We start from the raw sequence: 72,089 nt of genomic DNA on the forward strand, positions 1-72,089 counted from the left end.
CCGTGGAGTAGCAAATAGTGTCACTCATTGCAAAGAACTTCACAAGTTTTTTGTGTCTGTGCCGAAACTGTGAATTCGTTGTGCAAGGAAATTAAATTGTTTAAGACGTACCGAGCAGTTCAACTTGACCTTTCGTTAGTGCCAGGTCCCGTATGAGATCGCATGATCCCGTAGGAGTGTAACATTATTCATCAAATAAATATCTTCTCCAGGTTGGTAGTAATCAGAGCCTGAGTCGTTGGGAGGAGATGAAAGAGGACATTCTTCTTGCATTTGTTCAGTAACTGTGTATTCTCCAGATGCTGTTGGTATTGGACAAGTGACGGGATCATATGGAATTGGTTTAGAAACTGAAGAAACGTCTAGTTACTTTACAGATGCACGAGTTTTGGAGGAGAAGTGACGTTTGCCAAACAGAAATAACAGTCTGTGATGTGGTTGCTTCATTCACGCCATATCATAGGAACTCCAAATACCAGATGGTTGATCTTCTTTTCCTTACTTAACCAACCGCGCAAGTTGCATACACAGGTCGAACAGATGAACTGTGGTGCCTTCGAATCAAAGTATAATTCATATGCTTTCTTCGCAAACGGCGTAAAAGTCTTCCGATGCGATTTGTCTATTACATAGCCGCACACGTAGCAAAACACTTCTCGTGAATTTCTACAACCTCTGGATGCCGTAATATCCACCGTCCACTGTCATTGTCAATGAAAATAAGTAAAAAAAGATACAAATGAAAGTATATTAATGCAACAGAACACAAACGACGAAATTTTCACCATTGCATTAAGAATAACGAAAAAGACAAAGAAATTCGACTGCGTTCCATGTAAAAAACAAATTTCCTCGGTAATTTCAAAACCTAACGTGATAGAGCAAAACGGTTTTCAGATTTGAAATCAGCATTAAAAACTATATTAGAAACAGTAAACATCACTTCAGATATCTACAACTTGTTTATCAGTGTAATTATTAAGGACCATGACAAAAACAGCAAGGAGAACGATAACAACTATTACAATGCCAACAATGATCACAATAAAGACAACATAGATCACGATAAGGGACATATCAAAGACAACAAGGACCACGACAAAAATAATAAGGATCACGATAAGGACCATGACAAGGAAAACAAGAACCAATGTAAGAAACGCGATATGGATAAAGACAAGGGCCACGATAATAATTACGAATTATATCATGATAAGCACAAGGTTCATGATAAGAGTCACGACATGAACAACGATAAGGACCAAGACCATGATAAGGATCATAACAAAGACAAAAAATACCACGATAAGGACCATGATAAGGACCACAACAAAGACAAGGATTACGATAAGAAACATGACAAAGACAACAGCGACCACGATGAGGACCGTGGCAAAGACAACAAGGATCATTACAAGATCTACGGCAACGATCACGATGAGGACTATGACATGAACCACGGAATAATCACCATAAGGACTTCGTCAAAGACAAGGACGATGTTAAGATCCATGACAACAACAAAACAAAGACAAGGACCACGAAAAGAATAACGACATGGGTCAATACTAACACTATGATAAGTATCGCGATAAAGACCATGATACACACTACGATAAGGTCCATAAAGACCGAGACAGCGATTTGGACTATGCGAAGGCGGATATGGACCAATATAAGAATCACGATAAGATAAGAACGAAGAGTACGATAAGGCTCACGACGTAGTTAACGACACGCACCACAAGGTTCAGGATGATAAGAACCATAACATGAACCACTTTAAGAACCGCGACACTGACTACGATAAGGATCAGGACAAGGAATACGATAAGGATCAAGACCATGAAAAACACAAGGAGTAAGATGAGGGTATTATAATAACAAAGATCACGACAAAGGCAACAATGATCACGATAAAAAAACATTACAAAAAGAATCAGGATCACGAAAAGGACTATGCCAGAAAGAACAAGAACCAACGTAAGAAACGTCACATGGACGAAGACGAGAACCACGATAATAAATCGCGACATGGACCACGATAAGAACCATGACAAAACAGAAAGAACGATAAAAACCATTATAATGACAATTAGGGCCTCGACAAAGACAACAATTTTCACGATTAAAAAATATGACATAGGCAAAAATTATCACGGCAAGGACCATGCTAGAGACAACTAACACCAATATAAGGACGCGAAATGGACAAGGACAGAGAGAACTATAAGAATCACGATATGGACCACGATAAGGACCAAGGCCACGATAGGGACCATGACAAAAACAAGATCGAAAAAGGCCGTTACAATGGAAACAAGCACTGTGATAAGAACCCGAACAAAGCAGAGAATAACCGTAACAGAGACAACAATGACCACGATAAAGACCATGGCAAAGACATCAAGGACCACTATAAGGACCTCGATAAGGACAAGGTCCACGATAAATATCATGAGATGTATCATGACATGCATCATGATAATGATCGCAATAAGACACCAGGGCTTGGACAATAATAATGACCACGACAAGTATTACGACAAAGAAACAACGACCATTATAGGACCACGAAACGGAGGAACACAAAGAAAAGAATAACAACTATCGCAGTAAGGATCAGGACATGCATCGCGATACGGATAACAATCAGGACTACGACATGGACACAACAAGGACCATGATAAGCATTACGACAAGCACCAAGGCCACGATTAGAACCATGACAAAGACAACAAAGATTATAATTACGAATACAATAAAGGCAACAAGATGACGATAAGAATCACGAGAAAAACGACAAGGATTACAATAATGATGACGACATGGACAACGTAAAGCACCAAGACTACGATATGGTTCACGACTAAGAATAGGAAAGAATCACGATAAGGACCAAAACCACTATGAGTACCATGACAAATACAACAAGAATTGTTACAAGGAACATAACAAGGACAAGGACCAGAAGAAGGATCACGAAGAAGACAGCCACTTAAAGCCACGATTTCACAACATAGCTCGGGTGACAAAATATCATTGCTTCTCTGTACCGAATGGCAAATGCCTGCTGTGGGATCTAAATTCTGGACTGCTGCTAATGTCACTGTCTTGTCTCGGTAGCTCCTACGAGTACAGTAGCGTGTCGATTCCACTGTATAACCGAAACTTCTCCAGCTATTTTAACGCCTTATAGTATATAATACATAAATATTATTGACTACTTAAATAATCAAGATTTTGCAAAAGATACTGTAATTCGTTATTTAACAGATGCATTTAATAATTAGTATTAGGCCTAATATATCTAATTAGTCAATAAATGCAACAGTGATTTTTCGTTCAATCATACCATAAATAAAATTGAATGCACATTAAATTAAACACTATTGCAAACACGTAGATAAAATAGTTAAAATCAACCGAAGGAGTGAGGATGAAGTAGTCAAAAACCACACTTTTAACAAAAATTGTTTTGTGCGTGTGCATTTCTTACACATATGGGGAAGCTACTAATAAAATATTGTAATAATTACTCAACAAATGGCATAGGCCTAAGGACTCTAAACCTTTGGAAAAATTTGTCTGTTTGGCTTAGGAATATTTTTAATATCATTCTGATTGTTAGTTTTCGATATATATACAGGGTGTTTCAAAAATACGGGGCATAATTTCAGGTATGTATTTCCCACATGTAGACAATCAAAATAGTTCATTACAACATGTGTCCGGAAATGCTTTATTTCCGAGTTATGGCCTTCACAACATTGAAATTCACCGGAACGTTTTTCTTTCCGCAGGTCATTGCCGTCAAAGGAGACATTAAGAGGGCACTCTGACAGTTCATTCCGAGGCGAAGGTTACATTCAGTGTTGTGTAGGCGTTAGACTGTGCGACATGTATTCAAATCAAGAGCTGGCAGAGATACACATCATGTACGGTAAGGCGGACGGCAATGCTGCGCTGGCTCGTCGTTTGTACCAGGAGAGGTACCCACAGCGACAATGTCCAGATCGGAAGACATTTGTACGTCTCCATTACCGTCTGTGCGAGTATGGAAAATTTAACTCTCCTGGTTTGGGAAGGGGACGACCAAGATCTACAATTCCAGAAGTACAGGAGGAGATTCTGGAGGCTGTGAACATGACTCCTTCTATCAGCACACGAAGGGTAGCGTTGCAAGTCAGTGTTCCTCATACGACTACCTGGAGACTGTTGAAAGAGTATCAATTGTATCCTTATCATTTGCAACGTGTACAGGCCCTGTCACCAGCAGATTACCCCGCACGAGTTAGGTTCTGTCAGTGGTTCTTGCAGCAGTGTGGTGTAAATCCGAACTTTCCTGCCTTAGTATTTTTACAGATGAAGCACAGTTCACACGAGATGGCATAACAGTTTCTTTCAGTGCATGAAATAAAATGTCTGTCTTTATTTTGTCTCAAAGTGTTTTGAAACCTATAAAATATGTCTGATGGGTTTATAAATTCAATTAACATCTCCTTTCGGTCAGAAATTTTAATGTGAAGTATCTATCTGTTTACGACAATCCTTTTCGAAAACCGTTTTACTCTTCAGTTAAAATATAGTCGGTCTGATTTTCCTGTTCACAGAATTATTTTGTGTTTTCACATAGTTATATGCCATGCATTGTGCATCCCAATCACCACGGCATGGCGCGTCCTCAGGTTGCGGATAGAGGAGACGGCCTCCAGATATGAAGGGTAGCTGCGAATATATTGAATAAGCAGTCGTGAACAGCCGATAGAGGGTGTTGGGCGAAGGACTAACAACCCATCACCGTAAAAAAACAGCTTGTTACGAATCCCTACAATAAGCATCGGAATTAACTGATTCTCTGGCACGACCACAGCAAAGGAACAAGGTTATGAGATTTGGTACGTGGAACGTAACTAGTCTTTATAGAACAGAAGGGGTAACATTAGTAGTAAAAGAACTAGCTACATATAGAATAGACTTCGTGGGAGTACAAGAGGCTAGGTTAGATGGGAATGGCATATCACAAATAGGAGATTGCTTGTAGTATTATGGGAAAGGAAACAATAATCACCAATTAGGAACAGGATTCTTTGTTCATAAAAAGAATAAACTCGGCAGTAAGTAAGTTAACAAATATGACACTACAAACGAATTTACTTCAATTCGAAAATCAAATTATGTCAAGGAGTTTTAATTATGTCCTCTCTAAGTCGTTTCGAATTTCTACCCTCAAGCGTCACGTCGAATAACAATATAAGCATTAGATCACTGATCGTGACTGATATCTTCGTTTTTTCAGAATAAGATTTGGAGAGAGTAAACTTAAAACACAGTCAGGAAGTGAATTGGCCTGCGCCCTGCTGAAGTCTTCAATTTCCGTTGTATAGGGCGCGGCAATGGAATATGACGGTTTTTGTAGTCCTATTGTGGAACACTCAGGACGAATTAAAAGAAAACATATACTGGAAGTAATGTAGTAAAATGCAATTTATTAATGTGTAATTACTTTTTAAAAACTACATTTCGTAAGTAGCCACCATGGCAACGAATACATTCCTGCAATCTGCTATGAAAGTTCTGCATAACTCGCCCCAAGAAAACATGTTCGATGGCACTAATTTCGTTTCTTATGTTTTGTTTCAGTTGGATGATGGTGCGAGGTTGTTGCGATACACCTTGAATTGAATTGAATTTAACGGAGAGGGGCACTATGGCCCAGCACTGCGACCTGTTAAGATCTATTGCGCTGACCCTCTGATGACGCATTCCCAAACCCACACCGGCCGACCACACTAAGGTTCTCTGGTCCAGGTTTTGAGCAGGCAACCTCACTCGTCCCTAGCCCAGCACCCTCCATGCGTCACTAGCCGGCGTTGGAGGAATGCTATGGATTGATAACGAAATGGAGAAATGGTGACGGAATGATGTAAATCCCTAATTTGGGAAGAACCCCGGGAAAAACGCCAACTGCAACCTTGTCCGCCACAAGTGTCACTATGGATTTTTTTTATAGAAAAGTCTCAGACCCGACCGGGAATCGAACCCGGGCCGCCTTCGTGACAGTCTGAATGTCTGACCATTCAGCCACAGCAGAGTGCGATACACCCTACTTTTGGAATAACCTCATAGGAAGTAATCAGCGCACACTGCTCATGGTTCAATGAACTATCTGCGAAACATGTTTCCAGAAAGAATAATTTCACGATTTGGAGAAATTGCCTGGCCGCCAAGAGCTCCTGATTTGGCTGTAGCTGATTACTTATTATGGGGTTATCTCAAAAGTAGGGTGTATCGCAACAAGCCTTAAACTATCATCCGACTGAAACAAAACATAAGGAACGAAATTAGTGTCATCGAATCTGTTTTGTTGGGACGAGTTATGCAGAACTTTCATAGCATATTACAGGAATCTATTCGTTGCCATGGAGGCTACTTACGAAAAGTAGTTTTTAAAAAGTAATCAGACATTAATTTGCATTGTACTAGATTACTTCCAGTATATGTATTTTCTTTTAATTTGTCCAGACTGCCCCATAACAGGACTATAAAAACCGTCATATCGCACTGCCGCACCATATATAACTTTTTATGCAGTAATGAAAATAATATCACATCCTGGTTCATTGTTTACTTAGCGGCCCCGTCCAGCGGAGGGAACCTCATAAAGGGAGCTGCTGGATGCTGGGTGGACATATCGCGATGCAGATCCTGTCCCACGTGTTGGTGCTGCTGACACTGAAAGTTGTCATGGCTGAGGAGGAAAAGGAGCCCGTCGTGCAGACGAAGCAGGGACGGGTGAGAGGGTTCCGAGTCACCTCGTTTCGAGAGGAGGAAATCATCGCCTTTCTGGGGATCCCCTACGCCAAGCCACCTGTCGGGAATCTGCGATTCAAGGTGAGGCCATGGATTGTGGTAAGGTTAAGGCATACGACTGTGCTGTTGACTGTTTTCTTAGACTATAACAAACCTGCAAGAATTACACCAACTGAACGGAACATCGGGTTTCATGGTTCAATTGTCACTAGTACCACCTAGGAAACTTTCTATGAAATAAACCCTGTCCTTTTTAACTCATAAACTTATGTTTAATTATGGATTATGCTGGTAGTTCGTGGGACACTGACGAAGATGCAACACCATCTGTCCAAGGTATATAACCTTTTTAAATAAATTTTGACACTTTTTAACGTGTCGACTAAACAATTTTAAGTTGTTAAGAAGAGTTTTTTTTGTAGGTATATATCCGTTACTCGTGTCATGCAAATAAACATCTTGGTATATGGAAGATTACATCTGCGCATTTATTTATTTGTTCCTGAACACGAAGATGGCGCCAACATTCGCGGGCAATGCATCTTTCTATCCCAGGACAATAAATAATTTAATGTTGTTCCGTCGCTGACTTAACATATCATAACATATAAGGTATAAAATCTTTATATTACATATTCAATTGTTGGTATTAACGTTTTCATCACTACATGCGACATCATCAGATACCATATTTGCATTCATAATACAGAGGTTATTATATTATGAATGCAATTATGGTATCTGACGATGTCGCATGTAGTGACGAAAAGGTTAATACCAACAATTAAATATGTAATATAAAGGTTTTATACCTTATATGATATGTATTTTAAGTCAGTGACGGAATAACATTAAATTATTTATTGTACTTCAAGGAGTTATCTGAAAAACTCTTTCAAAATTAATTGTAAAATTTCCACTCCAGATTTTGTCCGATTACGCCGTTGACGACGATCTATATGTTTCAACGTAATAGTTTGCTTTGTACCACATGTTCAGTTTTGATAGGGCAGCACCTAGTATTTCAGTGCCAAGAATGGAAGTAACAGACGAATTGACTTAATCGCCATTAGCGAATCCCTGTCTCAGGGTATGATAATCGACCCCACCATCAGGTTTGAAACGTATAAAGGATAGCCTGAAGACGTACATGAGGAGAAACGAGCAATCTACGTTCCAACCATCCCGTATTATAAAGATAAGTACCAACTTGACGATATCAGTGTTATGAGATTGATGTTTGGAGCAAGAGGAACGATACCTAACTTCTCTTCTCAATTCTGTAAGACCCTAGGACTGCACAAATCGTTTCTGAATGAACTGGCCCTCCTCATAATTAGAGAGTCAGTCAAACTTTTACGAAACCACCTATATGGACTGTAATTCAGTGTACTGAAATAACTAACGCAACATTATCTTTTTTCTTTCTCTTATTAGCTTTCATTGCTTCTTTACTTGTAACTTTTTTATTCTGTAAATTGCCATTGTTTGTTTGTTTGTTTGTGAACTTGTTTACTTTTTTTCTTACTCTGTTATCTTTCATCATTTATATTGTTTTGTATGCTTTGTCTAATGGCAGCCTCTAATTTGATGATGTACGATAAAATACAAATTAAATTTATTTTTCTCGTTTTAAAAAACGTATATTTCAATTATTTTGCTACGGTAATAATAAAATATTAAATATATCTGTTACTTCTGAGAAAATCAAGCTGAAAAAGTCTCTGAAATTGTGGCCAATTGGCCAAAAATTCATTCACGCAATGATCAACATTATAAACGATACTGCTCTCCGACTAAAACTCCTGCATGGAAGTAAATTTCAAGAATAAATTTGCAATGCTCTGTCGTAACAGACACTTCGCCATTAAAAAATACTTCAAGAATATTCAGTGAAGTTTCGTTTGTAATAATAACATGGATGATATTTATTTCTTCTTTTTAATACAGGCTGCATTTGTCTGTTGAGAAAGCAAAAGAACAATGCACAATATCAATTTCAGACGTGGCCAACATCGTTTATCTATGCCTTGAGGATTAAACTCGCTCTGTAATAATGACCTCATAGATATATAGAAACAAGTGTCGAAAGCGCCCATTAGAAATTTAGCACGTGATATATTATACTGTCAATTAGGTACCTACGGATCGACAGAAATGAAGAAGTTGAAATGTGTAACGATTTATACCGTGAAACACTTCAACGGAATCCTATACGAATAAAATGTCCCATTTTATTTTTCATACGACCATGTCATTCGTGGTACCATGGAAACAGAAGTGTAAGTCGTTTTCCGTGCTACCCGTTTCTCTCCATTCTCCATATTTAATGTGCCTCGAGATTTTTCATACAATAGTCACGGTAATATTGAGTATCATTTATGTATTATTACATGGCTTCCTCCGCTGAACATAAAATATACTGCAGGCCCTGATTCGAATTTTGTACGGTATCAGGGATACACTGCCACGTAGAATACTTCACCGAGTTTCGGGAATGAAACTGCCGTTGCGTTGATTTGAATGTTCGAAATTAGTCCCAGCTCACAACTACCATTCTGTGCAAAAGAGTGTTTCCGTTTATAAATGAAGAGTACCGGTCTATGACAAGAAAAGTAATTAATGAAGAACATGCAATCAATTTTTTCTTCATATGGAGTGAAATTTCGTTCCCCAGTGCCGGAGCGAAATTATCTCCATTTTTAATAAACTGTTCTTTCTTCCTGTGGCATACTGTATATCTTCAAGCGAGATTTACTGCTTGGTAATAGATATGTACCTATTTGTATTATCACTTTAATATTGCAGAACTTACTATTGAAAATCAAATGAGTGGTAGCACAGGTTTGTAGCTGCCTCGATGCCGAGATATTATTGAGAGAGTCCGCGCGGCAGGGCTAATTTTATACTGAATTTTGTCGCGCTCATCCCCATAGCGAGGGGACTTGACGTCACTGGGCGTGGTGACATAAGTTACGTTGGTTCATAGGCAAACTACTAATAACATTAGAATTTGACTGTGGATCATAATGTTACACTTGTTTTTGTTGTTGTTAATCAACTCTCCGAAGACAGGTTTGAACTTCACAAGTGATACCAAGAAGGCACTACTTATGACACAACTAGACCAGGAGATAATGGGGTAGGGTGGCCAGTTCCTTTCCTCCTCCATTACCTACATCGCCGACTAGCTACATATTACACTAGTCAGACTTCAGATATATACAAACAATTGGAGCGTTGGTCCGAATAAGAGTCTATGTTACAATCTACTAACTATGCAAGAGGGCCAAAAATGTTACATCGTAATTCCGTTCATAAATTTACTATCGGACGGACAACATAGACCGTTATTCCATGTTTTGTACACTAAGCGAAGTATACCGTTATATGTTATTGAAAGTCTTATTACACATCATGGAAGTTTGTAACATGTTTAACTCCACATAAATGCTACTGGGGAATACACACAATAAACAGTTTTATATAATCAGAATATTATGAAATATATAAAATCAATACTAAGGTTAAATTATTACCAAAATGATTATGAAATTTATTTTTAAATGCTATAGGCTATATTAATATGAATTAACACCTTGTAATTTATTTGTTACACTCAATGTCATATTGTGAATAAACATGCAATACTGATCAAATAATAACATTATTATTAGAAAATAACTGCAGTAGGGACAATATTAAATTAATGAAAGTTGTAATAATCACAAATAAATAAAGGAAATTAAATGTTACAGTTGAGAAATTGTTGGGGAATGGAATTTGAACCCCTGTCCCGAATATTCAATATCAATTCCAACAGATGGCTTATCTGTTAAGTATAACTTTTATTAATAATAAAGATAAAAATCACAGTTTTTAAATGCTGATTATAAGAGAGTAATACATTTTAAACAGCTCCTTTCTGACATCAAGAGCAAGCTTTTAGCACATCTCCTTAGAAGAATTTCAACAAATCTTTTCCTGAAACGAAATATCTTGATGAAATTCTAAAATTATAAGATGAACTACACTGTCAAAACACAACATAGACTGACTAACACTAGGTAAAGTGTAAATTAAAATTCAAGTAATAAAATATACTCCAAAGATAACCGACAGGAATTTGCATTACTTAGGGGATCTGTCGCACAAACTTGCGACTTCGTCTTTTTTGTTGTATACTCAAGACCACTATCTCTCAGCGACTTTCGTGACACATCTTTCCACTTATTAATATTAATTTGTCTGGATCCTTTTTTTAAATTTATTTTGCCGGTCAATATCTAGGTACCGTAGAAATTGCCACTGTTTTGCAGTAGTCCATTTTACGTAATAGCTCAACCGGAACCTGATACACAGAGTTCAAGTACCCAGTATTCGTAAAGAGAACAACCTTCCGTGCAGAAACTCCCGATACGATGTAAACAACTGTATACGCTAGAAGTGACTAGTGACATAGACCGTTGTTCCAACCAAGAAATTAATGATGGATGGGTGGAGCGGAGAAAATTCTCTGCGACACCGGGACTCGAACCCGGATTTTCAGCTCTATGTGCGACGCTTTATCCACTAAGCCACACCGAATTCCAGTTCCGATACCGGATTGAATCCTCTCAGTTTAAGTTCCACTTCTTGGTTTCCCTTTAGTGGCCAACCCTCATGCACTGTCACAGATGTGTGACAGTGGCACAATGTCCAACACACTATGCACAGAGGTGCACTCATTACGAGTTACGTGAACTAGATCCGACGGAATGAGCGCCAAAGTTTATACATGGACATCATTTTTTTTATTTCAATCTTTATAGTACCTGAGTTTTTTAATATACTTCACTCCCACCCCCTCTACTAGTAAATTTCCAACCGTTCTCCACACAGAATCAAGCGTATACAGTCAAAATCGCCTTACGATCATAGTAAACATAGACAGTATTGAGTTAGTGAGTATAATACTTTCCAGAAATAAGTTCGTTTTAAATATTGAATCATATTCTCGCACAGGTACTGTCATCCGTTTGCCTATCTCGCATCCCGGTTTCCCCCACCAGCTTCTGCCCGTCCCTCTGGAAGGCTAGTGGCTGGACTGTCTTAGCTCTTTCCTGAAAACATTAATTTCTGTTAGGAATTGGATGCCTATGTAATATTATACCCATACAACTGTTTAAAATAACTTAAATAAAAGGGATAAAAGTTAAGTAATTAACTTTCACTTGATTTCCCCCCTTTTTACGACCGTGTGACAAAACCACTTGGACGGACAGTAGATAGCATGTCTGAGTAATTTTATCTTTCTGGATCGGGCAGAAGTGAAGATTGAATCTACAGTACGTAAGGTACCGGTACTCTTTTATAGAATAAGTACAGAATTATTTCAACATGAGTTACTAGTACGAAGGAGAAACTGGTAATTGGAATTAAGTATAGTAGTCTATAGTGCGATAATATGCACAAAAGAACTGAAGCCTGTATCGAAATGAACGGCCACCATTTTCAAAATGTGTTTAAATATCTATATTATGATTATTTTTCAATTTAACTTCATTCTCTAAATTGTATGCTAATGTGCTGTAGACAGTATAATATAAAATGCATAATGAATACGTCCGAATGGACAGCTCAGTTCGTGAGTAAAAACACTTATTGTTAATACAGTACTGTATTTTGATTAAACAAAAACCTAATGAAAATGATCAAACTCAAAATCGCAATATTTCCTAGTTTACGTAAATGGATGAACTACTTTTCTTCCCTCCTATACCTAGTAAAGTGATTTGTTTGTATTTTACGTCAGTATCATCGAACTCCAGTCGTGGAAGGGGGTAGCAAACAATGTTTTCGGTTCTCAAGCGTTAATCCAAAGTTATAGTCAGGTTAATATCAGTAAAAATAAAATGATGTCCCTGTATGATATTTCCTGCACGGAAACGTACTGTACTTCTGTGTGCAATGCTCATTATAATGACCAACGCCAAGTTAACATGATTTTAATCATAAAATTATTTATTTTGACTACATTTTGGCTGATTTGTAATTTGTCGTGATTGCAAAAACCTACCATCTTTACTTATAACTTAAAAATAACGCATATCAGGCACCAGACCATCTGGTACTGACAACATACATAGTCATCGCTAGGGGAGGTGATTACTAGAAGTGTTGCCATAATTTTGGAATGATCTAAGTACGAGTAGGCCTATTTGGTTAATGTATGATTTCTCCAATATTGCTTTATCGTTCTATTGATTATGCCTGGTTACAACATAGGCTCCCCAACCACCGGAGTCATGGAACGGAACGTTTGAAGCCTTCGAGGAGGGAAGTGCCTGCCCTCAATTCAAGGGCGGAAAAATTTTGGACAATGAAGACTGTCTGTTTCTCAACGTCTTCACGAAAAAGGTAACTGTGCATATCCTGTAGCAAAATATATATATTCAGTTTTGGTGACAATATTGATAGTGCTGGAAATATTTGACTTTGATTCTAATATGCAAAATATATGTAATGCCATTAATTCTGTGGATGTTTCCTTTAGTAAACAGCAAAAAATTCAAATATCATTTTGCTGTGTTTTCCACAGAAATGTGCATTTTAAAATACATTAATTAAATAGTTCTGTTTGGTTGTAAAACTTGGACTCTCAATTTGAGAGACGAACAGAGATTAAGGGTGTTTGAGAATAAGGTTATTAGGAAAATATTTGGGGCTGAAAGGGATGAAGTTATAGGAGAATGGAGAAAGTTACACAACGTAGAACTACACGCATTGTATTCTACACCTGACATAATCGGGAACATTAAATCCAGACGTTTGAGATGGGCAGGGCATGTAGCACATATGAGCGAATCCAGAAATGCATATAGAGTGTTAATTGGGAGGCCGGAGGGAAAAAGACCTTTGGAGAGGCCGAGATGTATATGGGAGGATATATAATAGTATTTGAGGAGGTGGGATAGGAAGTAGGCACTGGATTAATCTTACACAGGATAGGGACCGATAGCGGGCTTATGTGAGGCGCCAATGAACCTTCGGGTTCCTTAAAAGCCATTTGTAAGTAAGTAAGTTAATTACTAGATCGTGCAACGCTGTATAATCTACAGGGAGTGCACATAAAACTGTTACTCTGAACAGCTCTTCACCTGGCTTGTCATGAACAGGGAAGTTGAAGGTCTTTCTCACGCACATTGCTTTTAAACTCGTAAGAAAAAAATAAAAACGATAATTTTTGTGTTTAATCTGTGTTAGAGAGAGGAGAATGAACACTGCTCAGCCACCGGCGTAGCTCGGTCGGTCAAGGCGCTTGCCTGCCAATCCGAAGTTGCGCTCGGGTGCGGGTTCGAATCCCGTATGGGCTGATTACCTGGTTGGGTTTTTTCCGAGGTTTTCCCCAACCATAAGGCAAATGCCAGGTAATCTATGGCGAATTCTCGGACTCATCTCGCCAAATATCATATCGCTATCACCAATTTCACGACGCTAAATAACCTCGTAGTTGATACAGCGTCGTTAAATAACCAAGTAAAAGATAAATAAAAAGCACTGCTCATTTCAATTTAAATAAAATCTTGGAAAATTTAAAATATACTGTACAATTAAATGTTCAGAAAATGCAGACAATAAAATACGCTTATTTCAAAATAAATTTAAAAGATTAAGACACATTTCTACTCTTCCATTTAAATTGAATATTCAAAAGAACGTAAGCCTTAATGATGCTTATGTCACTTTATAAAAACAAAATTTTAAAAGATTTAAAACTCTAAAGGAAGAAAATAAAAGCACGATATGCTTATTTTACGTCAAAAGAATTAAATTAAACATTTTACTTATAAACTCTTCGATTTAATTTTAATTACATTCTGTGAACACAGACAACAAGGAAAGCTTATTATACTTTATACAAATCTATTAATTATTTTAAAAATCTCCGTTTGTTGTACAAGCATTTTCTTCAGCCAATTAGAAATAGGTTTCTTTCCCACTTTAATTTCTAAAGTAGTAACCGGTAAACTTACATACAAGAAACCAAATATCCTTAAAAGCAATTGTGTGTGTTACGTTCACATTTCTCGTTGTCTCATCAATCTCTCGCATTATGCGAGCGACATCCCTCCAGCAGACAATAACCTTACAGGGTTGTCAGAGTGCATCAAGTTTTAAAATTTCTTTGCAGAACTAAAAGTTACATTTGTTGGAATAAAATTTCCGAACATTTAAAGGACAAAACTAAAATTATTTTCATAATTTATCAACAGTAATCTCACTAGACGTTTTGATTTATCTGGAGAAAATAAAAACTCGAGTGGGATTTAATTGACTATTACACGATTAGATGAAAGTATATAAAGATTAGAAGTAACGAAGTACTCCAATACAATAAAATATTAATTGACTTACGAAAATACAACTGTCTTCAAATGTATTATTGTACCATCTCAACATTACAAATATTACGCTAGATGCATGCTAGATGGCAGTAGTGTCTTTATACAGACACTGTAATGATTACTATTCAATAAATCTTAATATTAAACAATCTCTGATACGTGACTATCCATAATATCATATAGCAGAAGTTCTTTTTATCCTCTCAGAGCAGAAGCTATAACATAACCTAATATACACAAGTGTTAGAAAAGTTTAAATTAACGACGATGACATAAAAAATAAACATGAATGATTTTAAAAGGAATAATTATTGAATGTACAATTTTCAAATTTGAATGTGGTTGGTGGTTCAATTGATGTTATATTGGACGTGTGCGTAATAGAAGTGGAACTCGTTGATTTAGGCCTACATGGTGTATTCAACATATTCAGAATTTCCGAATGAATAATTTTAAAAGGAATAATTATTGAATGTACAATTTTCAAATTTGAATGTGGTTGGTGGTTCAATTGATGTTATATGGGACGTGTGCATAATAAAAGTGGAATTCGTTGATTTAGGCCTACATGGTGTATTCAACTTATTCAGGATTTCTGAATGGTGCTCTTCATTTATTTGTACCGTAAATCGGATTTCAGAAGATGCATAGGTATGATCAGTGATTTGTATTAATTCTTGTTCTTGAATGCCAATGCGAGTCATATTTGAAACTGCTTGCATCGACTGGAGTGATTTGTAATTTTATATATATTTTTGACGTCCAGACCAGCGCAGTTTCAAATGTTGGCAAACAAAGGAACAAATGCTAGGGACGCGATAAAATTAAACAAATGCTAGGGAAGCGATAAAATTAAACAAATGCGATAAAATTGTGCGATAAGCAGCCATGATTGGTTGAAATACGTCCTTTCGTACCGTTTTATTGGTCAAAAGTAGTATGACGTAGTAAGAGTGTAATAGTCATTATAATACACTGCTCTTTTAAATTGACTGAGCATATCGGGATTTATTTCAATAGTATTTCCCAAAATATGCTAAGAAATATTTCATATGAAACAAATTCTTTCTCGAAAAGAAAGTAAAAACGAGCAAAATTGTATTAAACTTTTTTGTTTGAAATATCTCAAAGAATAACCCCTTGAAATTAATGACATTAATTACAGTTTATCCTGTATGTCTAGAGATGCAGCGATCGCTTATTATGAATAAGTGTCTGTTTCGTATTTGCCATAACAGGATCTATTTCTTTAATGAAATAGTATAGAAAATATAGGACTTAGGGACTAAAAAAATAAAAACAGCAAGCGATTACAGAAAGGAATGATTATTTTAACGTATATCAGTATTTATGTTATTTCACTAATTATAAAAAATTATTTGGTTATAGACCTATCTGTATGGACTCAATTTATTATGCAGATATCTGTCAGTGGACAATGTTGTTAACCTTGTTGCAGCTACCGGTAACGGGCCGCGAACCTGAAGCCGTGATGGTGTGGATCCACGGCGGAAGCTACACCGGAGGTTCGGGATCCGGGTTCATATACGGTCCGGACCACCTGCTGACCAAAGACGTGGTGGTGGTCACTATCAACTACCGCCTGGGCATGTTGGGTATGTGACACGCACAACATACAGCATATCCTTTTCAATGGCATTATAGTCGATTATGAGCTTGACACCTCATCCACACTAGATAAGATCCATGGGTTGGAAACTGATTTGCTGCTAAATTATAATTTCTTGAATTCCTCCCCCTCCCCTTCCCTAAACTTGATAGTGATCATGATTACTCCAAATTTACATCTTCATCTTCATCTTTACTTTCATTTTCATCTTCATCCTTATTTTTTCTTCATTTTCTTCATTCTAATCTTCGTCTTCATGTTCATCTTCATCACTTTCTTCATTCTAATTATCTTCATCCTCATTTTCATTATATCATCTGAATATCATAATCTTCATCACATTGCATCTAGGGGAGACTATTGTACCTCTAACACTTTTCACATTTTATTATTTTGATTTTGGGAAATTAAATTTCTTAAATAAAAAAATGCTTGAAACAACTATTGAAGATTCCTTTAAAACTTCCTATATGTATTTTCCTACTTTATAGATCTACAGTTAAGGATGTAAAAAATAAAATGAAGGATATGTAATGTGTTCGAAGGTACAACAGGTTCATGTACCTTGGAACATATGCCCTTGTACCTTGGAACATGGAATATAAGTGAGAATATAGTTGTAAAAACTGACAATCATATTAAAATGTATTTGCAATCAAAAACCAGAGCATTCTTCTCTCATTGAGATTTCATTTCCTAGAGGACCAATAACTGCTTCGACAGCTTTCTTCAAGATATCTGGATCAATTTGAGACCTCTCAACTCCAGACTTACTTTGTGACATGATCTTAAAATAAAAGAAAAACAAAAACCGATAGTATCTTGTATCTTGGAACATGGCAAAAAGAACTGCAGCTCCGCTGTGTCCCTCACTGATGTGGACGATTGAGTGGATGCCGCCAAGTGAAGTAAGCCTACCATCCATTAAACACTTACAAACTCAAATCATAGATATTCGATGTTAAGTTTGTTTCATGTCAGACACTTGATTCCAATAAACGTAACCCGTGAGGATTAGTGTTTAAAGAATTACAGAATTTCCTACTGAATTTGAAGTTCAATTTTAAGCAGCAGTTGAAAATAACTTTAACGGTATGGGAAGGCGATTTTGTAGTGGGATCTGAAGTGTTATGTCTGTTGCAGGATTTTTACATTTACCAGAGGCAGGCGTTGGGGGCAACAACGGGTTAAAGGACCAGACCATGGCACTGCGCTGGGTGCAAGACAACATAGCCAAATTCGGGGGCGACCCGAGGAGAGTCACAATCTTTGGAGAGAGCGCGGGTGGGGCCAGTGTGCACTTTCACATGCTGTCTTCCATGTCCAGAGGTGAGCACAGTATTATGTGATCAGTAGTGGTCAAGTACGAAAGTCTTTGACACTTCACGCATAACATTAGGAGTCTGGTAGTGTGTATAATTATAGAGAGAAGTAAACACGACCTCTACAACGTCGATTGACCGACCGTCATATCTATAGGTATAATTAGGACATAAGTATCTGTAATGACACTGTATTAAAGCAAATAAGGCTAGGAAATATTTGTAAAATATAAAATAAATGCTAACAGAATTCAAATGTAAGTAGGTCTCAAACATGGAAAAAAAATTACTAACATTAATACAATTAAAATGCAAGAGAGTATTCAACTTGAGCCACTTTTATGTATCTGAATTAAATCCTCTATGTCTTCTATATTATTGAAAGTTCTCAGAACTTTCATATTTCGAGTAGACCCTAATGTTTACCGTAGCTAATTTTAATAAGTGACACTGGTTTGAAAGTTTGTTTTTCGGAGTTTACTAACATATTGAGTCGTCGGTCGGCGATCAAAACCTCGTAACTCCAATTACAAGTAAAATCGGTTTTTTGCCACAACCTGGCAACAAATAACATTTCTCATGTTCTATTAAAGCATTGTGACTCCAAATCTTACAGAAGCCATCTACTGACCAATTAGAAAGACCTCGTATCTCCTTAGCATTTAATCTCAGACTCAAAACCTCGGATCTCCAGCAGACTGGAATCACGAGGTTTCCACTGCTCTTAATCTCAGACTCGAAAGCTCGGAACTCCATTGAGTGGGATATTACGAGGTTTTAAATACCATGCTGATTGATCATTTGCAGACTGAAACTGACATACGAGGCATTGCGACTGATGCTACGTTAAAAATATTGTACTCTGTCTAGTGATCAGTATGACAATAATCTGCTGCAAACTTCGGTGTTACAGAACACAACAGTTCAGAAATTGTGCCTGCACTGTATGGAAATAATACGCAAAATAAAGGGAACTGAAATGGCGTTTTATTAGGCCTAAAAGATGAATAAATAAATATATAATTAAATAATAAATGAAAGAATGAATAAATAAATAAATAATTAAATGCTCTAATTACATTCTTTTTATTTAGAACAAGATAAATATTAAACACCATTATTATGGTTCCGCTGTAAACTTCGGTGTTACAGAACATAACACTTTAGAAATTAGTCTGCTCTCTGTGGAGGTATTGCAAAAAATCCTGTTACAGGCATCAGAATATCCAATACCTCCTTTCAACTCAGTAGTAATACTAAGGCTGATAAGAGTAGTGAAGAGGAATCCACTAACAGTAGTTGTGTTGAACACTATATGCCAAAAATAATAGCTTTTAGAACGAAGGTGAATCAGAAAACTAAAATGGAGGGAAGATAAATGGACGAAGTAAATGACACTTGAAATTAATTGTTGCTGCACTGGTATACATTATTTTGTAATGGTTTGTTGAAATGGTAATGAAACAATATTTTTTTTTCATTTACTATTAGCAATAAAGTGGCAGAACTTAATATATAAGAAATCAGGATGCGGCTAATGGAAACTGATAGTCAACAAGAAACAACGAATGAAAGAACTATATCACATGGAGCTGGCGAAAGATGAGGCAGAAGAATGGAGATAGAGAGTAGAAAGATGCATTCGTGTAATGCAAAAAGTAGGTTTTGTAAAATAATTTCAGAAAATCAACAAAAGACAATTTTCGATAATTTCTGGACTAATCTGTCATGGGAGGAAAAAAGATGTTTGTAATAGGGCTTGTAGATTGTATTCCAGTTCAGCGTCGAAGGAGAGATTCAAAAGAATCAAATCGATTTTATACTATGCCCAATTATTTTTCATTGGCAGTAAAGACAGAAAGTCTGCAAGACCACGTTTTTAACACATTTTCCATAGGGGAATGAATACTTCTCTACTTTTTCTGAGCTGCCTGAATTGGAGTTCTATCATTACCAAACTACTTCAAGAAAAATATATTTTGAACCAAATTGGCAGAGTAAAGCTGCCCTCCACAAAGAATATGAGACATTCTATACAGAAAAAAAATCACAGACCTCAATAAATATATTTATGTAGGTATGTGGTTGAGGAACAAAATTTAAGTCTATTTTCACCTAAAAAAAACAACACTGTCATTTGTGCTGCTTTCGTGATGCATGAAATGTTGATGATGAAAAATATTAGTATCATATTCTTACAAAATATGAAGCAAGAAAGTCTAAGGAAGCAGACAAAAAAATACACTAAAAGAGTACTGACTATTGACTTGCAGGATGTACTTCTGTGCTTATCTCTCCATGACTCAGCTCTGTACCATTAAGACGAAACTGAAACTGCATAACTTTACGCTGTTTGATTCACAATGAAAAGATGTATTTTGTTATCGATGGCATGAGCTGAAGATAGACTAAATTCTAATTAATTTACCAGTATAATAGTGAGTTTTATTTACAAAAAAGTACCCGAAGATGAAGTAATTTTGTATAGTGATGAATGTACTTAACAAACCAGAAATAGTATTTTGGCAAATGATTTAATCGCCTTAACCATGAGAATTATTCAGGAGTTTCTTGAGAAAGGTTACAATCAAATGAAGTGTGATTCTGTTCACTCTACAATAGAAAGAAAATTAAGCAACTGGTAAATTTACACACCTGCAGTGTATGTTGAAGCATGCAAAACTGCCAGACAAAAAATTAACCATACATCATGTAATATCGTCACCATGACTTCTTCAAAGTATGTAGTAAAGTTTCGAGGCACTTCTCCATTGGACTTATTTCAAAAGCAAGAGACCCAACTGTCGCCGACAATTCGGGAATAATTATTGAATACAAATTGAATTTGAATTGTGCATGGGACATTATTTCTAAAAGGATGCCAAAGAACAGAGAAAATGTGTCTTTACCACAGCTTTATAAAAATTCTCACCTACTTGCAGTAAATAAATAAAATTATGCCTCATGATTTCAATATATTCCACGATTTCTGCAAAACGTCGGCAGACACTTTCTTCCAGTTTAGTGGAAAGTATATAATTTTGTATAAATCCCAACACAACGAACAACAGAAATATTTATAAAATTGGGAAATTAAAAATTAAAATTGTCTTTACATCGTTTATGTTAATTTTTTTAACAGTTTGTATAATGGTTATCTGTAAAGTTTGTATTCATTTTTATCGTCGTTAAATTTTTCATAAAATATACAAACATACCTGTATTCCACTTAAGTGTAGTCACTTACTAATTTGGCATCCACGTAGTTGTGAAAAACTATTGAGATTACTTAAAACAACATAAAGTATACGAAAAAAGTGTGTTCATTTAGTAAAAACCACGTAAATCCAAAGTCCTAACCAGTAACAAAAACCCGTAATTCCACCACACACAAATGTATATAATTTACAGCATATACTGTTATCGTACATTTAATGTATCACATTTCGGTTGCTAAATTCAAAACCACATCGATTTTGCTTTAAAAACACAGTCACAGCAACATTATTTCTTTCTCCTGTAAAATTTGCAATTTTGGAGTTACGAGGTTTTGATCGCCAGCCGACGAATATTATTTTCTCGGCTACTTTTGTCATTCAATTTTCGATAAATTCACGGTCACTGAAGGGTTTCAGTGACCCAGCTATCCCAAATAGAGGAATATTACTGACAAGAATAATATTATTCTCTCTTTCATTTGTAATTTCTGTAGTTATAATTAACCTTTCGCTCTTTTTAGCTATACTATCTGATCCAAACTTATGATAATGAAAACAGAAAGTTAGGAGTAGAGCGCTGACTTCCATATTACTAATTTCATAATGAAACATATCTTACTAACCTCTGATTTTACTCTAATCTTTGTGAGATGATTGATAATGTTGTTTTTTCTACTCCTAAAATATTTTCGATCAAAGTATACATATAATATAACCCTTTCTAAGTTCTATTACACAAAAATATATTTTCGAGCAAAGGACACACAAAATATTACCCCTTCCATTACACAAAAATACTCTTCTATCCTTCTTCATGGAATTTTCGTTCGTAAATTGTGGATGGTTTCGAAAGCGACATTGCTTCTACTTTAACACACCAATGCTTCTAATGAGGTTTCTTAACAGATTGGAAACGTATGGGAAGAAGGAGGAGTATGTTGGCAGTGGATAAAGTTAATGACTTTCAAGGATATTGAGGTAGTTATGGCTTCTAAGTCAGTATTTGAAAATCCATTATGTATTACCAGAATAATTGTTTTAAACTTTTTATTATAGGAACTGAAAGGAAAATGTACCCTGATCTGTCAAAGAACTTAATTTGAATTTTGGGAGAAAATAAATTTTTTAACAATTCCTAGCAATGAAGAAGGTTTGTCATAAAATTTCGTAAGCCACTAAATAAATTTTATTCCTATTCAGTATTCATGAATGGATTCAACGGGAATGATGCACATGAGATATCTACAGAGATTTGATGAACTTTGTCCGCTAACGCGGTGATTTATGCCATGTTGCTAACCATGCTGCAGGTAGTATTTAATGCAACGATTTTTAGCCTTCACGTCAACACTACATTATTATATTATATTATATTATATTATATTATGGTTAACGTATTGTTAATGGTAGCATTTAATGCATTGGTGCTCATTATGTGGCCCGCGGGCCGCATGCGACTTTCGAGGACATTTATTGTGGCTCTTGGAATAATTTTACTTTTATGACATTTACATCTAAATTCTAAATTCTAAAATCTAAATTCTAAGTATAAATATATCTTTATTGAAATTCTTCAAAACTTTGGATATCCCTGTATCATTCCTAGCAGTGCAGTGCAGTAGCGCACGTGTTCAACAATGCATTATATTAAATTTCTATGGTCAGGCTTATTGGTTTTGATAGGCTATACGTTTGTTTGGCAGACCGTTTGAATTTGTTCATTGTCGTTGGAAGCTTTCAAAATGAAATATACATTTTTCTTAGTTTCTATGAACAAGCGACTGAATACTAGGTTACTGTTATACTCCTATTCAGTTGAACAGTTAATTGATAGTGGTAAGTTTATTTTAGTGCAGTATTTAATAATGGCTGGTGTTTTTTTCGAAAGGGGGGGGGGAAGAAAACTGCAAGAGGAAGTAAAAGTTTTTCAAGATAGTTCGGAGCATGATTTTTTCTTCATACATGCTAAAAAGGAAGCCAGTGCCATGTGTTTATTCTGTCGAATATTTCAAGGTTACAAACGATTTAATCTTAATAGGCATTATAATACCGTACATTCAAATTTTGACAGCAAGTATCCTAGAGATTCGAAATTGAGAGCAGAAAAACTAAAAACATTAAAAATATCAATAGTGTTTGAACAAGAAATGATATTTGCTACCATAAGTGAAAATAAATTGACAACAAAAGCATCATAATAAGTAGCAGAAATTTTAACACTCAAAATGAAACCATTTACTGATGCAGAGATTTTTAAGGGGTGTTTTCTAGTCGTATGTGACACAGTATTTTCTAAATTTCCAAATGCAAAACATATAAAAAGTGACATACAAAACTTACAACTTTCTTTCTCTACTTATGTTAGGAGTTAACGCAATGTCGGGAGACATGCTGATTTGTACTCTCGATGAAATTCGTGAATGTGACTATTTCAGCCTTGCTCTGGATTCGTCCACAGATATTGGTTCCACCTCTCAGTTGCTTTTATTTGTCAACAAATATCATAATAAGATGGTGATTACAAAGGAAGAACTTTTAACTGTAATATCTATGACAGATCAGACACGGGGAACAGATTTTTTTGAAGCAGTTAAGTCATTTTACGACAAATACAAATCTGACCTGAACAAATTTTATCAATATGTATGGACAGTTGTCCCTGAATGGTAAGTTGTCATACAGGATTTATTTCTCTGTTAAAAAAGCATTTAAGGGGAATTGGACGTTATCGCATGCAAAGTAATTTAAAAAATAGCCTATTTTCAAGCAGTCATAAATATAATACTATTTATCACAGCTATTTCAATTTTTTAGGGATATATGTATACACATTAAATTTTAAAATGAAAAAAGAATGGTTAATCTAGTGTAAATCTTACCCTTAAATTAATTTTTGAATTTAAACATATTATTTTATATAAATTCACTACATACCTGTGATTAGGTACACTCTATTCACTTATCATAGCACACATTTAATTAAGATTTTGGCCACTTACTGCTAATAGATACTAAAATATACCCTACTAAAATTATTAAAATATCTGTAATATTATGGGCATAGGGCTTATAATAATCTTCAATTTTTTTTAAATTTATTGACAGTGATGATTACTGTAAGCCCTATACCCATAATATTACAGATATATGAATAAATTTAGTAGGGTATGTTTTAGTATCTATTAGCAGTAAGTGGACAAATTTTCAATTCAATATGTGTTATAATAAGTGAATAGAGTGTACCTAATCACAGACATGTAGTGAATTTATAAAAAAAATTGTGCTCAATTAAAAAAAATTAATTTAAGGATACAGATTTACTCTAGAGTCACCATTCTTTTTCATTTTAAAGCTTAATATGTATACACACATAGCTAACAAAAATGAAAAACCACTGATAAATAGTAGACTATTATATTTATGACTGCCATAAGATAGGCTATTTTTACCATTATTTTGCATGCGATGACCAACTCCCCTTAAATAGAGACCAGTTATTAACATATCATTGCCTTTTACATCAAGAAAATCTTCCTGCTAAGTTTGACGAAACTTTCAAATCTGTGATGCAGAAAGCAACATAACATTGTTAATTTCATTAGATCACGTGAACTAAATAAAGGTAATTCATACAAGTTACGGCAAAGGAATCGGACGGTTTTAGAAGGTCGTTTACTGAGCAACATGAGGGGTTATGGATATCGGTCGACCGTCATTTGTTAGCATTTGTAATGCCATTTTGTGCAATCATGAAAGTATGGAGCTCGAAGCATCGTGTTTTCGTTATCGAGACATTTTTTAAGAATGGTGATTCAGTTGTGAAAACCCAGCGTGCCTTTCGTCTCCAATTTAAAGTTGGCCGCCACGGAGCGGTTCCTGCTCACAATACCATATTGGAATGGGTACAAAACTTTCTATTTTCAGCATCAGCTTGCAAGAAGAGATCACCAGGACACGTTCGAAGTGTACAAACGTCAGATAACACTGAGCGAGTAAGAGTGCCTGTTACGAGGAGTCCACATCGATCAGCTAGACGGCAGGCTATAGCACTGCGACTTTCAGAACGTTCTGTGCGCCGAATATTGCATTCAGATCTTAAGTTTCATCCATATAAACTTATGATTGTGCAGTAATTGAATGAGGGAGACTATGTCCAACGCAGGACAGTCGCAGAGAGAATAGTGGAAATTTTGGCTGACGAAGATATGTTCATGAGTGATGAGGCACATTTCCATTTAAATGGTTATGTTAATAAGCAGATCTTTAGATACTGGGCCCCAGAAAATCCTAACGAACTACACGAGCGTCCGCTTCACAATGCAAAGGTTACATTTTGGTGTGCTGTGTGTCCAGATACTGCGTCATAGGCCCGTGACAGTGAATAGTGAATGCTACGTCGAAATGCTGAGGACATTTCTTCAATCAGAACTGCGTAGGCGTCTACGTGAGATTGATAGACAAATTGCATGGTTTCAGCAAGATGGTGCCACGGCGAAAATTCAATAACAGTTCTGTGCCGAATGTTTCCAGGGCACATCATTTCTCGGCGTGGAGATATTCCCTGGCCTCTCCGCTCACCTGACCTTACAGTCTGCGACTAATTTTTGTGGGGTTACCCGTAGTCAAAAATGTACGTAAACAGGCCCCAAACAACTGATGACTTGAAGATTGCCATTGCCCAGTAAATCGTCAACATTGATGACGAAATGTTTGAAAGAGCGACACGCAACTTCAGGGAAAGACTTGAAGAGTGCATAGCGAGAGAAGGACATCATTGAAGGACATAATTTTCAAGACAATCTAAATGTATGTCAACAAAATGGCATACATAGCCAGTTTCTTTTTGGCAGTGATAGATTTGCTCTACTGGACATAACCATTGAATTATTTCCATTTGAAAATCGTCCGATTCTTCTGCCGCACCTTGTAGAATTCCTCAAAGAACTTAATTCACAGTATGATGATGTTATTTATCACAGTGATTTCAGGTGGTTAAGTAAAGGAACAGTTTTGAAACGATTTTTTAATCTTCGCCATGAAATAAAACTCTTTTTAAGTAAACGAATTAAAGAATACCTCGAACTAGACCCTTTTTCATGGTGGTTAAACGTTGGCTTCCTGGGTGATATAACAGGAATACTAAATTATGTCCAAATTAAAATGCAAGGCACAAATAAATTTATTACTCAGCTGACAAGTGCAATTTTTTCTTTAGAAGAAAAATTGAAAATGTATTCAGAAGAACTGAGTAATAATGATTTCACTAGTTTCTCACGCTTCCAACACCTCATTCAAGAAAACTCATAGGAAGAAATAAACTTGCAACCCTTCATGGAATTGCTCACTGTACTAGCCATGATTTCAGCACGAGATTGAATGATTTTCGAAAGTTTCGAAACCAATTTCGATTAGTCGAAAATCCCTGGTCAGTAACGACAGCAGATGTAACAGGGTTGTCAATTTTTTGCCCCTCTTCTTCTTCTTCTTCTTCTTCTTCTTCTTCTTCTTCTTCTAGGCTTATCAGCCTGTTCCACCAGACAGAGATCGCTCCATCTCTTTTTAGGTCTTCCAGGGCTTCTTCTTCCTCTTGGCATCCATCTCTTACTCTTCTTACTAGTCGACTCGATGGCATGCGTTCAACATGCTTATTCCATTCATCCCTTCTTCTAGTAGTCCACCCTCATTAGGCTGAATATTGCAGATATCTCTAATTTCTGTATTTCGTATTCTATCCAATTAGGTTTTACCTGTTATGTTTCTTAAAACTTTCATTTCTGTTACTATCATCATTTGTTTTGTTTTTTTGTGTCTGATATAGTTTCCACAGCACAAGTCATGATTGGCCTCATCACTGTTTCATACATTCTGGTTTTCGTTTCTGTTCTTAAATATTTGTTTTTCTAGATGTAACTATTGAGATATCCTGAAACATCTGCTGCCTTATTAACTTGATCCCTCACTTCTTCCTTTAAACATCCATCACTTGTTATCTTTGCTCCTAGATAGTTAAAACTCATAACCTGCTCGAGTATATGTTGATTTAATTGTAGTTCACATCTTAACGGATATTTATTTACTGTTAAAACATTTGATTTTAATGCATTTATACTCATTCATATTTGTCACAAGCCAGTGAAAAACAGTGTAATAAAATTTGTAATTTGTAATTTGGCCCTGAGATTAGAAATCTGAAAAATTAACTTATTGATCTCCAGCAGGATTCAGAACTAGAATATATTTTTTCAAGAGAAACGAAACAGAAATTCAGTTTTATAGTTTTGAAATACAGTTCCAGAAATACAGTTCGAAAACTTAACGTCGTGTGCATATAAAATTTTGTGTCTCTTTGGATCAACGTATATTTGGGTCCAGAGAAAAAACCACGTAAGTCACTTTTTTGTCGAGATGGAGATTGAGGTACCATTAGATTCTCTATGGACAGGACTATTGTTTAGAGGTATGAAACAGGAAAAGAAACTGATTAGTCATGGGTTTATTTGCTTTAAAATTTTTGGCGTAAGCCAACTCTTTCAGCGAAGAAAACAGGTTTCAAGGAAAAAGTGACTTACCTGGTTTCTTGCCTGGACTCTTCAAATGACTTTCAGCAAGATAAAGTTCATCAAAGATAAACATAGATCTCGTTTCACCAATGAGAACTTGGAAAACCTGCTGAGGATATCTGTCACAAATCAACCAGCTCATATTGGCAAAATTATGCAGAAGAGTAGCGGGGTTCGACCTTTAACTTCACAGCAGCAAACTACATAACTGTAAATTATCTTAAAATTATGTAATAATTAAAGATGAGGGGTTTGTGCGCGGCACGAAAAACACGTTGACTCGACAGGGAGCATAAGTGGACAGACAGGTGAACAACTACGACCAGTGCAACCAAAAGAAATGCAACTACACGCTATCCATTTGCCTACTTGCCGTCTTTTCATAACAACACGGAACGAACACAGACCTTCATAGTCCAATGCACTGCAGTGGTGAACGGACGTAGTGAGCAGTAGTTACCTACAATGAAGGAAACTAAGCAAACAAAGAGTGTGAAATTAAATACTTCATTGCGAAGATACAGCAGTGATATGTTGCGCATCCAAGCAAACAGAATTGTAAGTACAGTATGTGAGTATGAAATTACAATATTATGTAGGAAGTATTACGTAGAAAGGCGTTGTAACAGCAGAAAACATAAAGACAATATTGCACGCACTTTAAAGGTGGTGATTCCCTCAACATCAAAATCAGTATCAAACGCAAAATCAGAATTTGCTAAGGATTTATGTGCGATGATGATTAAAGCAAATATTCCATTCGAGGATTTTGGAAAAAATATACCAAGCAACGCGTTCCGAATCAGACATCTCTCCAGGACCTTGCACATAGAGAATAAAGAATAAATAACAGACAAATAAGAGCTATTTAACAATTTGTAACATGCTGAATAATGCAAAATCATCAGACGATAGGATAGTATACTTGATATATGCACCGTTAACGTCCTGTGACGTTGAAAGAAGCTTTTCACAGCTAAAAAACTGTGTGAGTGATCGACGACGACGGTTGACATTCGATAATTATTTAAGAATGTTAGTAGTGCAGTGCAATTCTGCTTGTGATGGCTCTGAAGATATGGATGAATCATAAAGGCAAGTTTCTTCTTCCAACTTAACTAATGTTTCAACATATTCCACATATTTGTATACTGTCATCTGCTAGACCTTAACAGTGTTTTACATCTGTCATTTCTAGGCTGTACTCTTCGCGTGGTTTGTTTACGTCGGAAGTCAACACAGGCACTGGGTATTCAGCTGTATAACGTCTATGCACACGCAACCTACGACAAAACCGCACAAATCCCTCATCTTTAGTAATAATAATGATGATAATGATATAACAATAATAATAATAATATAATAATAATATAATGATAATATATAACCGTTAACTATTTAACATAAAAATCAATGACAGTAATCAGTAATGAATGTGTTTATCTATAAATGTAATAAGGCTGCGTGATACCAAGTTTGAGTACTGTGAAATTTGGTGCGGCTCTCCGACAGATATTGTTTCTTATATTGCTCTTTTGTAATTTCTAGTGAGTACCACTGCTTTAAAGTGCATCGTCCTCATGTAGGTTTGAGGGCACGAGCTTGAACACAGGGGCATACATCTGTACTGACCTGGATATCCTAAAAAGATCAACTCATTGACTGTCTTCTGATAGGACTGTTCCACAGAGTCATCGCACAAAGCGGTACGGTTCTCAGCCCATGGGCATATGCTAATCCTGAGTTCTCACGTGAAATCGCGAATGTACAAGGAAAACACATCAACTGTAATGCCTCGAATGACCAGGAACTGCTGAGGTGTTTTCAGAAGACCAGCGTGGAGAAACTGGTAGTGAGTATAAAGTCAAACGCTTCAGAAACTACTTTATTCACATTAAACTCATTGCAGAAACGATGTACTTGACTTGCCTTTCTATCTTACTCAGTGGCTGTGCGTCAAAAGAGCACAAGAGCACGTGAACACCTTTTTTTGCATTAATGCATGGCTAGTTTTATTATTTAATACCGTATTGACATAGTGGGAATGTATAATATCACAATCGAGTACTTTAAACTTCCCACATCTTGCATAAACTTCTTATGTGAACTTGGCAACATGCGTTCACGTACAAGCCGTGCTCTTTTCAGGAAGGTTACAGGAATTTCACGCATGCGCGGGGGAAAATTGTCTTTCGCTGGTCGCTTATGACTCGTCAAGAGCACAAAGCCTTAAGTGAACAGTGAATCTAGCCTATAGATGTCAAGTGCATCGATGCCTATCGTTCACGTGCTATATCTCGAGCAAAGACATCTCGAGGAGGAAATTTAATAGTCTGTATTTTAGCCTGTAGGTGTCAGCATTTCTCACTGTCGGAACGTTTACTTTGTGTGGATGTGTGTACAGTTCTGCTACGAGAGTGTAGTTTGTGAATTACTGTACTTTAGTGTTAGCATAATAGCATAGTTGGACTTTCCAACACGTGCTGGCTGACTGTGAAGGGGTATGAATTTAAGTATCTGTATGGTGGTGTATAATATTTAAGAATAATATTTACTGGCATGTATTTATTGTAATCAATCTATGCGAATAGGATTACAATACTCGTATAGGCTATAGTGTATCAGTGTATTGTGAATCAAAATGTATTACCGAACACACGCTTTTGTAAATAACGGCACTGTGGTATGTTTTATTTTTTAACAAACGTAAACAATAAACTCTGTTCAAGCAATTTTGAACAGTAAAGAACTGGGTAAACTGACTTACCAGGAAAAATTTGAAATAAAAGACTGGGTTTTATTATTATTATTATTATTATTATTATTATTATTATTATTGTTATTATCATTATTATTGTTATTATCATTATTATTGTTATTATCATTATTATTATTATTATTAATATTATTATTATTATTATTATTATTATTATTATTATTATTATTATTATTATTATTATTATTATTATTGTATGTTTTTAATTTATATACAAATTCTAGATAGTAAAAATGGCATTTTATATTAGGCTAAACGTACGATTTCACGTAACATTTTATCACGAGCCGCCACTGATCTTACTGTAACAACAATGTGTTACTGTGAAGGAATATTACTCGTATATTGTGAAAAAGTCCAACCAAGTTTCAGGGTTTGAGGCGAAGATTACAACATAGAATGTTACAGAAAGGGGTTATAACTAAAGATAGGAATTTATCCAGATAGACTACAAGTTTAGGTATGCAGTTTTCGTTGCTGAAAGAGAGAGCGAGTGTAGCTAGGAATGCAGGTACATGTTAGTGAACTCTGCCGTGGTATAAGCAAGGTGAGATTGTAGCTTTATGTGGTCAACTATAGTACGTCCGCTGAAATGAGAGCCACTTGGAACGTGAGATTGGACACACTTAACGCAGGGAGCAAGTAAGCACGCGACTCTAAACAGGTTCCATGTAAACATTGCTGCGTTGCCATCTCTCCCTTCTGAAGACTGAAGTGAATCTTCGTGTGCGTCTTGTAAATACAGAACTAAAACACGACCACCTCCTATTCAGAATCCGTTGAATCACTATTTATATCAATTACATAAGATTCCAAGCTAGCTTCTAAGAGCGATAATAACTTTCTTCTGTCTTTATACGTTCGATATAGCCGTACTTTACCCAATGTTTTTTATTATTGTCATCCGTCATATTTACTATTAAATCACGTACTTCTTCAACAGATTTATTTCCCAATGTATTTTCTGACCGGACATTTCTCTTCAGTTCCGACCAGACGAATTCTATGGCTTTGAGACAACAATGGTGGGGGGAGTGGCATTCGTAGTACAACATGGCCGTATTTTGATGATAGTTCGTCAACTACACAGCCTACATTTTTTTTCTATGATGGCTACGTTTTATCTCTTGTAGCAGATGTAACTTTGTTGTTGGGTCTGGCGTGGGCAAAGGGATGTTATTTTCACGTATAAATGTTTTAATGACATCTATTGTTGATCTAATGGTACTTAGGGGATTCACAATACGGGAATGGTATGGGACATTATCCATAATGATGATACTGCATTGAGAAGTTTATTTAACGTTGGAGCTATTTTATTTTGACTATTACACTTTTACTACGTCACACTACTTTCGACCAATAAAACGGTACGAAAGGATGCTTTCAACCAATCATGGCTCCTTATCGCACAATTTTATCGCGTCCTAGCATTTGTTTAATTTTATCGCGTCCCTAGCATTTGTTTATTTTTATCACTACCCTAGCATTTGTTTCTTTGTTTGCCAACATTTCAAACTGCACTGGTCTGGACGTCAAAAAACAGAAAATTACGAACCACTCCAGTCGATGCACAGCACTTTCAAATATGACTCGCATTGGCATTCAAGAACAAGAATTAATAAAAATCACTGATCATACCTATGCATCTTTTGAAATCCTATTTACAAATAAATGAAGAGCACTATTCGGAAATCCTGAATAAGTTGAATACACCATGTAGGCCTACATCAACGAGTTCCAATTATATTACGCACACGTCCAATATAACATCAATTGAACCACCAACCACATTCAAATTTGAAAACTGTACATGCAATAATTATTCCTTTTAAAATTATTCATGTTTATTTTTTATGTCATCGTCTTTAATTAAAACTTTTCTAACACTTATGTATATTATTTAGATTATGTTATAGCATCTGCTATATGATATTATGGATAGTCACGTATTAGAGATTGTTTAATATTAAGATTTATTGAAAATCATCTGTCAAGTGACGTTGATTACTAGGATTCGGATAATTGAAGTGGAATGCAACTGTTTTAATAAAAATGAAACTGAATCCAAAAAGCCTTCTTGACTAGTAACACTGCCATCGTGATATGGATCGAGAACTTCTCGGCGAGAAGGCATTGCTAGTAATCATAACTCACTACTGCCATCTAGCATGCATCTAGCGTAATATTTGTAATGTTGAGATGGTACAATAATACATTTGAAGACAGTTGTATTTTCGTAAGTCAATTAATATTTTATTGTATTGGAGTACTTCGTTACTTCTAATCTGTATATACTTTCTTCTAATCGTGTAATAGTCAATTAAATCCCACTCGAGTTTTGATTTTCTCTAGATAAATCAAAACCTCTAGTGAGATTACTGTCGATAAATCTCATACACAGTTCGTTGTACTAAGTCCATTACGAAACCATCGATTTTACGAAATTTTTTCTTTCATATTTCGATCGACATTTTCTTTTATTGATTTGCCTTGTCTAGAGATAATTCTCTTTATTGTTGCGCGAGACACTCCTGTAGCAGCACTGGTATTTTTCATTGGTGTCCGGCACTTACCCGCACAATGTTTGAAATCCGTATAAATATTAATAATAATTAGCACTGTTCTTGTACAATCTTATCACGCTCTAATGGCGATTTGTGGGTTTACATCTACGACTATTGTTATTATCAGTTTCCCAAGGACGTCACATTATAAATACAATCACAATGTATGGAACACAAAAGCCACAATATACACTTACGGTCTTCTGCCTTGTTCTGAGCTAACTGTAATATACGTGCATGCTCGTCTGAAACCGAATACTATATGAACTTGTTCTCGGAGCACCGACTTAGATTTGTCAACAGCACTGGCATACCAACAACAAGCCACGTGCTTCCAGACTGAAACAGCTGACGCCTCCCGCTCAAGGTAGGTGCAAGTGGCTCACATTTGAGCAGACGTACTATAATCAACGAAACGCAGTCCAATGTAAATAAACCAATCGCCAGAGCACAACGCTGAACCCTAGGCACGAAAAACAAATCCCTATTCAATTGCTGCGATACAAAACACATTTCAGTTGTAACCTTGCCATACCTCAGGCTTCACGTCATTCATGACGTAACAGCAGTCTAAGCACAACTAACCTTATATCCTCATGTTGTAGTATAAATTCCTAACTTTAGTCGTAAGCTAATTAGAAGTGAAGTAGAGTTCCTCAAACGAAATTATCAACCCCTCCACGAGACGCACGTTGGCATAGCAGTATTTGCTCCCTATCACTCATATAGTGTTAGCTCCATACCATACAAATAGCCAACAATGAGGTCCAACTAATTTATTTTTTTCACTAAATCATATCGGGCTACTTCTGAATGATTCTGATGGACTATTTCGTTTATGTGACGTCATTCCATTTTCGAGCAGTGAAGTGTAATGCAGTTTTGAATTCCAACCAATCACAGTCATACATCCCGATAATTTTTGTAGCTGGATTTATCACTATCAACTTACCGCATGGTCGTTCTTTTGTTTAGTCAGTGTCGCCAACTGTTTCCCCGTAAATCGACGAGCATGAATTCATTGTACTAAATAAAGTGCGAAATCCTACTTCCAATCTATGTTACATCTTCATGTTCTAATTCCATGTCCATTTAAATTAAAATTATGATTTCAACAGAAAATGAAAATGTATTTCTGCTATAATAACAAGAGAAGAGCGCAGTGCATGTAATTAATGTTTTTAAACCTGTATTTCGCGTTTTTCAATTGCCATTACTGAATAACATGCAATTTCTTAATTGCAGTATTCGATATTCATTTATTTCAACTTCACAATGTCAGAATAGGTTAAGTATTCATAAAAATACAATTATTAACATTTGGGAGCGAGTTTTAGGGATATAATATTTACTTTTTTATTTTACTCACCAAATAGTCCTAATAAAAGTCACTCGAGGTCTGAGATTACTATAGATAATTCACTGTCCCATTATGTTTGTAACGCAGACTTATTCAACTGCTGATACTAAAAGAACTCATATATTCATATATTTTTTCATATTGGAACAAAGATAAAATTAACATTTTTATGACTATCTCAGTAATACAGGCTGATTCAAAAGTCTGGACCCATATACATGTCTTCCATATGCTTGGTTTTCTACTAGAAATGTAACCAGTATTTGTAAGACCAAATACTCTGTCAGTGGCACATTCGATTCTAGCCCTCATCTGTCTCTAAAGCCGCCATTTTGAATGCAACTTTGAAATTTTAAATGGAAAGGGATCACGTAGGTACTCAAAATTATGTGCAATTTTCTGAAAAAATCAGTGGTGAAATCCATTTTGAGATATCTCTAATCGTTTTCAAGTTATTTAAAGATAACTGTCATAATGACACAAACATTAGTTACTGCTGCTACATATATTTTGTAACATGGAGGCTTTGGAAAATGTATTTTTATGCAATTCTGGTAATTAACTTTTCCTGCTTTACTGTTTGGTTAACCTGTGACAGTTTCAATGCATTGTTGTGATTATGTGAAGATTTCCTATAACAAATTTCTTGATTTGCGTGATGACATTATCGAAAGAGAGAAGAATTGATATCATTCTTCATTCTGGTCTGTTAAGCCACAGAAATGTTGCAGCAGACTAGACGCACAGTTCCCTGGACATTGGATTGGTCGGCGTGGGCCTGTAGTGCCCGTCAGGTCTCCAGATTTAACACCCCTTGGTTTTTTGTTTTGAGGTTACATAAAGAGCTTAGTACATGAAAAGAAAATTGAGAATGTAGAGAGAATATTTTCTTACATTTCCGGGGTGACTTTAGCACAGCCTTCAATGATTCGGTTCTTTAAATGTTCCACATGTCAATTTTCTCTTCATATTCCGAGCTCTTTATCTAACCCCAAAACAAAAGTCAAGGAATGTTAAATTTGGAGACCTGGCCGGCCATTCTACTGGTCCACTTCGACCAATCCAAAGTCCAGGGAACTGTTCGTCCAGTCTGCTGCAACATTTCTGTGGCTTAACACACCAGAATGAAGAATGGTATCAATTCTTGTCTCTTTCGATAATGCCATCACGAAAATAAAGAAATTTGTTATAGGAAAGCTTCTAATAATCACAACAATACATTGAAACTGTCACAGGTTAACAAAGTAGTAAAGCAGGAAAAGTTAATTACCAGAATTGCATAAAAATACCTTTTCCAAAGCCTCCTTAGTACTGCACTATGTTACAAAATATCTGTAGATGCAGTAGCCAATGTTTGTGTCAATATGGCAATTATCTTTAAATAACTTGAAAACGATTAGAGATATCTCATAACGGTTTTCACCATTGATGTTTCAGAAACTTTCACATGATTTTTCCATTTAAAATTTCAAAGTTGAATCCAAAATGGCGGCTTTTGAGATAGCTGAGGGCTAGAATCGAATGTGCCACTGGTAGAGCATTTGGTCTTACAAATACTGGTAATACTTATAGTAATCGAAAATCAAGCATATGGAAGATATTTATATGGTTCCAGACTTTTGACGTCTAAATAAATAACATATATTTAGGAAGCCTATGTTATTTCTATGAAAATGATACATGATACAATTTTCCACTTTAAGGATAACAGAAATATCTTCCACGAAATTAGTCGTTTTTTCGTTTATGCGATAAAATGTAGGAATTTTTCTATGATGTCCATTACAGTTAGGGATCTGTATTTTACATAAGCTTTATTTTGACTCTATTCTACATGGATATTAAAAATTTCAAAGTTAGAAAAAGAAAAGTCTAGTTAAATATTTCAAGTTTTTTGTCCTGTAAGTTAGTGATGTAGTTTCGAAATTGGAGCAAAATTCTAGGATTGAAATGATTTCAAGAGAGCCACCGATGCACTGTGTTAAAACGTTACTCAGACTAGATGTGTTGAAATCTGCTCTCCGAACGCTACGTAATGGCTATGGTTTTATAAAAATATGACATTTGCATGTGTTGCTCCCTGCACATGAACTACGAGAGTTCTCAGTTTATGAGAATATTTTATGCTCGCAACGATTTACAGTTCTACAGGAGTTCCTACTACATGCCCTTCAGACCAACCCTCGACAACGGGGGTGCCAGGGACGAGGAGGTATTTCTGCCAGCGGATCCTCACGCTATGCTGTCAGCAGGAAATTTCTCTGACGTGCCGGCCATCTTCGGCTCCACCAATGGCGAGGCCAACGTTTGTGTTCAGTGTAAGTATGTAGATGTTTTCTGATTTAGAGACCTATTGCGAAAAAAAAAAAAAAAGCTATCTACTTAAGAAGTGAATTTGTAAATAATATTGCTTACAGAGTTTTAAAGGTCTTCCTATTTTCGTTTCACAGAAGCTACGAAGTCGCAACTTCTAAACGTAAAGTAAATTGCCTACCTTCACAGTAGTTGTTGAAAATGACGCCCCTCTTATATACAGATTGTCCCATTTATATTGTGCACCTATTATAACTTTTTTGTTTGGATAATTATTGGAATATTTGTTTTTGAGCGTTACGTTAGAACGAGGGGCTAACATGAGTGTGGGGATTTGGTGGATGTAACTACATTATGGTACAAGATACACGTTACGTCATCAATTTTTCAAATAGTACTACATACTTTAATCATGTTACATTAATTACACATATAGACGAGTTCAAAAATGTATCACAATGTCACTTTCCTAATCAATAACAACAACAAAATGAAACAAAAACGTTCTCCCAATGTGATAATGTTAAGCTTTGAGAGTCACAGAAGATGTTCCAAATGGTGAGCACACACATTAATGCACATTCGAGGGCATTCCCGGAAAGACCGTATGACTGCCTGGTACGTTGCCGGCTGAGTGGACAAACAAGCCTGTCCAATGCGTTTCTGCATGTCGTCTGGTGTTGTCAGAATGTTCTGGTACACACTGTCCTTTACAGTTCCTCACAGGAAGAAGTCGAGTGGCGACAGGCCCGGAGAACGTGCAGGCCACTGTACGTGGATTGTGGCGTCGACAGTTGTTGTGGTTTGTTTACATGTTAAGACAGCAAACACACAACACACGTCGTGTACGGACGTCAGTCGTCTTTCGTGTTGTGTAAGTTAATGCACAAGATGATTGGGGCACCACATTAAACGGCACATTCTGATGGCATTCAATTTTCATTTTGTTATTGTTATTGATTGGGAAGATGACATTATGATACATTTTTGAACTCGTCTTAATGTGAGTAATCAATGTAACATGATTAAAGTATGTAGTGCTATTTGAAAAATTGATGACGTCACATGTATCTTGTGCAATAATGTAGTTACATGCACCAAATCTCTACCCTCATATTAGTCCCTCGTTCTAACATAACTCTCAAAGAGAAAAATTCCAATACCTATCCAAATAAAAAAGTTATAATAGGTACACAAGATAAATGGGACATTCTGTATACATCCGTACGTATAGTAAGGATCACGTAAGAGCAGTTCCTAAAAGGCTAATTTGACCGTGTCTTCATTGTTACCAACTAGTTCCAGATTTCACCAAAGAAGGTAAAATTACAATGCCATTTACAATAATAATAATAATAATAATAATAATAATAATAATAATAATAATAATATACTATTAACAATAACGATTTAAGTCTACTACAGCTCATCAGCCACCGGCGTGGCTCAGTCGGTTAAGGCGCTTGCCTGCCGGGCTGAAGTTTCGCTCGGGTGCGGGTTCGATCCCCGCTTGGGCTGATTACCTGGGTGGGTTTTTTCCGAGGTTTTCTCCAACCGTAAGGTGAATGTCAGGTAATCTATGTGCGAATCCTCGGCCTCATCTCGCCAAACACCATCTCGCTGTCACCAATCTCATCGACGCTAAATAACCTAGTAGTTGATACAGCGTCGTTAAATAGCCTACTAAAAAGAAACTACCTCTCATCTTTATGTTGGGAGGTGTTTTCTAAATGGTTCAATAATTTATTTGTGAAAAAATAGCCTATATTTTCCTCCTGCACTTCTTACACATTATGTTGCAAATATGCTCAAATATTAAAATATATTTTAACTAATAACATGAAATTCATTACCTTGACTAAACAGTTTACGATTCACGAGACCTAACCTAAAAATGTATTTTGTTTGATCACGTGAAATGATTAGTACAAACTCCGAAAACCGAATGATACTTTGAAATGTATGCTTAAGAATACTTACTTACTCCTAATAATTTTGCTATTCTAGTTATAATTGCTGTCTCCGTGCGCATTTTCTATCGATAATCCAAGTGCATGTATCACATAATATGTTATATTTTTCTTACACTTAACTGACAATAATCTTGAATTGTAACCACGACTCAACGAAACACACAAAATAATGTTATGTGTTAATGTAATACTCATATTAAATAATTATTAGTATGTTCGAATTTCACTAGCTTCCATTAAGAGGCTCAGAAATCTAGAACAATTTGAATTTTCAGTATTTACATTACCGACAACAGCTGTTCCTGCTGACAACATAACACTTAGAAAATCACTACAGTTGTAGTATTTCGCAGTACCAGAATTCGAAACGAAGTAGGCCAGAGTAAATTCAACCTTAAAACTAGAAAATCACCATAATCCACTAGCATATGGAATAATGGGGGGGGGGAAATGGTTAGGTTTCACCGTTAGGGTATTAGGTAAGTTGATTCGGAAATTACTCTTCTCTCTCACAGTTCCTTGCATTTCCACGTTTATTTCATGATTATATTGTTCTTCAAATCGTCAATTGTTCGTGGTAGATGCTTATAAACTGTATTTCTAAGATAACCCACAATAAATAAACCGATGACGCTAGGTCTGGTGGTCTGGATGGTCACTTTTTTTTATAGAAATTACTCTATCATTAAAGTAATCTGTGCTCAGTTTGAGAGAACCACGTGATGTTCTGGATGTCGGGTAGCAGCATGATTGAACCCAGGAACCATGTGCAGCAATGTACTCGTTTCTCATGATTCCGCTCTCAGAACTCGTGAACAACACTAAGGCTGCGGCCACAGTAGAAGCGTCGAGCGGCGCGGTACCGCTCTCGAAAAATTGAGGAGTGGGGAGGAAAGAGCGTTGGTGTGGCCATACAGCGCAGAGTTGGTGAGCGGCGCGGTGCGGCGTGGAGATGAGATCATGACTGTTTGCTTTTAGGCAATTCTTATGTAGAAAGAACAGCTTAAAATAGGAATGGAAGAGAATTTTATGTTCATCCATTTGATAAGAGATGTGAAACTCTGAGAATTTCATCGTTTGTATGGAGAATTAGGGACATTTCCAGATAGATACGTGGAGTATACTCGCATGCCTATTACAACTTTCGACTATTTTCTAAATAAAACTAAGGAGCGACTACAGAACCAAGCCATCAAATTTCGGAGATCTATCACTATTGCACAATGGCTAATCATAATATTAAGATAAAATTATTTTAAGTTAAAGACACAGGATCATGCATTCTTCGAGCAATGATGCAGGCTATACTGAATAGAAATTGAATTAAATAAAAATAGTCCTACGAATCCTTAAATTTTTATGTTGATGGAATTAAGTCTCATTCTTTACAAATAATTGCATGGGCTGCATCTTACATGGCAAAAAAAACACATATTTATACTTACGAAAATTTAACATTAGAAATTAGCAGTTTTCAATATTTTTCATTTTGGTTTATTGCAATTAAAACTTCTTACAATTGTGTGCTTTGCAATTTTAATTTTTTCACTGCACTTATAATTTTACTTTTCATATGCGCCAAAAGAGACATTAAAAATTATATATATATAAGGTCCTATTTTAAATAACCAATTATTGATAAATAGATTTAACATAAATATATTTTTATATAGGTGATATATATTTAAATAATTTAGATTTATATTCGAGCCCTTGACTTGGTGTTGAGGTATTCGAAGACATATTCGTCTGAAGTGATACGTTATCATCGCTGACAATTGTCTTAACTTTCCCCCAAATCAGGACTGTTTGGAGTCGATGGGATATCCTGGAAAGAAAGATTTCCTACATTCCTATCAGAAAGGACGACGTCTTTCATAAACATTGTCAGGTCGAAAAACGTCCATAACCATGTAGCGATTCAAGAGCTTCGGAACCGCTTCGTATCTTTGGGAGCGTCTGGAGTTCCTTCTCCTTTAAATTCTACCACTTATTTTTGCCACATCTTCTGAAATAGAATGCAATAATGAATATTTAATGAATTAGTGACTAAAATATTAATATATTCTAATATTAAGTCTTCTACTACGTTAAAATGAAGAAAAATTTAAGGTAAATTTCTAGCATTACTCTTTCTTGTAGGTTTATAACCACAGGGACATCATTGCGATCACTGGCATTTTCCTTCAGGGTAGGAAAATTTACAGCAGTTGTGTTGGCAAGAGAAACGTGTGAGGTAATCTAAAATGAATCGATTAAAGAATTTATACCATAACCAAATAAAGAAAAATTAAACAAAGTAGTCAGTGATTACTACGAACGTTGTGGTTCCCTAATTGCTTCGTAACAAACGACGAAAAGCATGGTCAAGTAAAGGGTCCTGATAAATCCGGTTCCAGATATTTTAATTTACGTAGTATTACTACAGAGTATTGCTGGCGCAGATTAAACATTTTAACCATTGATTTGGTGGGAAGAGGAAAACACAGTGATGGAGGCATTTTCACAACTTTACACTTCTCAATTTGTTGGAGACCAACAGGTTCAATGTGTCTGAACTATCGAACTCGCATGTAAAGGTATCACTTGTACTTATTGGAGATGAAGCCTATCCTCTAAAACTTTATCTTATGAGGCAATATGTAGTGAGAAAACTAACGCCTAGAAGGGAAAATTTTAATCAACGTTTATCTAGTGTTCTAAAAATAATAAGTTATGTGGAATGTGCTTTCTGACTATTGCATGGTAAGTGGCGATTCATGTATAGAAATATTGACACAAATGTGAAAAGAGCCAGCAATATTATAATCTTCCATTTGAGGAAAGATTGCGACAAAGAATGATCTGCATTATCATGAAACGACTTTACAAATTGACAGAATTGATGATGTGCAAACTCATTCGAACTCAGATCACAGGAATAATAGTTGCAGTAAATTTGATAGACAAATAAGGATAACTTCACTGATTATTTGAATCAGTCGCAGATGTTAATATAACAATATAATTTGTACTTAATAGATTGTGTTTTTTCATAACAGAAGTGTCAATATTCTTGTATGAGATTGTAAATAATTACTTTTGACCTAATAGTTTTAATCGTACCGGTATTTCTTTGCTTTAACGATGGTTAATCGTAACAATCGTACCTTTATTTCGGAGTTGGAATATGTTTAGTATTGTACGCAGAACTAAGTGTTTATCCCGACAATATTCTACGGAGTATGATTAATAATAATAATAATAATAATAATAATAATAATAATAATAATAACACGACATATTATAAAAATATTATTCGCGTTCAGTAAAATGTCTTTCTACATATTCCTCGTCATGGAGAGGTTTTTGAAGTTTTTCTCCCAATTATTCCACAGGAATATTCGGGTTTCACTTCTTAAATGATAACTTCTTTCTCATTTCTTGACAATTCATACGTGCAATTGTGAGCGGCGCCGCTAAAATCTCAAACAAGAGCGAGCGGCCAGCGGCGTGTAGCGTTGTCCTTGAACCAACTTCCCCTCCAAAATGCCGCTCCGCTCACACTATGGCCAGCTGCATTTGCTAACACGCGTTTGTGATTTATCCACGCAGCCACTCAACGCGCCGCGCCGCTTGCCGCTTGCACTGTGGCCGAAGCCTAATTCTGTATGGTCACAGTTTCGATATTTCTGCCGCTCTTTGACAGGTGAAGTGGAAGTACCTCACTTCTTCAGACAAACTATATAACGATTTCTGAGGAGATAGTTTCAGACTGACATAAGTTTATTTTGTAAATAATTTGCATGTTTATTGCTATGAGTGGTTGTGTAAACATGGTCCTGTGCACTGTTTCCGCGGTGCTGCGTCCGCGAAATTCACTTTCGATTAAAACGGTTACCTTCAAGCCTTGATTTTTCTGAACCGACTTATCCGGACTACACGAGAGATAGTGAGTGGTTTCTATAGCTGCGAGGTGCGCGGTCTACGCAGCTTCGCAGAGAGGCTTCTCTGTGTCGCCTCGGACCGATTCGTCCAGCCGGATTTCTGCGAGGCGCGCACTGTGAGGCTTTAGCAAAGAGCTTTGGGTAGTAGGTTATTTTACGACGCTTTATCAACATCTTAGGTTATTTAGTGTTTGAATGAGATGAAGGTGATAATGCCGGTGAAATGAGTCCAGGATCCACCACCGAAAGTTACCCAGCATTTGCTCATATTGGGTAGAGGGAAAACCCCGGAAAAAACCTCAGCCAGGTAACTTATCCCGAGCTTTGGGTCTAGGGGGTTGTAAAGAGGAAGTGTAAATTGGATTTTTTTTTACATTGCTTAATTTTAAATTAATTTACAACTTTCTGAATATTGTTTCAACTTCCTCTTCATGTGAGAAAAAATAATAAATGAGAAGAATAGCCTACTCGTTGTGGTCGTTACAAACAGCTATTCCATTTGACTGATCAACGATAGATTACATAGAGCGAGAGAATTGGAGAGCAATATGAGAATTTACAAAATCTTAAGGCAAACTCGGCTAATTTCGCAGTATTAAGGTTTTCTGTGTATAGTTAGCCTATAACCAAAAATGCTTGAAAAATTTCCTTCATGCAGCAGTTAATCACTACACATAATTGTATTGGTTGGAGTAAAAATTTAATTTTTTAAGTGTATCGCAATAGGGAAATAGCTCCATCTAAAACCTGAGGCCATATGTGTGTTTCAGGAACTCGTGTAACTTCGCTGTATTGCTCGGGTAATTTTCTCAGTAATACTTGTGCAATTTTTAAGAATACTCTTTTTAGCTGAAAACATGTTTTAATGTAATCTAAACATCAGTACATGTTTACAGACATGAACTGAACACACATTAACATGGCTGGGCAACTCGTGCTCACAAAGTGCTAAAAAAACCATGGAAGAGAGAAAGACAGACGGAGCCAGCCGCAGCAGTTACACGTTGTTTGTAGTTTCGCTGCAAAAGCAGTTCACTGTCGCGGTGCGCTCTGGCGGCTCATGCAGGTGGTCGTGATATCTACTCCATGATTTGAATTTCAGAATGACGCTGGTACAATAATTATAGCAATTTTAGACAGAGTGTACCTAAACACACATAACAAAATTATATTACTTCCCAGCTTTGTAAATTAGTTTAGTACTGGAAACACAACCTGAATACACCTTTTCAAGAGACAACATACATAGCTGCAACACTTATTTATTATGACACTATTTGTTAATATTTATTATTATATGTCTTATTTGAAACATAGAACGCGAGAATTTACAAGTCTTTATACATTAAAGAGCATTCCTCTGTTCTCAGAAATGTAATAGTCTATATTCGCAAACAAACACAAATTCAAGGTAGTATTTTTTACATGTCAGGGCAGATCAAATAAACTTACTTCTAAGCTCTTTCTGTACATTGAGAGCTTTTACACTTCTTTCTTTTATTAAACTTTGACTCAAGCACATACAATATACATATATATGGAAGCAAAGAGTATATTTGGAAATTCTAACTTAGGCAGCATTACGAGCAGTTCGATTCCTGATTTCGCTGGAATCTGAGTTGCATGCTGTTCTGTAGATTTATCAATTCAAGCTATAACCTTTGAGGATCTTCTATCGGCTGTAAGCCAAAAGGATTTCAGAAAAATCTCGATTCCTTGTCAATTGTCACTGTTTATCCAAACTTACCAGTGAATTCTGCTGTAGGTCTTGAAGTAGGGTCTTGTATTTGATAAGAAGATTATTATCAAAATACATAAAAAGGCGGCACAAGCTGTGAATTTAATATTACTTGGTAATGTGTATCAGAATGAACAAGTTTAAAGTAGATAAAAGAAGACATGAAAAGAGGGTTACCGTTACATTTCCCCATACCCCCCCATATTTAAACCTTTTGCAGGTACTTTTCTGAAGATCCATTTTCTTGCAGTAACTTGTGTTTGCTTAGAAGGTATTTGTAAAAAGACACACAAGAAAATGTCTTCAAATTATGCTGAACCATCGATTTACTAGCTACCTGTGAGCAACGACCATAACAAGGAGGAGCAAAGAGAGTTATGATCGTTGCTGCTGCAATCTGCAGACAAATTACTTCAAAAAAGACTTCAAATCAGATAATTTCAAAATATCAGACATACAAATTTCGAAAACGAGGACATTTCTTGGTTTTTTTTAAATCCGCCAGGACCCCGGACATGTCCGGAGAAAAGAAGACGTCTGGGCAGCCTATCAATACTGACTGCTTGAATCTCATGCTCACAAATACGAATGAAGATAATTATTACTATTTTTTAGCCTCATTTACGAAACTCATTTTTTTTCCTTTTTAAAAATGTGCGGGTTAGCCCGTTTTTCCGAGCTGGTCTTCAATTCAACTGAATTGAAATCTTCAGAGAACCCTTCAAAGCTATCATAGAAATTTTCTTAATTGTTGTTGTTGTTGGGACTCCAAATTTATGACAGAATGACACGAATTGTTTTGTTATGGTCCCTCTAGCGCCCACCAGTAATCCGATGACTTCCATGTACCGGTATACCCCTGACTTTTATAACATTTTATAATAAGGGATAGTTGATTCATAAATTTCCCTATATTAGTTTAAATACAGCACTCGCAAAATATGTACCTGTCACTTATAAACACGCTGTAGCTACTATACCTCCTTTTGTTTTTGTTGCAGATGTCAGGTACCTTAACAAGACGTTTAAGGAAGCAGCAATGAACGAACTCGCGAAGGTAATCGCCCCAATGTCTTCCGAGGCCCAGGGCAGAGCTATTACGCGTAAGGCCTGGGACTTTTACGTTGGGAACGAAAGCTTTAGGAAGGAAAGCTTCATAGATGTAAGTGAAAAAGATGCAACCTTTGTTTCCTGCTTCTAACGCTATGTGTTCCCTCGGATACAAGAGAACATTCTCGTACCTGAATCACGGCCCACTACAACTCCCACAGCCTGATCAGTCTTTTGGTCTTTAATTTTAAACTATATACCACAGCCACCGAGTTAGTTCTGTGGTAGCGTGTCTATATCCAGACTAGCCCGGCGGGATCAGAAATTGTCATGTAAAATTTCTACCTCGGGACTAAGAGAGATGGCGGTGCACAACTTCTAAACACTAAATTGTGCACCAATATGCCTGGGTTAAATCCTAAATCTCTCCGCAGTGCATATGAAGAGAAGGCATATGTCACTGTTGACAATGATTCGTCCGTCGGACGGGGACGTTAAGTGTGGCGGTCCCCTTGGTGCTATTCGACAGGAGTAGGCTACTTGCCAGCACCAGGTTTTCCCTTCTCCCTTCCTCATCATCATTACCAGGCTTCGAGACTTTGGACCCGATACAATAAGTTTACTGTGCATGCACTATAGGTTGTTGACTCGCTGCAGGTAGATAGAGATGTGTTGAGGTAACAACGTTGCTATTTAGAGTAGAGTACGGTAGTATGGTGAAACACACATATGTACATTCTGAAAGGAAATATACATTACAGAATGACAATGTCAAAAGAATGTGAAAAGCATTTATTCTCTTGTCTTTTATAAGCATTTGTGTTTAATTATACACAGTGTTAATGATGGAAATAAGCATGTAGCAATTTTAATTTTTTCATTTATCATATTGATCGTCTTTAGGAAGTGCAGTTACAGTACCGAATTGCAATGTACCTACTGCAAGATACATTCTCAGTGTCTCAAACGTAAATCTTTTTCGGTTATCTGCTAAACAAAGTTTGTACTGTAGAAAGCTGAGCTCCAAGTCGCATGACGTGATAGGAGCAAAACGAAAAAAACCTAATATCATTGCAGTCTCTAAGAGACAGTCTTTTATTCTCGAGTGACTATGCCGACTAATTTGCTGTTTATGTTACACAATGTTCCATATCCGTTATTTTTACATAAAATTTATTTCTACTTCTGTTTTACACGTTCAGTAACCGGTGTACTTGATGTCTCATTAATTCTCTGCATTATTTTATAAATTAATTTGAGGGCTTCCGGTATCTCTTGCTCTGACTTTTCTACCGTGTAATAGTTTCAGACACAGTTTGTATGAAAATCAAATTATTCGTCAGAACCTTCAAATCGAGAGCGTTTTCCCTTGCGTTCATTCTACAGTACCCTCACCCACTGTACGCTTTACTACTATACTCAGTACGCCATTATGTGGATTTCCCACTGAACTACTCTATCGGGTCCGAAGTCTCGAAGCCTGATCATTACCCATTCCATACACTACACTGCACTACACGAACAGTTACACATACACTCACCCTACTACACGATGTAACTCTCAACAGATAGACACCATGTACAGTTGTCAAAAGAAAAAGTGGCCGCTCTCTTGAAACAAAGTTCCCTTCGGGTATCTTCGCTACAATTCGGAGACAGGCGATGTTACATGTTGTTGGACCACGTTGCCTGATATCTACAGTTATAATTGAAGTATTCTGCGCGTTATTCGATAGTGTAATGGTAGCATTCCGGCCTCTTATTCGTGAGGTTCTGCTTTCGAATACAACCTTGTGCTTTTTATGTTCTTTTTTGTTCTGTTTTTAAGAGAGAGAGTAAAATATACATAATTGCTCCTTTCTCTTTTACGATTGTTTTAGTAATTAACATCAGGTTCATTAATATTACGCCATGACTTTATCAATATGATATTGTGGCTGCAAATGGAAAGAAAAAAGATTTCATTCTCAATAAAAATATCTTTCGTGGCATAAACAAAACAAATTTACTGGCGTCGGCCTTAGAAGATTCAAACAATTAAGCGTTCAAAAAACAAAACAAAAAGCCACAATTCAATATTTAGTCTATCTTCCTCTTATCTCGATCATCTTGCAGTCGAGTGGGCATGGAATCGACTAGTCTTTGCAAATAGCGACTGTTCTTTGACACGATATTCCAGGCATTCTGAACATACATACATAAGTGTTCTGCTCATGGACAGGTCTTTCATTGCAAACCCAGCATTTTCCAATCTTTCCTATTTTCTGCCTTCCTCTTAGTCTCCGCATATGATCCACATATCCTAATGTCGTCTATTATTTTTTTCAGTCACAGACCCAACCAATTCCTTTTTCTCTTTCTAATCAGTTTCAGCATTATTCTTTCTTCACCCACTTTTTCAAACACAACTTTATTTCCTATTCTGTCTGTCCACTTCACACGCACCGTTCTTCTCCACATGCACATTTCAAATGCTTCAATTCGTGTCTCTTCATTTCGTCGTAATGTCCATGTTCCTTCCCCATACAATGCCACACTCCACACAAAGCACTTCACTAGTCTCTTCCTTAGTTCTTTTTCTAGAGGTCCGCAGAAGATCCTTCTTCTTCTATTAAAAGCTTCCTTTGTTCATGTTTGCAGTTTTTCTTGGGAATGATAAATGCGGTAACTTCCCGTTGCTTTCCGCACACCTCTATCTCTTTCGCATCTTATTAGATTCCAGGGGGTCTAAGCGTGGAGATGGGGAGAGTGGATTTGACTAATTGGGCCTTCCGAACTTCACCAAAAGTCACCGCAAGGTTTAAATATTAGTTCTATCAGGATGTTTGATCCGATCAGAGACCGGGAAATCCCAATTAGCCTTTGCCCCCCGCATCCTGGACTAGCTTCTACGAATCATCAGAAAATCTTAGAGTGTGATTAGGCCAATTTTTTCGAAAATGTTTCCACACTTTTGCCCTCGTAGCTCAGCGGAAGAACGTCGGAATTTAGATGTCAACGTCTCAGGTTCAATTCCTCGTCACTCCTTTTCAGTTTATTGTAGTTCAAGATAATATAATGTAATAATACAAAAAGAAAAGCTAATACCAATATTGTGCAACTGTATTGTTCCAAACCTAATATTAAATTTGTTATTTATATCGCTAAAGAACGATAACTGAATATAAATTATATCTTGAATATTATTTATGTCGCTAAAGAACGATTACAATATAAATAATTTGAATATTATTTATACAGTATAACTAAAGAACGATAACAGAATATACATGATAAATATCGGTTTGTTTAATTAGCCTAATATAAGATATTATATAATACGTATTTAATTATCTAAATAAAATAACCTATTTTACAAAGAAAAATAGTTATTTGTGTTATAATATTTACTTACATAAAATACAGATTATTTATATCGCGAAAGAACAATAACAATATAAATAACTTGAATATTATTTTATAATGCTAATGAAGGAAAACAGAATATAAATGATAACTTGAATATTATTTATAAGGCTAAAGAACGATAACAGAATATAAAAAACGTGAACATTATTCATATCGTTATAAAACGATAACAGAATACAAATGATGACTTGAATTTTATTCATATCTCTAAAGAACGATAACAAAATATAAATAACTTGATATCGATAAAGAACGATAACAGAATATAAATGAAAATTTGAATATTATTTACATCGCTAAAGAACGATTAAAAAACAAAATGAAAACTTGAACAAGGCCCGAACCCACAACCTTCGAATCATTAAGCAAGCACTCTACCGCTGGTCTACGAGGCGCAGATATGGAACACTTTCATAGTTCCGGAACTGCTTGTACAAGCACATGCATCGTGTAACATCGCCGCGACCCGAAGTGGACTTAGAAAATATTCGCTGTTCACGAGTGCGGCCACTTTTTTTTTGACAACTGTACAACGTGGTCCGCCGAAATATTACGCAACTAGAAAATAGATCACAGTCCTGCTATCCATCCGCTATATGCGGAAACCCGAATCACGTAAAGGAAAGTGGGTAGTCATTGGATACATACATATTTCATACCGTTACCATTTCGCTGACATTGACACTGTTTGCTATTGACCTATAATGGGACTTTGAGCGATTGTTAGAATGTTATCGCTTGCACCTACGTCTAATACTAAAGCCGGAATTGTATTGTTAAACAACTTGAGAAGTAACTTGAAATGTACCCCACCGCTGTGGGGTGACGGTAAGCATGCCTGAGTGTGAAACGAGCCAGTCTTGGTTCAAACCTGATTGGGACAGATTACCTGGTTGAGGTTTTCTCCAGGGTTTTCCCTTAAACCACTTAGAGCAAATGCTGGATAACTTTTGGCTCTGGACCCTGGACTCATTTCGCCGGTATTATCACCTTTATCTCACTCGTACGCCAGATAACCATAGCGTAGAGAAATAACCAATTAACTTGAAATATAAAGACCAAAAGAAATGACAGGTGATTCAGAGAACCCCTATTATGACGTAAATACATGTCTCTTCTATTGTTTTGTATTTCATTGTCATTTTCATCGTTAAGGGTATGATATTTTAATTGAATAATCATTAGAGGTATTTTATAATTATCTAATTGTTAGGGGTGTGGCTTTTGAATTGTTTAAACATTAGGGGCTGTTGTTTAGTCGATTGTCCGAAGACATGTTTGAACCTCATGACACCAATAAGGCATCACTTATGAGACAAGTAAACCAGGAGATAATGAGTTAGGGTATCAGTTCCTGTCCCCTTCCATTGCATACCTCGCCGACGAGTTAGCCTACATATTTCACTAATCAGACTTCAGATGTTGGTATTGCTTTTTAATTGTTTCATCTTTAGGGGTTGTTGTTTTAGGTTAGTCAACTGTCCGAAGACAGGTTTGAACCTCATAAGTAACACCAATAAGGCATCACTCATGAGGCAACTGGGCTAGGAGATAACGGGGTAGGGTGGCCAGTTCCTTTCCCCCTCCAATGCATACATCGCCGATTAGCTACATATTCCACTAATCAGAATTCAGAGCTTACAAACAATTTGTTCTTCCTCTGACACATATCGTCAAGTGAGATGTATTGCCTGATAATAGATATACATATCAGCCACAACCTCAATTAGATCTAGTTTAGGGGTATAGTTTTTAATTGTTTAATCATGAGGGATATGATTTTTAGAGATATGGTTTTTTTAACTTTTTGATAGACCCACTTTTATTGAATGCGCTGCAGGTGGTAGTTATTCTTAGTCATTCTCAGCACAAACTACTGTAATTCAATTAATATATTCTTAGTCTACCCTGATAGGCATACAGAGAAATAATAAACTTATCCGATTTCATTTGGCTCGTATGACTTGACATTATGGTTATACAGGGTCTTAAAAAAATACCGGTATCCAATATTTTAGGAGGTGCTAGTATGCATCAAAACAAGAAAGTAATGTCTAATAAACATGGGTCCTACAACACATACTTTCTGATATCTGAACACTTGTTCATAGGAGGTGCTCAATCTGACGTCCATTCATGGCAATGCATTCCTCTGCCCTTCAACGTAAGGAATCACGCACTCTTTGAAATTAACCTGGTTGTTCTTGATAACCAAAAGTCTAGGGGATTTAGGTTTGGGGAACGAACAGGCCAAGGTATGGGGCATCCCTGATCAATCCAGCGGTACTAAAATGTCAGTGTCAGGTGTTCACGCACATTGCAGTGAAAATTTGCTGGTGTGCCATCGTGCATGAACCACATCTGAAGTCTTTTCTGACATGGCACATACTCCAGCGAGGTAGGCAATACGTTTATAAGAATGCCTTGTTTCTTCAAGTGCATGGGGATTTTCATAAGCCCACACATGCTGATTACGAAAATTCACAACACCATCTCTGGTGAACCCCGCTCATATCCACAACCAAACTTTTGTTTTCAGTATTCTTTGTGACGTATCAGTATTCCATCAACTACGGTATTTTTATCTGGTAGTCTGCCGTATTGTAGGACATAAAAATGCATTGTCATGAATGGACGTCACATTGAGTACCTTCTATGAACAAGTGTTCAGGTCTCAGAAAGTATGTGTTGTAGGACCATGTTTATTAGAATTTTTTTTTCTTGTTTTGTTGCATACTAGCACCTCCTAAAATACTGGATACTTTTTTCTTAACACCTTGCATTTATGCAGACAGCCAGGTCTCGCCATTTCCGACCCACGGTCGTATATTTATATTTGTGATACATTTACCATAGCGTTTCAAATTTCGGACGTTTGACAGGAACAGGACGTTGCATAAGCAATGCAATGCAGGCCTACATACCTCGGGCCAACGGATGTATAAACAAATAGACCCAATACAACATGCATTTTATCTAACTACAAGTTGTACCTGAGATAAGTGCGGTTTGTAATTTGCAATAGCAAATAGCATTTTAAGATCTGCATGTTCATACAGTGCAATTGTATATGTTTAAGAAACGATTGAGTACACTAAAAAGAGAAAAAGAAAAGTATATTAGTTAGACATTGCAGGAAAATAAGGGTAAATCGCAATGTACCGAACGTAGAAGCTCCTCTCACGACCCCTTCCACTTTTCCCCTACTAGCTAACTAGACACTCTAGCGGGAAAGAGTGGAAATAGGGATTTTGGGTGGGGTGACATCTAGTGGAGGAAAGTGGAACAAAAAGAGTGAATGCGGCATCTACGAAGCAAAAGAGGAACTTCGTCCTGTCTCCCTCCTCTCTCTCTCTCTCTCTCTCTCTCTCTCCAGCCTCTCTTCTTCTCTCTTCCTCGCTCCATCTCTCTCTTTTTCTTTTTTCTTCTTATGACTTTGCTAACGGTAGTATTCGATCTGCCGATCTTCCTAACGAAATGCACACAAGGTTTTCGTTCACTCTTTAGACCTCTCGGGTATCGAGACAAGTTAGTGGTGGAAGGGAAAATGGACCTACTGTCCGTTACTCAGGAAAGACGAGGGGCAAGAATGTGACCTTCTTGACTATCGTTGTTGATTATTATAAATATCGCTCAGATAAGCATCCCAGTAGCCAGGTTATTACTCGTGCAGGAAACATGAGTAACAATGCGTAAGGAAATTAAAGCTAAGTTGAACAGAAGGAGACCTAATGTTTCCGCTTACTACATTACAAATATTGACGTGCTGTCTTACGTTATCTGTTCACATCCCTTCCCCCTCAGTCCGCTCTCGTCTTCTCCTGAGTCACCGACAGTACTTATGTTTAAGGGGACTGCCATAACGTATTGCTGAAAAATAATGTGCGGGAGACAATGACCGAATTGCGTGAGTAGAAAGTGGCGGGCTTCTGAATTTCTCTCAGTAGGGGTTGACTGCGGGGGTGGTATTAACTGTTAACGCGCGCTGGTAAAGCTTCATTGTGCCCTTGTCCAGCTTCGAGTACAGACGTAACCACGTGTTATGATGAACCGTACCGAAGACATGTGCTTCTTCCAGAAATTGAGGAGGAAGAATTTAAAGGCGGATACGATAAGGTATTGTGAGGAGCATGGACTACTTGCTACTCATTACGAGTGTCCGATCTGTGGTAAAAACATGAAATTAGCGCCAAAAAACTATGTTAGTGATGATGTACATTGGCATTGTTTTGGGAAGGGCAAACGATGCTCTGGTGACAGTGCTAATTCAACAGGTGAGTGTTGCTTTATTCAAATTGAGTGCTTTTTTATTCAAAGTTTGTGTCCGTGACGTCGAGCAAAACGTTAGTGTTGTTGTGGTGTGTGGAGTGCACATTAAATTAAAAATATGTGCGAGGCGGTAGGCAAATGCGCGAGTGTTGTTGTGTTGCGTCGAATGGTTTTTGTGTTGTGTCGAATGCACATTAAATTTAAAATACTTGCGAGGCGGTAGGCAAATACGCGACTGTTGTTGTGTTGTGTTGAATGCACATTGAAATTAAAATACGTGCGAGGCTGTAGGCAGTGATCCACCGGAGCGGGGTCAGGCACTAGAGGGAGAGAGCAGCTGCCGTGTGGCGAGCGAGGTGCTGAGCGGCGAAGGTGGGGATAACTTCCCCTACTGGCGTTCACTATATTGCGATTTATCCGAAAATAAAAATAAGCATGAGTATGATTGTGGAGTCGAAGGGGATAGCTATGACGATGAAAACCATAAGAATGCTTGTGCTTAGGAATTGAACCCTCAAGCTGTGCACTTCTTGTTCTTGTTGCAGATGTTAACGGACCTGGGATTCGCGGCCGGCGTGGTTCGCAGTTTGAGCCTGCAGTCGGCGTCGGCCTCGTCGCCGCTCTTCCAGTACGTGTTCGGGTTCGAGGGCGCACTGAATTTGGTGAAATTGAACCTCGCCCACAACGAAAAGGGTACGTATGCAGTCTGTGGGTCGTAGCCCCCCACCTCGGGTCGATGTTGATGGATGTCTGTGTTGCAGGAGCCTCCCACGGTGATGACGTCCCTTACCTGTTCCACACAGCGTTGAGCCACTCCCTGGACGACGGCTCGGAGGAGATGATTACCATCAGCAGGATGGTACGCATGTGGACTAACTTCGCCAAGACCGGGTACGCGTGACGGAGTATCATCTAGTTACCTAGTCCTTCCCCTTCTTAAATTACTTCTGTACCGCTTTTTGCACTCCATTATTTCATTATTTTCTTCCCTTCGGTCTGTCTTTCCCTCAGAGTTTCTTCTCTTCCCAAGTTGTGTCTCTTCTGTTTAATAATAGTTGTTATTTATTTCTGATATGATTTCATCTGCATTTTTCGTTTCCAGTTGTCACATTATCTTTTCCTTCTTTATTATTATTATTATTATTATTACTATTATTATTATTATTATTATTATTATTACTATTATTATTATTATTATTATTGGGTATATTACCGGTTGTTCTTTATGGTTGTGAAACATGGACTCTCACTTTGAGAGAGGAACAGAGATTAAGGGTATTTGAGAATAAGTTGCTCAGGAAAATATTTGGGGCTAAGAGGGATGAAGTTACAGAAGAATGGAGAAAGTTACACAATACAGAACTGTACGCACTGTATTCTTCACCTGACATAATTAGGAACATTAAATCCAGACGTTTGAGATGGGCAGGGCATGTAGCACGTATGGGCGTATCCAGAAATGCATATAGAGTGTTAGTTGGGAGGCCGGAGGGAAAAAGACCTTTAGGGAGGACGAGACGTAGATGGGAGGATAATATTAAAATGGATTTGAGGGAGGTGGGGTATGATGATAGAGAATGGATTAATCTTGCTCAGGATAGGGACCAATGGCGGGCTTATGTGAGGGCGGCAATGAACCTCCGGGTTCCTTAAAAGCCAGTAAGTAAGTAAGTAATTATTATTATTGGGTTTGAAATTGAACGGGTTACATCAGCTTCTTGTCTGTGCAGATGACGTGAATATGTTAGGAGAAAATTCACAAATGATAAGGTAAAACACGGGGAGCTGAAAGTAAATTCCGAAAAGACAAAGTATATCATCATGTCTCGTGACGAGAATATTGTACGAAATGGAAACATAAAAATTGGAGGTTTATCCTTCGAAGAGGTTGAAAAATTCAAATATCTTGGAGCAAAAATAATAAATATAAATTACACTCGGGGGGGGGGGGAATTAAACTTAGAATAAAAATGGGAAATGCCTGTTATTATTCGGTTGAGAAACTTTTTCCATCTAGTCTTCTGTCAAAAAATATGAAAGTTAGAATTTATAAAACAGTTATATTACCGGTTGCTCTGTATGTTTGTGAACCGTGGACTCTCACTTTGAGAGAGGAACAGAGATTAAGGGTCTCTTTGAGAATAAGGTTCTTAGGAAAATGTTTGGGGCTAAGAGGGATGAAGTTACAGGAGAATGGAGGAAGTCACACAACGCAGAACTGCACGCATTATATTCTTCACCTGACATAATTAAGAACATTAAATCCATGTAGCACATATGGGCGAATCCAGAAATTTATATAGAGTGTTAGTTGCGAGACCGGAGGGAAAATTACCTTTGGGCAGGCCGAGACGTAGATGGGACGATAATATTGAAATGGATTTGAGGGAGGTGGAATATAATGATAGAGACAAGATTAATCTTACTCAGGACAGGAACAGATGGCGGGCTTATATGAGGTTGGCAAATAAACCTCCAGGTTCCTTAAAAGCCATAAGTAAATAAGTAACTGGGCATTCAGGTTCATTTTTTACTAGGTTATTTTACGACGCTGTATCAACATCTTAGATTATTTAGCGTCTGAATGAGATGAAGGTGATAATGCCGGTGAAATGAGTCCGGGGTCCAGCACCGATAGTTACCCAGTATTTGCTCATATTGGGTTGAGGGAAACCCCCGGGAAAAACCTCAACCTCAACCAGATAAAGGCTGGTTCACAATAAACCGGAAACGAGAATCTGAACGAAAATGGTAAAATTGTTAAAATGTGTACATTTAAACGTGAGCATTCACAATTAACGAAAAGCTTGCCGGAGTCCGGGATCGGGAACGGAGAGTTGGCCAAGTTTCAACTTTGGCGTTCACGTGTCCGATCACAGCCCACTAGATTCATTCTATTGCCATCTAAAAGCTATTTTGTCGTCGTATATTTTGTAGCAAGAAGACCGTGACATAACCTATGCATTATTTTGTTCTGTGCTGTGCATCATGGAGGAAGTTTTATTTGATGAAATTCTAATATTGAGTGTTGAGGAAAATCCTCACGTTTACGATAAGCGGCGCGCCTCGTATAAAGATGAGAAAATGAAGGAGAATACGTGGCTTCCAATAGCTGCGTCTTTGAACACTGATCGGAAGCGAATCATATTTTATTACTGTATTGGTTGTATTACACACTATATATTCATTCTTCAATTCAATAACTACTGTTGTGTTCATTTTTGTTCTATTACAAATGTTTCTTCTCTAATTATTTTACGTTATGGTAGACTTAAAATAGGTTGTGATAATTAAGATGTATCAGCATATTTATAGTATAGTACCAAATGAAATGTTTCAGTAGAAATTTCGAAGTTGGTGAGCCTGTATTTATGTTGGATGCCTTGTACTCATGAGAGAACGCCATTAGTCAATTATACACAAATAACATCAGAATGCGTAATATCAACTTTACATATGCATAGTCGTCTACGTTCTCGGTTTATTGTGAATCAAAAATTTTCATATTCACGTCCTCTGCTTCTCGTTTTCATTCTGGTTCTCGTTCCCGGTTTATTGTGAACCAGCCTTAACTTGCCCCGACCGGGAATCGAATCCGGACCATCTGGTTTCGCGGCCAGACGCGCTAACCGTTACTCCACAGGTGTGGACACTCAGGTTCATTATCGAGACGGCTACGTCTTGGGATTTCTATCTTCCTTCTTCCTTGCGTCTCGTCTTTTCATTTCTGTTACGTACTTGATATTTCTCTGTCAGGAGTCAATAGCGGGACTGTGCTTTACAGGACTCCTAGTGGAGATATGAAGTGGCAGCCCTTCACAGTTGACAGCCCCATGTACCTGTACATTGGCAAGGACCTGATCGTGCGCAGAGATTTGCTAGGTCGGCGCATGGGCTTCTGGGTCGATAACATGTGGTCAAAATGAAGAAAAAACTGGTGAGATGAGGACAAACAAGAAATTGCAAATTGATGGAATGCTTGTTAAAAAAAATAGTGTTAAAAGTTGTTTAATCAAGATGTATAAAAAATATTTAAATTAAATATTGAAATGAGATACAGAACAGATTTACTCCATAAGAGACAGAATGTTGCGGAAGAAATATATACTCCTTCAGAAAAATATTGTTTAGTTAAATTACATAGATATAACTCGATAGTCATAAAAGATGGAAGCTGTCCAATGACAGTAAAATCGCATAGTTAAATGCTTAAGGTAAAAAGAACAGAATTTTCCTTCCACATTTTGCGTTATTTCTTTTCATTTAATGGGAAATCGATTTTGTTTCTTGAAGAAAATGGAACATCGCAGTAAATTTAGCAACGCTTGCATCCCATATATGCAACATTGACGAGAACTGATATAGAGCATATTCCGAATCTCAGCGCTGAGCAATCTGATGGCATCACGGTGTTCCGAATTTCACCGATGGAGTCATTGCTGCTCCGGTGTCGCACCGGTGCCATCAGCTTGCAGAGGCGGTGGCAGTCTCCATCAGCCGCCATCAGTGAATCTGATTGGTTCTTGTATAGGGCGGGAATTAGCAGACGAATGACATCGTGCACTGTTGTGTCATGGCGGTGTGTTCTGCTTTAGTTCTGCTGTATTGTTTGTAATGAGCACAACGTAAAAACAATATGTTAATGGCTTATGAGCGAACATGTCAACGGACCAGTTATTACTACCGGTTCAAGAAATAATTTATTTATGCTCTCTCTTCTTTGAACGAGATGGCAGTACGGAAATTTCGCAAAATTTTGCTAGCGTAGCACAGACAACTTATACAGTCGCCATGGCAGCCATCGATCCTTCCAGCAGTTTTGTTCCTATTTTGCTGCAGCGTGACGTCATTGTTGTCCACCGGTCCAGTGAGATTCGGAATACGCTGATAGGCCTATAGACTGCCTGCTGCACGCAACGCTCTGCAAAACGTTGTACGAACTACGTCCTGCGAAATTCAGGCCTTAGGGTGCATCAAGCGTAATATGTGAATAAGACTGTTTCACGAATAATGAGAAATAAATAATTAATAAAAGAAGATAAAATTTTGTTATTATTACGTTAAGATATTTAAGTTGCTATCTTAATATATTTCGTTCGCCGCCATTTGAAAATAGCTGTAGAAACTATGATTTTATTTAATTGGACAAATATTTGTGGTTATGACAAGATCTGAGTTGGAACAAACTGTATTGTACAGCGATAAGCGTCAAAATTTCTCAGCCCAGTGGTCCCAGGTCTTGATAATCTCGTAGAAAGCCAGTCCGGGGCTCTCTGTTGCGGACAGCTGGCGTTGGGCCATCACTTTGTAATTCTTCGTTAACTTGCCCAACTGCACGGCCTGCTGTATGAGCTGCAGGCCTGCTGCGATCTGCTTCGGGACCGGTACTTCGTTGATGAAGGTCCCGCTGAAAGCGATGCCGATGCTGCGGTTGATGTAGCCGTAGGCGAAGGATCCCTGAGTGTCCCAGCCTCGTCCCACGTACACGCTGCCGTCTCCGCCCACTAGAAAGCTGTAGCCGATGTCGTCCCATCCGTTGGACTCGATGTGGAAGGTCTGCGTGTGACGCACCGGGAACACGCACTCTGCCTGTGTGGAACAGCCCTCGGTAGCCGTGTGCAGGATCACCACTAGGGGTAACGGGTGATGCAGTTTTGTACCCTTCTTCAGCGGGGGCTGCGCCAGCCATTCTCGCCTGTTGACGAACTTCAGCTTGCCGCTAGGGATGTTGTCGGTGGCTGCAACAATAGAGAATCGGATCAGTGTTACTATAGCAACAAGAAAAATTGTACAAAGCAATTGTACAAAGCATTTGCACAAAAGAAAATTTTGCGTTTCACCATGACGACAAAGATAGCAGAAAACAGTACACTGAGATGTCGTTATAAAGAACGCCACAGTAAGAAAATTTTCCGTTTAATTGAATTATTGTCTGTTCCCCGCCGATTTACTCGTAATTTTTATGTTAAACATTTCAAATGGCTGAATTCCAGTTTCCTTCAACGTAATAAAAATTCACTCTACTGCGAAGAGACTTATCAGTGTAACAAAATTTTATGTAATAATGAGGGAAGGAAGTTCAAACACTGAACATACGAAGTTAACTACGTCCCATGTTATATAAGTCGTGTTGTTTACATCAACTCAGGGTAGTACAGGAGACTAAAACAAATACATTATAGCTAACACACATTTACGAAAGCGACTTACTTCATTCTCTTCGTTGCAGAAAATGGTGATAGATTTTAAATAGAAATGAATTGTGTACTTTAAATGTCACTAATTTTGTTGCAATGTACAACTTTACTGTTTACATTCGTAAATTGTGAAATATAAACCTGTTCGAGTGCCACTAAACAATTATTGTACCACAGTCTAGTATATACAGTCACGAAGCTTGAGTTTATGAGCGTACTAGAAACAATAGACTGTGCAGGTACTATTTCGCATTGTGTGTAATGAGGCGATAGTAGCGATCCTAGTGGTTAGCAACTGTCTGTGGGTGCATATTTACTACGTATTGAGCTTCGTGACTGTATATACTAGACTGATTGTACTCGTACTAAGAAAATATTCTTTCGATATCACACGATGCTAGTGGTGCGAATTTGAAATAATTTATTTTAAAATAATATTGTGTATCATCTTGTGCCTGTTCATTATTTACTTCATATTGAACTTCACACTGTTTCGAATATGCAGAATTTTTTTTTTTCAAGAACAAACTTCAGTTTTATTGTTATCAACAGCTGGTCGTATAGAATTTAAATTCTTTCATAACACGAGGGTAAATATTGCGTACGCATGATTGTTGAGGTTGGCAAAATATTCGCACATATCAACATCAGATACAAGTCAAAATAAAAAGTGGACTGATCCGAAATCGAATGATTCAACAATTTCAGACGATCGATATGTCTTCGTAGTTACAATATTTTCTTAAATCACGACGATTTTTAACTTCTATAGCCAACTTACACACTTTATACCATAATATATGTTCATCTTTGGCTGAAAAAAAAATAATACCAATAATAATAATAATAATAATAATAATAATAATAATAATAATAATAGTCTATTAATAATAACAATAACCGGACTCTTTCACAAGTATAGACAAAGTTACAGATTTTATTGGCGGCATTTTAATATATTTTCAGTTCTTCATAGTATCTAGATCACAACGAACTCCCGACGAAAGGTTTACTTTTTAAACAGAATGTAGGCATGCTGTGTCGAAGCAATCTATTAGAATGTAGAAAACAATACAAAACCCGCATCCATTAAACTCAGAATGAACAGATCTCCCTTCACGTGACGCCTTTCATTTTGCATACGAACCTGAAGGTAAATCGGTAAAGTAAACAGCTAACGTCATCCTATATCCTGTGTTACTTAAACCTGTAACCGCCTCTAGGCAATGTTTTGGTGTCTCAACTTCGTTCCTTAGTAATAAGTAGAGCCCGGACAAATATCCCGTTGCTTGCAATGTGTGCGCATTGCGATTATAGCTTGTTTGGGAGGAGAGGTGGAGGACGCTATCCAGATAAACTGGAACTGTAAGCAATAGGAACATGAGTGTGTAAGTAGCTAAATATATTAGAGTACAAGTATTAACTAGTGATGTGCCACCCGGGGATACGAATCGAAGAAGTGAGACACAAATTGGAGCATCAGGAGAAAAGGGACGAAAAAACTATAATATTACATGTGGGGACTAATGATCTGAGGCGACGATTTGAGTATGTTATGGGAGATATATATTGTACGACTTGACAGTAAGGTTTTAAGAAATAAGTTATGGAATATATTGTACAAAGAAGGATATCCAACACACCTAGTGAACACTATTAAAAGCTTATACGAGATAAAAGTATCAGTAAGAAAAGGAAACAAGACAAGTGATAAATAAATTATTGTAAATCAGGTTAGGTATATATATATATATATATATATATATATATATATATATAACATATAAAACATATATGCACGGCATTATTGCAGTCCATGCTTTTTTCTGGCGATCACATCTTGATGACAGAATCGGACGATGATTTACAGATGGCAGTTTATGAACTACAATAATTAGTAATAGAAAAATATAATCTTAAATTTCAAATTATAAAACAAAAACAATGGCTTTCAAAAGGTGTTGATCTCAGAAGGTGTAAAATAGTTTTAAATCATGAAATCATACATTAGGTATTCTCATTTAATTATTTAGGCTGCAATGTATCACACTTAAAAAAACAAAACGTCATAAATAAAGTGTAAAATTTCAACAGATGTATGGAACAATACGAAGGACCTTAAAAATACCTTCAACACAACTAAAATTTTATAAAACGTTAGTTGTCCCACAATTACCCTATGGTTCAGAAAATTGGTCTATAAACCAAGCAACTAAGAATAAAATTGAAACCAGTGAAGTGAAATTTCTTCGAAATGTTGCTGGTGTCACTCTTTTAGATCATCAAAAGAACGAAAATATACAACTAAATATTTTAAATTTGATTGAGAAAATACAACAAAAACATAATTGGTACCAACATACAAGAAGAATGAATGACAACCGGTTACCTAAATTAGGCCTTAATACTAGATAATGAAGCAAGAGGACACAGAAATGTGGGTAGACCAAGAACAAGATGGATTTTTAGTGGGTTATTTTACGACATCTTAGGTTATTTAGCGTCTGAATGAAGTGAAGGTGATAATGGCGGTGAAGTGAGTCCCGGTTCAGCGCCGATATTTACCCAGTATTTGCTTATATTGGGTTGAAGGAAAATCCCGGCAAAAACCCTCAACCAGGTAACTTATCCCGACCGGGCTACTGGTTTCGGGGTCAGACGCGCTAATTGTTACTCCACAGAGTGGAAAACAAGATGGATAGACGACAAATTTTGAAGACGGAACAGGCCAATAGGCCTAATCCCTGTAGTTGGTGAGGATGAAGTACTAGTAGCTATTTATTATCAGATAGTACATCTCACTTGACGATATGTGTCAGAGGAAGAACAATATTGTTTAAACAGGGTGGAAGTGGAAGTGAAATAACCCTGCTGATTTTTTAGAGCGAATAGCTCATGTTCTATGTGACAAAAAATTGTAATACCATATCGGTGGAAAGTTCATAGTTTTCTAAAATAAAAAAAGGTTTTTTTTTTTCTCAAATGTTTAACCACCTCTTATTCGGTAATTATTGCGAATTGGATCGTGATTTTTCTCCATAGCGATAGGAAATCTAATAAAGAATCATTATCGCCCTGTTGTATTCGATAGCTTGGTCGGTTTTCGTGTAAATTTAACTTAAAAACCACTTATTTCACTGAACGTTGGAATCCACATGGTAACGTTATAGCGCGAGACAATACACGTACGTTGAGTTCGTTGACCTCTTACATCTGTATTGCGGTACGAAAGGAGACTTTTAGCGACGAGGTTGCCAGACTGCTGAAACTTCCAACTTAATTTTCTAATTAACCGTGCATTTAATCACAAAACGTAATATAGGTTTTCTATTCATTTATGTGTACACTATCGTCCCTTTCACTCTGCAAGGTTATTTCACTTCCATTCTGTATAAATTTGAAGTCTGATTAGTGTAATATGTAACTAGTCAGCGATGTATGCAATGAAGGGGAAAAGAAGTTGGCTTCTCTCCTGGCTTAATATTGTCACATGAGTGATGTCTTGCTGGTGTCATTTATGAGGTTTAAACCTGTCTTCGTACAGCTGATTAAACAAAAAACAAAAAACCAAGTAGGCTACAATTTTCTGTAAGATTTAAGTGAGTCTTTTTAACGAGATGAAATAAGTTATGATTAAGAATGGTGGCGGTAAAAGTAATGCATTCAAGTAGAATGTACTGTTAAGAGGGCAAGTAGAACACTATTTTGAGTCACAGACGATTAACAATTAATATATTGTATATAAACACATGAGGATATCCCGTAAATAATATTATTTTTATTTATCCATCAGACTGTGAGTAATGCCAATTTTGTATCAGCTATCTGTAGTTACGCGAGTATTGTGCATGCATCTGTTTGGGTCCATGTCAACGCACAACTGAATATGTTTTTTAATATACTGTAACCCCTGACAGGTTATAAAAAATTCTTCCAAATGGGTTACCTTATATACAGGAATGGATTCGTTCGCAGTGTTGAATTTATCCGATAAGACGTCAGATTTTCGTGACGAAGTTAATTTTGTTTCCACCCAATCCTTTCGTATTTTCTGTGTTAATGTAAATCGAATAAGTCGGTACTAGAGATGGCAGATATTTCACAAACCGATATTTTGTCACAGGTATTTTTTTGTCACAGATAAACCTGTGACTGATGACGCGAAATATCTGTGACAAAATATCGCTATCGAAATCTGCTCCGTATTCAGTACTCTGTCACCGTTGCAACGTCTGTGACTGATATTTTCCCCTCTACGTGCTGGGTTTGCGCATGCGCATGATACAATAACAGTAATCGGGCGGTGGTATTTGATTATTTTTTCGTGATATTTTGTTCAATATTTTTTTTTTTCAAAGTGATGATGTGTTGCAAAGTTATTAGCGGCATTATAATAATATAATCATGAATCTGACATTTTGTTTTCATATTTTAGTCTGTATATATGTTTTATAAATATTTTATGTATTCCCCCGAGATCTTCACATTTTCATATTAAGCTTACTGTCAATTTACATTAATGTGTAAGTATTTTCCACTCAATTAAAACCGAACGAGACAAAACTGACTAATATGATGGGCAACTTATTTCGCTAAACTAACCTTGAGGTAGTTTCCTTCGTATTCCCCTTATACAACTTGCATATACGAATCTGTGACAGGTCAGGTTTGGTTGGTTTAAGCTTTTATTATGCCTAGACATATACGATCAACGACTAAACTAGCGTTGAGGTAGTTCCCTTCGTACTCCCCTTATACACCTTGCATATACGAATCTGTGACAGGTCAGGTTTGGTTGGTTTAAGCTTTTATTATGCCTAGACATATACGATCAACGACTAAACTAGCGCTGAGGTAGTTCCCTTCGTACTCCGCATATACACCTTGCATATACGAATCTGTGACAGGTCAGGTTTGGTTGATTTAAGCCTTTATTATGCCTAGACATATACGATCAACGACTAAACTAGCGTTGAGGTAGTTCCCTTCGTACTCCGCATATACACCTTGCATATACGAATCTGTGACACGTCAGGTTTGGTTGGGTTAAGCTTTTATTATGCCTAGACATATACGATCAACGACTAAACTAGCGTTGAGGTAGTTCCCTTCGTACTCCGCATATACACCTTGCATATACGAATCTGTGACAGGTTAGGTTTGGTTAGTTTAGGCTTTGTTATGCCTTGGATATACGATCAACTGCATCTCCACAAAAAATCAAATTCAACGATTTTCACTTCCGAAATCACCTAAACTACCTCAGCGCTAGTTTAACTCGAGGAAATCTCTCTCAAAAAAAAAAAAAAAAAAAAAAATCTTATAAATGCAACGATTTTCACATCCGAATTCGCCGGAACTACTTCAGCGCTAGTTTCACCATCTTATTATAAATTATATAATTATTACACGATTTAAATAATAATAATAATAATAATAATAATAATACCATTGGTTACCAATACTTTATCTTGTGTAAAATTCTGTCTGAACAACAGTTTTCTTTTGTAATTATTTTCCATTGTTTTTCCGAATACTGATATTTCGTTAATTTTTATTCTGACTCAATATTATAATGTTAATGCACGACTTAAAATAATTATTTATCCATTATATTATATACAATAGAAAGGATCAATTTTTAGAACGATTAGGATAATCACATAACCTCAATTTCTCCATACCCAACTACATTAAAAAATGATCAACTGATTCCATAACTAAAATCAACTACGATATAACCTCTTGGTATAAGAGGTTAACTTTTTTACATGTTTCTGTTGAGTTAGCATAGTATTTATTTGTTAATGGTACATGTACATAACTTATTTGTTGCATTTTCCCATATACACCACTGATGTGTGGCGTGTATAGAGAATTCGTATTCACATTGCACTGCTCTTCAATATTTCCTGTTAATTTTTATCGGTGTGACAAAATATCGGTGTAATTCATGCATATTGTGCTTACTTATCGATATAAAATATCGGTGTGACAAAATCACAGATAAAAGTCACAGATATTTAATTGTCACAGTCACAGTTGTCCATTATATTATTATCGTTCGCAAGATCACAAAACAAAAGAATTATTCAGAAACTCATAAAGCGTATAATGAGACAATTCTTGCCACCTTTCAGAACAGTCATTTGTTTTTACTACATTATTTTTTCTCTCTTTGTTCACTCTGTCCGAAAAGTCAGGGTTTGGGTTTTAAATGGTTACGAAATTTCATTGAAACACGATACAGATGTGAGGTAACCGGTAAATGAAAAAAAAATTCTCAAATGTTTTTCTTCTATCAAGGTTGCCACTGTTGCCTAACGATCTATTGTCATGTAAACAATGTGTGTGCAAGAAAAAAGTGCATTGCGTTTTATGCCTTACAAAATTTGAATCGGTTATTCCTGTCGAAGTGACAGAAATAGTGTTTAATGCGAATCCGCCACACGAATACAATATTCGCCAATGGGGTAAACACTTGAAAAGAACTGGAACCCACAAACTCAAATTCGTTGAGGTAGACCATCGTTTCCCAACCAGTGGTTCGCGAAGCCCCAGAGGGGTTCTCAAAATATTTCAAAGGGTTCGCCAAAACTTTCCCGTAATGGCTATTATTGTTTCCTTCATTTCTGCGGCATAATAATAATAATAATAATAATAATAATAATAATAATCATAATAACAATAATAATTATAATATTATAATATTATTATTATTATTATTATTATTATTATTATTATTATTATTATTATTATTTTAAAATTAAATTAACCCTATAATGCTCCTTCTTACACATGTGTAACATCGGGAATTTATCACATTATTTCCACAATAAATGAATATTTACCGCGAATGCCTGATTTACAGTAATGTAACAAGTTTAGGAATGCATTTGATTTCGCTACAATGGAAATTGAGTCTGCCAGCTTCTTTGTGTTCTAACAATACTAACAACAGTACCGCGACCCGACTAAGGAACGGTTACATGGCGGTCAGGCCTTTGATTTTAGATGTTAATGCGGAATTTCAACAAACTTATATTTAATTTTGTATTTTCAACGATAGCCTACTTCTTCTTGTCAGTTGTGTATCAGAATCGTTTCCGTTCACATTAAAAGGGATAACTGGTTGAAAAGTGGAAGTTTGAAAGGGAAACAGGTTTAACAAAATCGCAAGTTAGTGTTTGTCAACAGGTCTTTCAACTTCTAGTGATGTGTGTCAATCCGACAAAAGTGAACCGTGCGTAAAGAGAAGAAAATACGATGATATTAGGTTTGGATTTTCATATATAGGTGACAAGGACTATCCAAACCACAGTGTGTTGTTTGTGGCGACATTCTTGCTAACAGTAGTCTGAAACCTTCTCTACTTAAACGCCATTTAGAAACTAAACACCTCACCCATGTAAACAAATCTGCTGATTTTTTACACGAAAAGCTAAGGAGTGGAAAAATTATTTAACTAGCCTACTTTTGTATCCGCTGCAAACAGTGACAATGAGAATGTTCTTGAAGCGTCTTATCGCGTTAGCTACATAATTGTTAAAACTGCAAAACCTCATTCAATAGCTGAAGATTTAGTGCGGCCTTGTATAAATGATATAGTACAGTGCATGCTTGGAGAATCTTTCACAAAAAAGTCAATATGGTACTATTGTCCGACAATACGATCAACCGCCGGATTAAAGACATGGCAAATTATGTTGAAAATGAAATTTTGGAAAGAGTTCGTGCCAGTCCTTTTGCGATTCAAATTGACGAATCGACTGATGCTGTCAATTTAGCCATTTTCTTACTTTTCGTCCGTTATATTAATGGAGAGTCTGTAGAAGAGGAGCTACTATTCTGCAAACCCTTAAAAGAGAGAACTACGGGAGGAGATACGTATATTATTTAAGTAACCGACGAATACTTTCGCGAAAATGCAATAGACTGGACTCGCTGTGTAGCCATTTGTTCAGATGGTGCGAAATCTATGACAGGGTGTTATGCTGGGTTTGTTGGCAAACTGCAATCGGGAGCGCCGAACGCTTCTTGGACACATTGTTGCATTCATAGACAGGCTCTTGTTTCTAACCGGATGCCTGATGGATTGAAATATGTGCTGGATAATGCAGTGAAAATAATTAATTTTATTAAGGCACGCCCTACAAATTCCCGCATCTTTGCAATGCTTTGTGATTAAATGGGAAGCATTTATAAGTGTTTATTGTCTCATACTAAAGTCAGGTGGCTATCTCGAGGTAGAACTATTTCCAGACTGTATGAGCTTAAAGGCGAAGTTTACGTGTTTCTCACCAGCCATGCCTTTCACCAAGCAAAGTGCATGGAAGATGAAATCTGGCTTCAGACTTTAGCTTATTTGTCACACATTTTCTAAAAAATTAACAGTTTAAATTTATCTCTCCAGGGGTCAAATATAAACTTTTATATTGTGCAAGACCGTATCGAATCATTAATTTAAAAAAAATAATTTTTGGAAAAGTATTTCAATAGCAATCAAAGCGAATACTTTGATACCCTTCACGACATCCTGGTGGAAAATCATCTTTCTTTGGACGAAAATGTCAAGAACATGGTTAAAGAACATTTGAAGGGACTTGGAAAAACCTTCAGAGAATATTTTCCTGCTATATCCAATATTAACAGCTGGATTCGCAATCCCTCCGAAGAGTCAACAATTTTAGCGTAGATGAAAAAGAGCAGCTTCTTGAAATTTACACTCATTTTCAGTTACAGAAAAGTTATAAATCTTTGTCATTAGTTGATTTTTGATTGAGTTTAAAGGAGTTCCCAGTGTTAGCGAATAAAACCATAATGGCTTTATTACCCTTTTCTTCCACATATTTGTGCGAAAAGTCGTTTTCTTCATGTGCCTATTTAAAAAAATAAATACAGAAATAGACTTTGTGCTGAAAGTGATTTGAGACTTTATTTAACTTCTGCGGTTCCTGACTTCTAAGCTCTGTGCCATGGAAAGCAGGGCAACCTTCTCACTGAATTCCAAGATAGAGGTGAGTAATTACAATGAAAACTTGTATTTATTATTGCAACTAGGCCTATACGTTGTGTAAAGGTTGACGCTCACTGGCACGAACCGACCGGAACGGAAATCTACAGCAGTCCGTCTTCCGCGGAAGCTCTGACGCTCACTGCTCGGAATATTCCGGTACAGTCGACAGGCAGTCTGGTTTAAACATGGAGTGCGACAGCAGTTCCGAAGATTATTTTATTTTACTGAGTCTTTAGCTGATGAGGAAGAAAAAAAGAAAAGGAAAAAGAAAATATGGGTCCATAACTAGAGCCCGGATTTTATGTAATGTGAAAATGAGAACTATGTAGACTACATAAATATGAAGCTAAAAATGACGAAGTATGTAAGTAAATATGTAATAAATAAAAAAACGTTGGTAATTTAAAATCTAAGCTTTATTAGATGTATTTTTGCACACTAATAAAAAATTACAGGTGCACATGTGATTGAACCTCATTGTTTGGAGGCGCAATTAATAATTAAATATTTTTACATATTTTCTGCAGTTATTGATCGTCTCGTCAACGGCAACCCATACGTAGGAATCATCAAGTCCATCTCTAATCGTTTCCATTGTGTCATTGTAGCAGGAGTTCAAATATTTTTTCCGGGGTGTTGATTCATGCGAAATATTGAAGTTGCAGTATTTGCGTAGGAATGCTTGGAACTTCGAAACTCCAAGTTTATACCACTGTACGTTTGCAGCAAATATTGCCATGCGCAAATTTTTATTAAATTCACTTGTAGAAGACGAATGTTTCAGCACCACTTGTGTAAGAAGAACTTGTTTCTTTTCGACGGAGCACATTTTTTATTTCTCACATGAAGTCCAATTTTTAAATGCTATTCTAATTGTGACTTCATGGAGCACCCAATGCGTTTGTCACACACTTTGGACTGCACGATTTTACCATTTTAGTAAAGAAATCGTCAATTGAAATCCAGTATTTTAACTTGGATGCGAATGGCAGTAGGCTTGCTACTTGTATTACCTGATGTCAAAATAAGTTTCTTAAAAAAAAAAAACAGAAAAAACTATTGTTTTCTTTTAGAGCAACTGATTGGGGGTGTTTGTGCGAAACGGTCATACCCACAGAGTAATTTTCATTCTTTCCTTCACTACGTTAGCAATACAATGACCCACCATTCGCATTGGTATTTGTACCTACTTTACCGTTACTTCTCAAGGGATATAGCCTACAGACTATTAGCATTGCAAAGAAATGTCCATTTTTTGACAGAATACGTTATTATTTTCAATTATCAAATTATATTTATGCACTAGAGACGAAGGGATAAGCTTTATAAACAATTTAAAAAAATAACTTAAGCATTACGTAGAGAGAAAATTGGTGAAAAAATGTACATATTCTTTCAAAATATGCAATATCCTTCAAAATATGTGAAAATATATAATATATGCCAAAATATTTATTATGCACCAAAATATGTAAAAACATTTAAAACTTCGGAATAATGACCCCTTTCGTTAATCTTCGATGCTACTTACCCATTAGAGTTCTACGAAATGTTTATTTGGTCATTATTCAGTCTATCATTCAATATGGTATAATTGTTTGGGGTGGAAGTACAAAAATTAATCTTAGTCCGCTAAATTTACTACAAAAACGAATAATTAAGATTTGTTTCAAGAAACGTTTCGATTATCCAACTAAATTAATTTATTCTGAATTTTGTGTATGTATTTAATATTGAACAAATTTATAAGTATAAGCTGTTAAAACTTTATCATAAAAATCGTAATAAGTTTGTATTACAGACACATAATTATGACACAAGACGAAATATTAATTCAACATTGACAGAACCTAAATGTTTCACATCTGCTGGTCTAAAGAAAAGCGTTAATTTTGGCCCTCGGTTGTACAATACTTTAACTAAATTACACCCAGAACTTCTAACATGTAACCCACTAACATATAACAAGAAAATTAGAAACGTGTTAATATCTTCAATTTGATTAAATAAATTTATAGCCTATGTGTATGAATTAATCAACCTATATTATATTTGTATTCTATAATTTTGAATACATATATATATATATATATATATATATATATATATATATATACGTGGTGTGTCTAAAAAGTTCGGTGAATGGTGTCATATCTGAACGGCAACTTGGCGCATGTGCTTGCGCATGCGCATGGTTCTTCAGAGATTTGGGGAGAATCGATACACAGCATGCAATGCATGTGACTGGCAGTGTAAACAGACTGCGACCAGTTGAACGTAGTCAGTGTGAGAGGAAGTATCACAGCGCAATGGAGCAACATGTAAACATCAAGTTCTGCAACAAATTGGGGAAGACTGCAACGGAGACACATGGAATGTTGGTGCAGGTGTACGGGAGGGAAGCCGCGAGCAGAAAATGTGTTTACGAATGGTTTAAACGCTTCCGTAAGGGAAGGTAACAATTGAGGATGAGCCACGTTCAGGTCGGCCATCAACAAGCAGAACCCCAGAAATTATAGAGAAAGTGCGAAAAATGCTGGCACAAGATCGGCGACTGACTCTAAGATTGATTGCGGAGGAATTGGACATTGGCAAGGACGCGGTGCACACCATCGTCCGCGATGATTTGGGTAAGCGGAAGATCTGCTCCCGGTTTGTGCCGCACAAGCTCACAGACGAGCAGAAAGCAAAGCGGATGGAAACTTCTGGTGATTTCATTTCCATGTGTGACCAGGATCCATTGCTTTTGAAAATCATCGTCACGGGAGATGAGACCTGGTGCTACCAGTTCGATCCGGAATCAAAACGGCAATCGATGTCATGGTGTTCACCGACTTCCTAGCGACCAAAAAAAAAAAAAAAAAAAGCCGTCTGCAAAAATCCAAAGTGAAAACACTGTTGATCGCCTTCTTCGACAACAACGGCGTCATCCACAAGGAATTTGTTCCTGCAGGTCAAACCATTAATGCTACATTTTACCAGTCCGTTTTGAACCGATTGCTACAGCGTATCCGGCGGGTTTGGCCAGAGTTGCACAGGACTGGAAAATGGATGCTGCTCCATGACAATGCCCCTGCTCACTGTGCGATCCGTGTGCGCCAATTCCTGGCTCAGAAGATGGTAACTGTTCTTGAACACCCTCCGTACTCCCCTCATCTGGCCGTCTTCAAGCGGAGAAACAGGAAGAAGTCCGCAGGATCCAGATCAGGGGAGTACGGAGGATGTTCAAGAACAGTTACCATCTTCTGAGCCAGGAATTGGAAAAGTTCGGTGAATTCTATCAGAAAACAAACAAAACAAAGATACAAACAAATTTTCTTTATTGCCCTTCAAAATAGTCGCCACCCGCTACAACACACTTTTGACAACGTTCGAACAGTTTCTGGAAACTATCAGCAAAGCCCTCCTGTGGAATCGATCGCAGAACGGATGGCATTCACGTCCGCAAAACGTGGCTGAACGTGGCTCATCCTCAATTGTTTCCTTCCCTTCACGGAAGCGTTTAAACCATTCATAAACACATTTTCTGCTCGCGGCTTCCCTCCCGTACACCTGCACCAACATTC

At 36.7% G+C, this 72,089-nt stretch overlaps 1 protein-coding gene across 1 annotated transcript; it reads left to right on the plus strand.

Annotated features, from left to right (window-relative positions):
- Positions 1 to 6,720: 6,720 nt before the first annotated feature.
- LOC138713012 (juvenile hormone esterase-like) lies at positions 6,721 to 57,254 on the plus strand. The gene is made up of 12 exons (XM_069844694.1): positions 6,721 to 6,894; positions 13,081 to 13,212; positions 16,660 to 16,816; positions 17,974 to 18,159; positions 29,607 to 29,846; positions 33,577 to 33,640; positions 35,365 to 35,422; positions 36,777 to 36,951; positions 45,585 to 45,745; positions 53,856 to 54,003; positions 54,072 to 54,201; positions 57,095 to 57,254. The coding sequence occupies exons 1-12, from the start codon at positions 6,748 to 6,750 to the stop codon at positions 57,234 to 57,236; spliced, it is 1,740 nt and encodes a 579-aa protein (XP_069700795.1). The 5' UTR covers positions 6,721 to 6,747; the 3' UTR covers positions 57,237 to 57,254.
- Positions 57,255 to 72,089: the final 14,835 nt, after the last annotated feature.

This window comes from Periplaneta americana, chromosome 14 (assembly GCF_040183065.1).
Source record: "Periplaneta americana isolate PAMFEO1 chromosome 14, P.americana_PAMFEO1_priV1, whole genome shotgun sequence".
Lineage (NCBI taxonomy): Eukaryota > Metazoa > Arthropoda > Insecta > Blattodea > Blattidae > Periplaneta > Periplaneta americana.

Bases quoted from the DNA above. Each gene is read 5' to 3' on its own strand.
- LOC138713012 (XM_069844694.1), top strand. From the start codon at position 6,748: ATGGCTGAGGAGGAAAAGGAGCCCGTCGTGCAGACGAAGCAGGGACGG. The intron at 18,160-29,606 runs GTGAGCACAGTA...GTCTTCTGATAG, and splicing joins GCTGTCTTCCATGTCCAGAG to GACTGTTCCACAGAGTCATC. The intron at 54,202-57,094 runs GTACGCGTGACG...TGTGCTTTACAG, and splicing joins ACTAACTTCGCCAAGACCGG to GACTCCTAGTGGAGATATGA.